Consider the following 72,089-nt stretch of genomic DNA (forward strand, 5'->3'; position numbering starts at 1 on the left):
AGTGATTCAGTGGACCCGTAAATAATGTATGAAATACCTTTCTGTCTTTTTTCAGTTAATTACAAAGTCTTGAACTCTTATTCCTATTTGTGCAGCCCCATATCTAAATTCAGAAACATATTTAGCTTTTTCTACGCAATTCTATTTCACATGAATGATTATCATCCTCACCCTGGCCTGGTCATTGTAACAGCTGCAGTATATCCTTATCCTTACTCACAGTATTCAATAGCATCAAAGTTTCATAATTTTACACAAAATGATCACATGTGAATAGAAAAGGTTAGGGTAACACATGAATGCATTGTACTCATAATGCACTTTATGAGTAATAAGTTATAGACACATAAAGAGTCATCTAGACTCATAATTCCCTATACCAATACTCCTAATGCATTATAAGTATAATCATAATCACTTATAATGTACAGTAACATAGTGCATCAAAATTGCTGGTCACTTTTATCTCAAGGATCATACAACATTATAATGACTATTAGTGTGATTTCTAATGTCTTTCCGACCATTCTAATGTCTTCCTGAAGTCAATTACTAATGTCAATGAGCAGGACACCATTATTACTGCATCATCTTTATTGTTATGGTTACAGCACACTTATAAGCCATTATACAGTGCTCTAAAGTACATTATTCCTCTATCATGGTGCATTATGAGAACATGTATAATGCATTATGCTTATGGGCTTCATAGAAAGTGTTACCAAAGTTTCTTCACCTTTCTAATTCTAATTGGGTTTCTAATGAAATGTTGTTTTAGAAGGCATTTCTAGTGTTATACCTGTGTTATAACTGCCCAGGCATAGTTTTTCTTGAAAGGGGGAAAGATCCCATGCGTTGTAACAGGGAGAGAGCTATTAGGCTACTTTTTTAGGGTGGTGTGTCTTTAAGAGTTTATAACCATCCGTGAATTCACAGCGCCGTCGCTGAAAGTTTTTGAGGCCATGCAAATAGCCTACTCTGCAGTAGTTTGGATGCCGAAGGAAGTGACGGGACTGAATGAGAGAGAGAAAAATAGAAAAAAAATACTGATAAAAACAGAAAAGAATACGGAGCAACGTGCTAAGTTACAATCAAGAGAGAGTGCGGGGAAAGTAAAACACTGCTGATACGTGTTGTAGCGGAGCAAAGTTGTTCAATGAAAGGAAACTAGTAGTCTGTAGTGAGAGGTTGAGATTTAAGACTTGATCGACGTTGTTCACCTTTGCTGATGACCATTCAGATCACAAATAGATGAAAGTGTGGGGAAAATACATCGATTGCGGCATGCTTTTTATTCTGTGCGGTCATAAAAGTAGGCTATGGAAGAGGAACAATTACTTGGATTTTATCCTTACAAAGAATAGCTATCTTTCGCCACTTGCTGTAAGGAAACTCAATGATTAGCTAAGCTTGTGTGTTGAAGGTTGGATTTCGTCTGGGCTTTAATTTTTCCTCTGACAAGACAGTTGTGCGTCTTCTGGAATGTTTGCGAGTTGTATTTCACCGGTTTCAGTTCGGATACATGTATTACTCTGCGCACTGGTGCTTTCTTTAACGTTTGGACTTTGTACAGAACTGAAGGTTCGTGTTCGTTTAGCTGATGGACAAATCACAGAGGAAGTTTTAGAGGCGGACAGTGAAAAAGACTCAATCTCAGTTGAGTTCAAACAAGGAGATGGAACTCTCATCACTTTTGTCGCTGACTTCAAACAGGTGAGGAGTAAAACCTATTTACCAGAGTAACATCCAAGATGCTATATGGTTGGCTGGATAACCTAACTACATTGTGGCACAAAGCCGGCAGATCACGGGCATGATACTGACACATCTCCATCCTGTTGACAAAACAGCATTCATGATGTAAACATTTTGTTAACATTGTGTATATTATTCCGTGTCAATTCACCACATGGCCTTTTCATGCATGACTGAATGGATGGTGCACAACAATCTGATCAATGAAATGCTCTCACTTGTCATTCACCTGTTGCCAGCTTTAAGGATGCCATATATTCTCTTCTGGACATTGACTGTCATGTCCACCATATTTCAGACACCAATTCAATGTGTTTAGAATCATGAGGGGGAGAAAACAGGTGCGCCCTTTGGAATGAATGGTAGTGAATGTTATGGGAATAATTCGGCATTAGAGCTATGGCATTTATCCAGTGACTGGGTCAGTGTGAGTAAGAAGCAGCATGCCTCTAGTCCGTGAGTGGGTGGGTGCCTCTGGACTGTCCATCCTCTCACCATGGTAGTGTGCACAGAGGCTCAGAGAGCAAGCAGAGGCATGCATCTGTGATGGTTGCAGTCACTCTGAAGCTGACAGCCTGGCGAGATGTGAACAGGGAGATTTACTAGGATTAGGTGGCCATGTCTGATGCTGTTTGATCAGGGGTCGCTGGCTCAACAACCAACCAATTGGCTAATTTAGAGTTGAAAAGAGGCCATCGCCCAATCACTGATGACACATCCCTGAGTACATCACACCATGGTAGTAGAGGCTCTGGTGGGGGGTGGGGCAGGGGTGACTTGCACCGCCACTGCACCCCCAAACTGAAGGGCAATCCCTGCAAATCGCATAACCCTAACCCTAACTACACCACTCTGTTATTATATTTGCAATGCACCCCCAAGAAAAAGTCAACTTCCGTCTATGTGCCCAGCCCAGTTTATCTGAATGAGACCAGAGGCAAAAGGCTTTCTCTCTCTCTTTCTTTCTCTCTCTCTCTCTCTCTCTCTCTCTCTCTCTCTCTCTCTCTCTCTTACTCTTTCCTCTCTTTGTTTTATCAGTTCCACTTGGAAGCCTATCTCCATTCCTATTCCATGTGCTTCCAATCTGCCTCTCTCCGTATCTCCAGGATTTATGGAAAGTTGGATCAGCAGAGACTTCCAGCTGCCATAGAAAATTTACAGCCCTGAGACGCTGGGAAGGAGAGCATTTTAACAGGGATGACTAACCATGGGGAGCTATAAAGACCTGACTAGAGGAGATACCTGTTGGATCTAAGTGAAGTGTTACCTATTTTCCTTCAGACATGTACTTTGGAGCACTATAAAGACCTGTAGAGAGAGGGGGGGGGGGGGGAGGGAGGGAGAGAGATCTATCTACTAGGAAATGAGGTAACACTACTAAGATCCAAAGGGTAAAATGTGGTTAGAATACATACATAATATTTAGTCATTAGCACTTCATTAGCCTAACCTCCCTATCATGTTAAAGTGCCATTGTGTAATGATCTAGCCGTTTTAAGTGGATCATACAAGAAACTCTGCATTATCCCTGTTGGCTTGAATTAAGTGGTTCCCAGAAAGAAACACGTGTTTCTTGGAGCAGGTAGGTGGGTAGGTGTTGTTATGGTTCCACATTTAGCCTCAGGAGTTGGCATGGGTTGTGGGAACAGAGAGGTAGGCAATCCATGGATCTGTTCATCTATGAGAGCGGGGAGGGATGAACTGTCTGCCGTTACAGTACAGCATCTGGACATGTGCTAGAGATGACATGGTGATTGGTTAGCTAACAAATCACACTGTCTGTGGGAAACAGTGTTCCCAGTTTACATGCAAGTTAGACTATATGATGATAGAATGTGTCACGGTCAAGAATCCAACCCCTGAATTAGGAGAGATGGAATAAGTCCCAAAATCATATATCATATAAAATCTTCCAGTGCCTATGGATATAATAACTTCCTAAATTGTGTGAAAATCTAGTTCTAGTTCAATATGTTGTGGTATTTCATTAGAGCCATCATAACAGGAGTGTAATAAGAACTTCAAACAACATGATCAAATAACAATTATCTACACGTAGGACATTCTATTCTTATATTTCATTTTCAAGGGAAAATGCGGAAACATTGAAAAATATGAAAAGGCTTTTACTGCAGGAACCTGAAGCACTCCCTCCCTCCCTAAAACTAGGTGACATATTTGATTATGTAATTTTAGACCTTGAACTGAATGTAAATAATGTATTTTTCTTTTGTAGGATAAGCAAATAGGAATGTTTAACATTTTTTAGGGGAAGAGAAGGCTGGGATATGTCCAGATATAGTCTTGGTGTGTGTTCTCTCATCAGTGAGAATCAGATTGTTTATCTATTCTGTCCTTAACAGCTGCATTTGGACCCAGAAATGGACCGTTTGATCAATTCAGGGAAGTATGTTTGCAACTCCATATATTCAGTGTTGGACAATAAAAGCTTTCTTATGTGTCTCTCCTCACTCACACATTTAGGGCCCCAATTTGATTCAGCAAATAAGGCTGAGCAGAGCAAAACATACTTTAAAACTCTGTCCAGCATGATTGTTATTGTAGCTTGATTTTAACAATGTTTTTGAGAACTGTAATTATTCATTCAGTTTTTGTAAACAGTATGAAAATGCATTGCATATCATGAAAACGCTAGATGCCTTATTTACAACTCTCATTGGATTATTTCTCATTGCGTCTATTAGACATATTGAGGTGAAGATGGCCGACTTGATCAACTTCACCATTTGACCAATTGGCCACTTAGTGTTTGATGTGTCCTTCCTGACATCACTGCTAACGTAGGTGTGATGGGTAATTGAGGAGTAATTGAGAATTGAGTGATGGGTAATTATTTGTCGCCATTACCCCATACTCCCCCAACCCACCCCCCTGTTGGGTCAGGTGAGTAACAGATGCTGGGAATCTTTTTGGCATATAATCTCACACTATCTTTCCAAATTCCACAGCCTTTCTCCAAACAATGCGATGATGAGTGTAAATGAGTAGATCCGCTTTCTTTTTAATCTAGCCTCTATCTGTGAAATATAACTGTATTGTGTTTCAAGGCCAGCTTTGCCCTCAGGCCAGCTTTCTTAAAAGAAATTCAAAGAAAGAGCATTTATGAATACGCCCCACCTGTAAGCAGCTGTGTAGATGAATACAGTCATTTCACACGCCCACCAATGTAGCTAGTGAGAGAGAATGAGAGCAGGGCATGGTTGTTTGTTGGCCTTTCTGAGCATGCTCCCATAGGGATATATGTGACCTGTCTGGCAGCAGCCCATCCCTGCTCCTCTCCTCTCACTGCCAACCCATATCTCCCTGGGAAGCCTGGAACAAGCCGCTGGAAACGGGAACAGGAACTTGGACTGGACTGCTGTGCTGTTACCATCAGACCATTGTTTCCTTATTGTGTGGGTGGCTTAGTTGCCGTCTCTGCTGTTCATTCATTCAATATGTGGGAAATGCCAGTATTGCACAGTAAACAGGCTGTTTGGTTCAATACAGTGCACATCTGTTTAAGTCAAACACGTTGATTTACCACATGGCACGGTTGAGTTGTGTCTTTTCAGAGCCTAACCTCACCTCACCTTCCCTGCCATGACACTTTGTCACTTGCACAAACACGTCAGCCTTTTACGGGCAAGAGAGTGTCACTTTTTCCAGGAAATGTTGTGTTTTTTAGATGCCTCATAGGTTAGAACACTAGGACAGGGATAGGCTATATAGGCTGTATACACTACAGTTGTGTGTGTGTGTGCGTGTGCGTGTGCGTGTGCGTGTGCGTGTGCGTGTGCGTGTGGCATCCACACATTCTCCCAACAAGCAGTCCCTGCATAACAGATTTTTCCCAGAGATAACTATTGGGTTATTGCATAATCCAGCAAGCAAAGCAACTCACTGTGCTGTTTTTATGATCAGCATGTTCATGTACAGTAGTAGAAATTAACTGCGGTGCACCATAGTTAGTGGTGCTAAAATCGTGGATAAGACAGAAGTGATGAGCCATGGGTTGAACACACTCATATCCCCTGCCTTCTGTAAGATTACAGAATCACATTGCTCTGCTAACTTGTACAACTCAGTAGAAACTACAGACTTATATTAGGAAATATAAGAAACTTATATTAGACAATGTAAGAAACAGGAAATATAAGAAACTTAGAAGATAAATGTTGACGGCATGTGAATGCCCTGCCCAGTGTTTGCTCACTGCCTGAGCCAATAGGGTTCTAGAGGTTGTGGATGTCTGTCACTGTGTTCGGACATGATGTCTGTCTGAGGGACAAAGGGTGGAGGCTGGTTTGGACTGGAGCCATGGCTTTAAATCAAATCATCATCAAATGATCAATCTCCTTCTTTTCCTTCACTGTTGAGGACTCTTAGGACTGTCTCATTGAATTTCCTGAAGGTATGTTTGGATGTCTTCATATTGCCTCATGATCTGTGATTGCATGTGAATTGCTTTTGGTCCCTCTGAAATGGAGAATTTCAAGTACCGTGAGAAATGTAAGGCTGTAGAAAAACACATTTAGAGAATTGTTGAGAATTGATTCGAATTATACTTATCAGCCTGTATGGTGGCTATTTATGATTACATGGTGAATACAAATTAGGTAAACTTACATACGTTTAGTTATTGTGTCTTTTGATGGTGCCCATGCAGATGTTACCATTCTTTCCTGTGAAGTTATTTAAATTGAACAAACTAGAAAGGCCAGCATTAGCCTTTGTGTGTTTGTTCTGTCCATTCTCGCCAGCATTTGCTAATTGGTTAGCTAGTACAGCCAGGTGTGACCGGCCCAGATCTGACTCCACATTCCTGTCTTTAGAACCTCTGTAATTAGCCTCAACTCAAGCATTTCTCAGCAGAGCTGCTTTTCTCTGCTCCTTTGTCTGCTGCCGTCTGTCTCCACAGTCAAGGCTTAATCCTACTCTACACCTGTGTCTTTTCACACCCCCCCCCCCCCCCCAAACCAAAACCAACCCCTAGCCCCCGCCCATATGTTACTGCAAATATCTACACCATCACCAAACACGTGCTCATTATTATGTTGTTTCAAGGGAAATATCAGACTTTAAATGTATTTTATTCCTCCACAAATAACCCACAGGTGTTAGCTGGCTGATGGTGTGGTTCAGCGCCTGTGGATAGTTTGCTTTTCTAAACATTTGTTTATGCTGCAGTTGGCTCCGAGGCTCTTTTGCTCTGTGTACTGTGCGCACACCATAGTGCTGTTTGATCACATTGACAACATCTGACAAAATGGGAATCTTTCCGTCTATTGTGTATAGCAACTATTGCTAACTATAACTATTTATCAGCATGACGGCATTTTGTCTGTTAGACTGTAGTCAGTAAGGAGAGCCCATCAAAAGAAAAGAAGCAAAGGCCCACCATTATGTTTCCCCAAAAATGTGTGTGAAATTGAAAATGTCTTTCATGCTCTCATCCTCACTCAGTAAACCACTGCTCCCAACTGTCCCATTAATCTGACCACTGGGCCTCTCTAAACAGCAGCCTTATCAAACTGACAAGCTCTAAGAGGTGATTGGTCTAGCCAGTAGCCTTATCAACAGACAGGGTCTTAGGGGGGATTGGGAAACAGGAAGCTACTCAAGCCCTGGGGACGACCCTTTGGCAGAGCACACACACACACACACACACACACACACACACACACACACACACACACACACACACGTTTATCAGAAGTTACTGCTCTGATTTTCACAGCCATGAACAACGTATTCTCTCTGTGTCAGGGTAGCATGGTTACAGCGTAGCTACACAGAATGTAACACTGTAAATAGGACCTTTGACTGTGTGAATAGGCCTTTGTGCACCTCCTTAAAATAAGCTCCCCATTAAACGTAACCACCCATGAAATGATCCCAACTCCCTAGCCCATACAACTAGTCAAGTTGTATGAATACACTGGTATTTGGCTTGGGACCCATGGTGATTTGTCTCCAGACTGATTTTGTCCCGGTGGAACAGCAATAATGGCAAGGACTCTGCTCTTGTTTCATGTATTTACACTTTACAGCTGCACTTTGGCATTTGAAATTGGCTGATATAGATAGATAAATAGGCCTTTCCATCGTCAGTGGAAATATCTGTCAGCTGAAAATATCAAATGATGAGACTTGTCTCTTTAAATCCTGGGTATCAATGCTGCACACTGCTTTACTTCACGAAAGTCCAGATCTGAATGTTGGGTTGAAAAATTATAATTTTATGTAATTATGTGGGCATATCTTTCTGTTTCTAGCAGATGACTCATTTCCCCAACATCACTAGCTACTGCAGCAGTAGTTATAACTTCAACAAACTTTCTTACTGTGTTGGAGGGAAGTAATTTGAACATTGCTGAGAAACCCAGTTTCTGGCTTTGATATGAAGTCCCTAGTAGTATTTGTTAGGCTTGTGCCGGTATCAGAATTCCATCAAGTTCAAACGTCTAAAATAGACATTTGAATATGTGAAAATGTGGTGTTTTTGTGATAAAGGCCCTATACAATAATAACGTTTTTAAGGGATAACAGCAACACAATGTGTTTTTTAAGTGAAATGTGCAATATAGAAATGTTTCCAATACTGTATGTCAGTATTTTTACATTCTAATTTGTACCCAAAGTATTAACATTTATCCACAGACATCATATGCCTAGGCTTTAACTTGGTGGGCTCATGGTGAGGATGTGGGAGACCTAGTTTGAACCCTGTCAGGCACATTGGTGGTGTGACTCTGATGAGTCCTCCTGCGGGAGGTTAAAAGGGGGTGAAGTGTAGTGGAGGTGGTCTGGTCAACATGTTTGTGTGATAGGTAACCTTGCCTGACACAGTAAGACATGTTAGCTCCCTGATTTTATGTCTAGGCTTTAGCTTAGCATGCTAAGGCGCATGTCTTCCAATCTGGAGATCTGGGTCAGAACCCCAGTTGGATGCATCTGCTAGTTTCATTTCTCACCATCAAACATCTTTATACACAGTAAAGAGATTTATTCATAAACATCATATGTCAGCCTGCTTGATTCTTCCCATCAAACGTCAAAGAGAGACATATAAAAACATTCTTTTGACAAAAATAATGTCGCCGTAAGTCAACAATTCCTATTCAAATCAAATACAGAATACGGAAGTTGATGTCATATGTCAGCATTTTGACATTCAAATGTGTACCCAAAGTAATTAGATTTATCTATTGGCATCATGTTTCTATTGAGCCTAGGTGGTTTAGAGACCACGTTTGCGTGATGAGTCAACCCAATCTCTTAATTAAATAGTCAAGATACTGACATACAAATATAAACTTAAAACGTTGATGTTTGTGGCTGTAATTCTGATGTTTAAAGTTAAAAAGTCACATCCAAAGCCTTCACGTCTTATACATGACATTTAATGATAGTTATTTCAAGGAGTGACATTTTATGACTGAACATCTGACAATTGACGAACATGGATGTAATTAAGTAATTCATTCATTTCCAAATGATCTCATCAGGCATATGTGTGCTTTTTAAACTCATTTAAGAAGAAGAGTACTTTTTAATAATGCATATTCTTTCAGTGTGGAAAAGGCCAGCTCTCCACTCCATTCAAATCCATTCCTACAGAGAAAAACATTACCTGCGAGCACCTGTAACAGAGCTACCTGCCTTCCAACCAGGCAACGTAATCCCCCTGCCACTCCCTTTCCTACTCTTCCTCTGATCTAAAGTTCCTTGTTTGAAAAAGAGAGGGAAGAACAAAGGACTAACTGACGTGACCACATTGTTTGTTCGTTGTATGCGTGAAGCTAGAACAGTGTTATGATTTTCTATTGTCATTTGATTTTAGATTTTTATGTAATGATGTTTGTAGGGTCCCTGATTTGGATGGATCAGGTTGTCACTACATACTGAACGAATGGAGACAGAAGAAAATGCACAGGTATACTACTCTGCACAGGTATACTACTCTGCACAGGTATACTACTCTGAGGCCTGAGGAGACTTTAAACATTCTGAATAGCTGAGAGGGAAAACAGACTGTAGATACAACATACACCCATTCAGGCTAAAAATGTTCCACAGTGTCACTGATCACGCCTTGTGCATTGAATATGATATTTTATTGATTTAAGAAATCTCAGCTCCTGTGCTTGTGGGTAGGTATAATGACAAAATAACAGTATGGACTGTGTGGCAGGAATAACACCGGTGTAAGCTATGCCACCGGTAAAACCTTCCATCGACCCAACCCTAGTATTGGTAGAAAAAACACATGACATAATTTGCTATGTGCATTATTATCCTTTATTCAGAGGCAATTAATTAAACATATACTCAACACACGTTTTGCACCATTACCAGCCCTATCTAGAGTATTTACTGTATCTGTGTTTGATCTGAGGAGGGCATTAGTTTTTACTCATCATCTGCTGCTAAACACAGTAGTCTGCCTCTCCCCACTAAGACTTTGCATAATGTACTGATTTAAAAGTTGAATCTCTCTTGATCGCTCCGGCTGCTCTTTGCATGGACTCTGTCATTAATTGATCAGGTATAAACCTTTTCATCATTAATGTTTCACCATCTGTAACACCGCCCATGCTTGCACATTTCACCTCTCTGGATCATGTAACCAAATGCCCCATGCCTTTCGGAAGGTATGTGTGCCAACCTTGTGTGCTATGTGTGTGTGTTGGTGCATGTGTGAGAGAGTGCAGCCAGAAGTGAGACTACTCCAAACAAACAAATCATGATCCTACTGGTGCTGTGTATTTATAGAACAGATAATGTCATCTGGTTTGTTATTACAAATCACACACAATTACTTGTTTTCATCTTTCATAGGTATTGGGAATTTTGCCAGTCTGTTAGTTTGGGTGAGATGTTACATAAAGGTCACAGCCTGTTTGTGTGAGATGTTATATTGACGTTGCACAATAGTGACACCTCTGATGTCATTGTGTTGACCCCTCCCCCTCTGCTCCTTTGGTTTCACGGTGGTAGTGAGGTTGAATCCAGAGCAGTGCTGGAGCCTCTCTGTAATTACCCAGAATGCCTTGAGGCTGGAGCAATCTGGGTAACACACTCACACACACACCCCTCATCTTCCACCTGAGTGTAGCGCCATTTGTCTACGGCCTGGGAGGTCCTGCAGCCTCTGCCTCACCTCTAGAGGGGAATAACAGCCTCCTCTCCTCTCCTGTGGTCTTTTACTGCTCTGCCACTTCTGATGCCTTCATGTCTGGATCCTTACACACTTTCTTCCTCACATCAGTCAATCAATCAATCAAGTTTATTTGTATAGTGCTTTTTATATAAACAAATGTCACAAAGTGCTTCACAGCAAAATAATACTAAACAATATAAACAATAAATACAATACAAACAATATGATCTAACATCAAATCATAGACCCCCAGGAGTAAGCCAAGGAAAAAACTCCCCAGTGGATAGAAAAATATAGGGCACAGTGGCGAGGAAAAACTCCCTCAGAGGAAGAAACCTTGAGAGGAACCAGACTCCAGGGGGAACCATCCTGCTCTGGCTGATCAGGTGCTGGAGAGTAAACTAATGTGGAATGTGGTGTGGTGCAAAGATTCCGGGGTCATAGTGAAGGTCAGCTTTCTGATGGGACCTGGGTGGGGCGGCAAGGACCAGGATATAGGGTAATGGGGGGGGGGGGGGGGGGGCTAGGTCAGAAGGTCAAGGGAAGGGTTAGGATGGGAAACAGGATACGGACCCGGGTTAGGGTGAAGGAGAGAGTGGAATTGAGTAACCACCCAGCAAGCCAGCCACCCAGGCAGAGACCTCAAGGATGGTTTATCGCTGGGCTAAGACTGGTTGTAACACTGACTAAAGAGATGAGTCTTGAGCCTAGATTAGGAAATTGGGACTGAATCTGACTCCCTAACATGAATCGGAAGATTATTCCAGAGATGGGGTGCTCTGTACCAAAATGCTCTGCCCCCTCCCGTAGTCTTAGATATTCTGGGAACGGCTAATCTCTCAGTGTCTTGTGAACGAAATGCACGTGAAGGTTTATATGGCTGAATGAGGTCGGCGAGATATATGAGGGAGCGAGCGCTTTAATCGGAAGCCAGTGCAAAGACACAAGGACTGGAGTGATGTGATCATACTTTTTGGTTATAGTAAGGATTCTAGCAGCTGTATTTTGTACTAGTTGGAGATTTTTCAGCGAAGAATTTGGGCAGCCAGATAATAGTACATTGCAGTAATCACGAGGATACAACACCTGAATCAACTTTTCTGCATCACTAAATGATAGAAAATGTCTAATCTTAGATATGTTAGATGAAAGAATGCAATTTTCGAGATAGTTGTGATATGTGTATGAAATCAAAGATCAGGGTCAATAGTCACACCAAGGTTTTTTACTGCCTGCTCAGGAGTGATTGTGCATCCGTTAAGACTGAGCGTCAGATCGGATGGTAGATTTCTCTTTTCTTAGGGCCAAGGATGAGCATCTCAGTCTTGTCCGAGTTGAGGAGTAGGAAGTTGCCCACCATCCACTTTTTTATGTCCGAAACGCAAGCCCCCAACCGTGGTACTCCTCCTTGTTTCATCGAAATATGGAGTTGAGTGTCATCTGCATAACAGTGAAAATGTACACCATTCTTACAGATAATATTGCCTAGGGGTAACATATACAGAGAGAACAGTAAAGGGCCTAGTACAGAGCCTTGTGGGACACCAAACTGGACGTTAGAGGGAGCTGAGGTTTTCTCATCTAGTAGAACAAACTGGTATCTATCAGTTTGGTAGGATCTAAACTACTCTAATGCTAAACCACACAAACCAGAACAAGATTCTCTAATCGTTTTAAAAGGCCAATATGATCAACAGAATCAAAAGCTGCGCTTAAATCAAGAAGTACAAGGACAGACACAGAGTTCTGGTCTAAAGCCAGCAATAGGTCATTAACTCCTTTGACTAAAGCTGTCTCGGTGCTATGTTGGGGCCTAAAACCTGACTGCAGGGTCTCATATATGCTATTCTGTTTCAGAAACGTAGTGAGCTGCTGGGCTACTGCTTTCTCAAATATTTTTGAAAAAAAACGGCAAGTAAGATATTGGCCTATGGTTTTTAAGAGTTTCTGGATCTAGGTTTGGTTTCTTCAATAGAGGCTTAATGACTGGTACCTTAAGAGAACTAGGCACACAGCCAGAGGAGAGAGAATGATTAACGATATCTAGCATAGGAGTCCCAAGGACCAGTAAAAGTTATTTAACTAGCCTAGTAGGAATAGGGTCAAGTAAACAACTGGATGGCTTAGAGGACATAATCAGTTTGCTGAATGTCTCAGGGCTAATAGAATCAAAAGCTACCAAAACGTATCCTGGGTACAGGTGAGTTGCAACAATTGCAGTTGCAACAATTCTACACATTCACCAATACCCAATGTCACATTTCCACGCTCAGTTCATTATCAACAATATTGACTGGTTTGGTGCCAGATCTGTGCTTTAGCCGTCTCCTATGATAGACTGTAGGCATATATATGCACTGATACAGTCATAGGCAAAGGAGTTGACTAAACTACAGCGCATACTAATCTAGGAACAGACTACTGTCTTTTTATTACAGGAGATGAATATCATAGTCAGTGGGCCATTAGCTGTCTGTCGGTCTGGCCGTCCATCTATCAGGCTGAGGTATTCTATACAGAGGAGTGAGTGAAGGTCCATATTGAGCAGCTCAACATGGAGGGCCAGATGGATAGAAGCTTTCAGTACAGTTCTCCTAACAAGGAGTAACAGAGGAGCTGCAGAGCAAACAAAGACAGCTCTCTTTCTTGTTTATCTAACCGGTCCAAGAGATCCTCCTCAGTCCTCCTTGGGAGAGGAAGCCTGGAAGCTGCTTGTCCTCTGCTGCCTGTCTGCTTCAGACTAGTGTGAAAAAAGAGGAGGAGGAGGAGGAGGGTGGTGTGTGTGTGTGTGTGTGTGTGTGTGTGTGTGTGTGTGTGTGTGTGTGTGTGTGTGTGTGTGTGTGTGTGTGTGTGTGTGTGTGTGTGTGTGTGTGTGTGTGTGTGTGTGTGTGTGTGTGTGTGTGTGTGTGTGTCTGAGCCAAGAGGTTGTCAGGGTAGGGAGAAGGGATGAATGGGGAGACAGGTCTGTGGCCTAGCTCTCTCTGCAGGAGCTTCCCATCATGCCGTGTGTGTGTGCGCCCTCACATAGAACTCTTTATGGCCTTGGGGCTGCAGCCAGATCTCTCCAGCTGTTGCCAACAGCAACAAAGTTGTGAACCTTGCAACATCTTCATCTCTCTGCGTTGTTCTGTGTAAAAGAAGTGTCAAATTATTCTGCTTCCATGTTAATATTAATTAATGTGTCGAGAGACTCTCTGGGCTCCAACTCAACAGCGTAAATGAGCATTGCTTGAGGCAAGCAACACAATGTAAAATTGTGTTTAAATAAATGCTTCGATATGATACATTCAGGGAAATTACTGTCCACTGTCACCTCCTCACCATCTCCCCTCTCCCCTCCCTAGGATGTGAAGATCTTCCGTGCATTGATCCTAGGGGAGTTGGAGAGGGGCCAGAGCCAGTACCAGGCCCTGTGCTTCATCTCCCGTCTCAACCACAACGAGATCATCCCCAGTGAGTCCATGGCCCGACTCAGACAGGTAGGAACCACGGAGGGAGAGGTGTTATCTGAGCCTTCAATATAAAAGCATCTTGGTGACATGACTGGTTGTGTTCTGTTCTCATCAGAAAAATCCTCACGCCATCCGCTCGGCGGAGGAGAGACGTGGCCTGGACCAGTTGACCATGAATGTAGCGGTCAACCTGACCCGGGCTTGGCAACTGAGTTCTCACCTCCACAACATGTGTAGTGAGGCTGGTGAGGCCACCTACACCAGAGAGAGTGATGTCAAACACTGGCTAGAGAAAGGTCTGACCTCTCAACCTACTGCACTCCTCTCTCTCTCTCTCTCTCTCTCTCTCTCTCTCTCTCTCTCTCTCTCCTCCATGACACATCAAACAAAGATTATGTAATCTAATGTGAAGTAAGCACTCTAAAAGTGAGGCACTCTTTTGCACAACAAAGCATTTTACTACTGCACTGCCTCAACTCACCAGTATTGCTAATGCTGAATTATCCTATATGTAGGTGTGGAGGGCTCTATGTTCGAGATCCTGCCCCAGTCTGCAGATGTCCCGGGGCTGCAGAGCTGTCGCTCCACCAGGGACCTGTGGCAGCCCTGCTCCTGCAGCTTCAGCCTGCGTCTGGAGTGGTACCCCTGCCTGCTCAAGTACTGCCGGAACCGAGACACCACGGGAAAGGGCAGCCCCTACAAGTGTGGCATCAAGAGCTGCAGTAAAGGCTACTATTTCACCTACTATGTACCCCACAAACAGCTGTGTCTGTGGGACGAGGAGACCTAGCATCCTGGGCCTTACACTAACACTCCTCCAACAGAGACGTAGTACACAGACTCTACTCTCTTATTTAATGGGATCTTACTACGTGGATATCAGTTCATCCCATAGACACAGAGAGCATCCTGATGTGGTGAGGTGTGACACAGATGTTCAGTTCAGGTTATAAATAAGTAAGACCAAAACCTATTGCTCTAGTACCTACACTCTGAGGTGAACCAATGTCTCGTACACAGCAGGGACAACTCCTATAGGAGGGATGTGAGTGACATTGCTGCAGTGGCTCAGTGACAGTGGGACCATGATAAGTGACTGTCACACTTCTGTGCTAACTTGCTCAACTGGCTCAGCATGCTCCTTTGACTACAAGACGACGACGACGACGACGACAACAACTACCACCTCCTTATAAAAGGACATATTCATGCATACAGCTGGACAGTGCAGCTTCTTCTACATGTGTGTCTGGCCAGTGAGACTGCTGGTAGAAGAACAAGGCTCCCATTCTGTTGTCAGAGGAGAGATCAAGATCAGACTCAGACATCAATATCAGCTTTAGCCAGCTACTATAGTAGACCGTGTCCCTGGTTGGTAGCAGCTCAGGCCACCTTGTTCTCCATGTTTCTCTCATGCTACCATTATTTATTTTGTTGCAAAGTGAAATTATTGAAGATTTTCTTACATTTTCTTATAAATTACACACATCTAAAAAGTCATACTATTTGTCTTTTGTTTTTTTGTCAATTATTTTAAAGTGTATGTCCTCACAAACTCTCCATATTAGCTATTAGTCAATAGTATTGAAGCTAAACAGACTATATCTGGAGGGTGTTATATTCCTTTGACTTAGGCATTGTATTCAGATAACAGTTTAAAGCTATGTTCTAATATAATGTATGTTGGGGAAGAGCAAGTTGAGTCTCTTACATGTATTGCATTCCAGTTGCCTTAATGTTCTGTTCTGTTTGAATTGACTTTTTATAATCTGGAAGCATTGATTTGACATTCTAATTTAAAGGGACCACATTTCAATCACCACTAATAATGTTTTATTTCTTCATGATTCATTATTTACTTGTTTCAACGTTTTAGGATAAATCAAAGTTAACATACGTAATATTCTAAAATGAAGGACTACATTTAGAACCGGTCACAGTATATTTCCAGTGTTGGTTGTCGAATCACTCAGTGCTAGTTTACTTAGCTGTAAGCCATAGTCCATGATCTTGTTGTTGAGGAAGAACTTTGTAATCAATACTGCCACCTCCTGGTAATGCAATGGAATGTACGCATTTCACAGAAACAGTGGCTTTTTGCTATATAAGATTTGTTGTCTCACAACATATTCTTGTAGAACTGTTTCATAATTTCATCATCACTCATACTTCTTCTCATTTCCGTTGATTTAATTTAATTACCATCATAATGTGTTGTCATTTGTAGATGTAGCTTGTCTCTCCCATTGATAATATAAAGGTCCCTCCTGATCACATTCACTCGTGATCCCAGACAAGGCACTTCTGTCAGGTTAGGTATGACCGAACTCACTGATTAACCATCAGTTACATTTTAATTTAATTTTACAATATGATCATATTTAGATTTATACCTCAGTAATAAGTCAAATGTTTCCCTCCATCTGATTGTGGATTTGTTTTGAGTTTTGTTATTAATCATATTCAGTAGGTAAACTGGTACATTGTTGTTCTATTTGAGTTTCCTACTTTTTTTTTTAAGTGTGTGTGTGTGTGTGTGTGTGTGTGTGTGTGTGTGTGTGTGTGTGTGTGTGTGTGTGTGTGTGTGTGTGTGAACTGACAAACCAAATGTCCTTTTGTATAAAATATTTTCAAACTGCTACCATTTTTTGGTAATCAAGTGCCTTAACGCTTCAACTGATATTTTTGCTATGTAAAACTAGAATAAAGTCTCAAACATATTTTTCTATGAAAGAAAGATCTTTGCAAAGAGTAATTTTAATACATTTACAATTGAGTGGTGAAGCCTGTTAATTTAATCTTGTTTAAAGTCAGTGTGTTGCTGGTGGTTTTGCAGTGTTTTGCTGTGGCTATCCTGCCTTAAGCTCTGGGACCTAGTTTCTGTTGAAAGTTATCTGTTTGAAGCCAACTGCTGTCAATCTCCAGTGGGAGGGCCTGAAACTATTCTGCAAGGTATTAAACTCCTGCTCACCATGGACTAGAACTAAATACATTTGGAATTGAGTGGTGAAGCCTGTCCTCTAGACTAAGTAAGTTAATTTAATCTTGTTTAAAGTCAGTGTGTTGCTGGTAGTTTTGCGGTGTTTTGCTGTGGCTATCCTGCCTTAAGATCTGGGACCTAGTTTCTGTTGAAAGTTATCTGTTTGAATTGCTGTCAATCTCCAGTGGGAGGGCCTGAAACTATTCTGCAAGGTATTTAACTCCTGCTCATCTTGGACTAGAACTAAATACATTTGGAATTGAGTGGTGAAGCCTGGTCGTTAACTGATCGTTAGGTGGGAGGGGCTGCTACCTTGCTAGTCATCAGTAATTACAGAATCTGCATTTCTATCTTGACGATCATAAAGACGAAGGAGTCAATCTGTGGAGTCCATCGAGGAAGGCCTGACGATAGATAACGACAAAGTTTGACAGGGGAGGTGACAGAAACAGCATGGAATCCCAAGGCCATACTACTAAGTATTTTTATTATATTTGATTCTTTTTTCACTACTCTGTGTGCATTGAGCGCTACCTACATCTTGTATCACCCACAAACCCTCTATCTCTATACTGGCAAATATCACAATATGCTTTCTCCCCATTCCTGTTATTTCATCCCTCAGGAGGACACATCACCTCTACACCTCCCCTCACAACCATTCCAATCTAATTTACCCACCATGCACGATCCTCTCCACACGCACCTTGGCTGTCTGAAACCCTGCAAGCTTGTAGAATAGGGCTCTGGGCAGCTGAGAGGAAATGGAGAAAAACCGGCCTCCCTAATGACCTAAAGCCTTCTCTCTCTCCTCCTCAAGTACATCTTATCTGCATCAGCTGCTAATGCTTCTTACGACCATTCCAAAATTCCATCCTCTGCCTCTGACCCAAGGAAACTGTTCTCCACATTTTCCTCACTCCTCCACCCACCTCCTCCCCCTCCTCCCTTCTCCCTGTCTGCGAATGACTTTGTCACCTACTTTGAAAAGAAGGTTGATGACATTAGCAGCTCTTTCTCTCTACCTCTCGCCAACACTGCTACCTCTCCTCCCAAACCCACTGCGCTACACTCAGTCTCTGGTTTATCAGCTCTTTCCCCCCTCTCCCCGGATGATATTCTAAAACTGGCCACATCCAAGCGGGCAACTACCTGCCCACTCGATCCTATCCCCTCCCCCTTTCTCCAATCCATCTCCAAAGACCTCCTTCCGTTCCTTACCACCACAATCAATTCCTCTTTATCCACAGGATCTGTCCTAGCTGCATGTAAGGCAGCCAGAGTCAAGCCTCTTCTCAAGAAACCAACTCTTGACCCGTCTGCTGTCCATAACTACAGACCGGTATCCCTTCTCTTCTTTGAACGTGCTGTCTCTAACCAACTGTCTCACTATCTCCTTCAGAACAACCTCCTTGACCCTCACCAATCCGGCTTTAAGGCTGGGCACTCTACTGAGACTGCTCTCCTTGCTGTCACGGAGGCCCTCCACTCTGCTCCAGCTTCCTCCCTCTCCTCTGTTCTCATTCTTCTGGACCTGTCCGCTGCATTTGACACAGTAAACCACCAGATCCTTCTCTCCACGCTCTCAGAACTGGGCATCTCTGGCTCTGCACTCTCCTTGTTTGCATCCTACCTGGCCAGTCGCTCCTACCAGGTGACGTGGAGAGGGTCGCTGTCCTCTTTATGCGCCCTCATCCCCCAGCGCTCTGTCCTAGGGTTAGGGTCACTGTTCTCCCTTTATACCAAATCTCTTGGCTCTGTAATTTCCTCACATGGTTTCTCCTACCAATGCTACGCAGATGACACTCAACTCTTTCTCTCTTTCCCCCCCTCTGACTCACAGGTGGTGACACATGTCTCTGCGTATCTTGCAGACATTTCTGCTTGGATGTCAGCCCACCACCTCAAGCTCAACCTTAACAAGACTGAGCTGCTCTTCCTCCCTGGGAAAGCCTGCCCTCTCCAAGACTTCTCCAACACAGTAGAGAACTCCACTGTGACCTCCTCCCAGCCAGCCAAGAATCTTGGGGTGAGCCTTGACAACCACTTATCCTGTGCGGCGAACATCACAGCGACAGCACGCTCCTGTAGATTCTTCCTCTACAACATCAGAAGGATACATCCATTCCTCACCAGAGAAGCAGCACAACTCTTGGTCCAGATACTTGTGATCTTCCACCTTGAAGATGCAATGCACTCTTGGCCAGGCTCCCTGCCTCCGCCATCAGACCCCTGCAGCTCATCCAGAATGCTGCCGCCCGTCTGGTGTTCAATCTCCCCAAGTTTTCCCATGTCACCCCCCTCCTTCGCACCCTTCACTGGCTCTCGATAGTGGCTCGCATCAGATTCAAAACCCTGGTGCTTGCCTACCGGGCGGCAAAGCCCCTCCCTACTTGCAAGCAATGGTCAGCCCCCAAACCCCTGCCCGATCACTCCGCTCTTCCACCTCGGCTGGTTGCCTGGCACCGTCACCTCTACGTGGATGTAGCAGTCGCGCTACTCAGTCACGGCTTTTCACTATCCTGGCACCCCGCTGCTGGAACAAGCTTCCCACTGCTGTCAGGACTGCAGAGTCACTACCTATCTTCCACTGTAGATTGAAGACCCATCTCTTCAGGCTACATCTTAACTGTCGCTCCTAAAGAACTCTTCATCCCCACTATCCCCCTGTACAGTTTCTCTACTCTAAGTAAAATGTAATTCTTCCTTTTTCTAACATTGTGACTGCCAATTCCCCCCTGGTCCTAGCATAGATTACTTTTTCTTATGATGACTGATGGATAGATGATTCACTTACTTAGACAAATGTCTTTGTTGTAAGTCACTTTGGATAAAAGCGTCTGCTAAATCCCATGAATGTAATGTAAATGTAATTAAAAAAATATTATAGGAAAAAAAAAGTTATAATTTACCATGGAAATGTATATTTTTCCTGCAGGGGTTCAATAAAGGATTTCTTTGCATTTCCCCACTCATTTAATGTTGATCAAGGCTATAAAATGTTCATTTTGATACAAATAGAAAGTTTTAAATGATTGGTTAAGTGAAACAACTTGGGGAAAATGGCCTTGTAACAGTACTTAGAACATTACATACAGTATTTACATATCTACAGGCATTCATATCAGATCATTTCATGACAGTAAAGCTTGGGATTGTATTGCCTCTGTAACCCCACTCTTCAATACTGTATATGGAGCAGTAGCAGATAGAACAAACTGAAGTCCTCAAATGTTTGTTTTTTTAAGCTTTTAAACTGCTTCACTTCCACTTTACACTTTATAATTTTCCTTCAAGTACAATAATAAGTTAACACATCCTGATCTCAAAGTACATGGTCTATGGTAACTTACTATGTGATCACTGCCACATACTGTGGCTACTGCCAACTCAACTAGACACAGTATACATCATATTCAGAAATCTTCAAGTGTGTGTGAAGTTGTTAAATGTATTGATCAGAACTAGTCTCATACCACAGTCTGTCATGAGAGACTAGAGTTCTGGCTTCTGGTCTGGGGTGGTGTTGGTGATGAGGAAGATGATGATGAAGGTGGTCACTGGTCACTGGTGTTTGGGGTGGCTGTCGGCTCCTCTGTTGAACTGTGGGCTGGTAAAGCCACAGGTGGGCGGAGCTTGCGGCCTGCACTGTGTACATGTGGAGGTGAAGCAGGGGGGTGGGCTGGGTAGTGATCAGGGAACTGGACTGGGACATTGTGAGCCAGTGCCAGGGGAGAGGGTACAGGACTGCGGGGGTACTTCCGTGTTGAGCGGGTGGGGACTTCAGGTGAGTATGAGGAGGGGGGGAAGGAGGAGGGGGGAAAGGAGTTTGTGTAGCTTGGGGGACTGCTCGGCTCTGATTGGCTAATGTTTGAACACTCCTCCCCTTCAGGAATGTCCTGGGACAGAAATTATTAGGAAACACAGGTTATCAGGTACTCTAAAGCTCTAGAACAACCATGTTACATAACTCATATCACCTATGTATTCTATTTTAGTCTAGTCTATTCTATTCTATTCTGTTTCATACTACAAAACACAGTAAAACTAGTACAATTCTGGATGATAGTCTACAGTGGTTTAAGAATTAGTCACTTACATCTTCATTGAGAACATAGAGAGCCATGGGGTTCCTCCGCTCATGACCTGATGATTTAGGCACAACGTCAACATCAACTGCAAATGAAAGGATGAAGGTGAATATTAATATTCTGCACCAAATGTATAGTGTGGAGTACTCTACCACATTGAGCAGTTCAACTCCCTCCTAACCCTTACCATGATGGCTGCTTTCACACCCCTCCTAACCCTTACCATGATGGCTGCTTTCACACCCCTCCTAACCCTTACCATGATGGCTGCTTTCACACCTCTCCACGTAGACTGGGGACCTCTGGATGGCAGACTGGCGCTTCTTTCTGAGGACAAGGAAACAGGACATCAGTGTTTCATGTTATACTTTTTCTCGATCGCTTACACCATTTGTATGAAACTGCAGTTCACATGCCCATCACAATAACATACTTTTTGCAAAACAGTTAACACACCTCTCTACATAAGACACACTCAAGAGTTTACAGTTTTTCTCGATGCTAAGACACTTTTAATTAAACTGGGATCCACTTGATCTCCAACATAACCTAATGAGCACAGCAGTATTCTTTTTTTGCATAACAGTAAGTAATTTATCATTGCTTTCATACATAATGCAAATGCTAAGCACATTTTTGCAAAACAGTAAACACAACTCTCTACAAAAGACGCAAAACTCAGTTGAGTAAATCATGCCAAACTAAATTTTTGATAGAGATATGTGCTATTAATTACCACATGTTGTCCCGTGTCTCCAGGCAGTGTTGTGGGTGTGAACATCACCACCCACACCCACCTTGTTGAATGTGAACCTCTTCTGCATGTGTGCAAAACATCTTTGCACAGTTGTTCAATCAGCAATCAGTCTGTATTCATGCATAAAGGAGGTCACCTCTGAGTTTATGTTGCCTTTTTTGACATTGCTTTTGACATTGTTAGCTTGCTGTATTTTATTTGTATTCTCTGTATATACAGCATCATTGAATTTGTAAAGGACAAAATGGAAAAACGTAAAATAAAGGCTTTTGTTTCTGGATATTCATGCTCTTGAGTGACATTCTTTCTGCATTGGTCATCGTTGGTAAAATAATTTTAGGAAAAAAGAATATACCCCATGCTGTGATAATATGTTTACTTGTCTTTTATGGTACAGTAGGTAGAGGTTTAATAGGTACAGGATGACACTTCAGCGGGGTACGTCGAATCCATTCGCTGCAGAAATTTCACGGTGTGAAGTGCTGCCGAAAGTGACCACAAGAGCTGTGAAGAATGGCATTTGCGTCTTGCACTTGCAAACATCCATGTTTGTTTACATTTGTCAGCGCGTATTTCACAGTGTTTTAGTCAATTATTTTTTTTTATCACTAATGAGCTCACAGGTAATGTGATAAATTCTGAATTGTAATCGCTACATTGCAAATGGAGGATGATCTCACATGAGAAGATATACCTTCGTCACAGCCAAAGGGCCGTTTTACTGTCACACCAGCTAATATACAGTATCATGGACAGGAAAATAGTGTTAAACAAGCAAATCTGGTTACTTTTGACTGGAGAATAACGTAGTGGTTAGTGTGAGTGAAAAGCATCTCAGGTTTATGACACAAGGCCTATAAACAGCTCTGATAAGCGTTGCATTTGTCATGGGGCTGCAATGTACAGTAGCAGGCGCCTATGTCACCGCACACCACCTTGCATTTTGGCTATTTGTCCCGATTCCGCCACCCCACAGTGTGCTCACAAAGCAAAGAGCGTTTAACATTTTAACATTAACATTAACACTTACTCACTCCCACTCTGCTCAAATACTTGAGGTAAGGGACGTACTGTAGGAAGTCTATCTCGCGAGAAGGAATAATACAATGACTCATGCAGTATGGGTTAGCTGTCATCAGTTACCCCCCCAGTATAACCGTAAATATAAGATTATTTTAACGAGGACCAAGCAATGGAACCAAGTCCTATCTACTCTCATACCGTCATCAAGCATTCTCTCACAGCGCATGGATGAACCTTAATTTAGAAATGTAATTTAGAAAATGAATATATGTGGCAGTGTGTCCGCAAATGTGCATATTAATTAAGTCATAGGATATAATGTTTATCAGTTGATTCCGCGCATTTCAGCTACATGGACATAGTTCATATGCGCAGAGAAGCGGGGGAAATGTTTAGCGCAGTCTAACATGAATAAGCGTGAGTCGGCTTTAATAATGCAACGAATTTTCATGCGAGGCAGGAGTAAGGGTTTTGGATTTCAGTTGGATAATAATGCATTTATTTTGTATAGCACTTTCCGTTGGATCGTTTGAAGGGGGAGAGCGTGCTGGATAAATTGTCCCGCCTTTGTTTGTTAATGGGAAACGATAAACGATGAGCCTCCCCATCAACCATACAGCATATCACTATAAACGTTCAACTCCTGGATGGCTCGGGAACATTTCCATCCAGTCACACTGGATTTTAAGTGTCAGTATGTGAATAGAAACGCGCCAAAAGTGAGTTTTGTTGACACAGGTCTGTTGGCGATAGTTGTCATAGAGAACTACCTGTCGGCTAAATCTTGATCGTAGTTAAAACATGGAACATATAAAATAATGTAATGTAACCTTGTTTTGTTCACACATTATTTATCATAATGCCATAGCCTATTTGGGAAGATCGCACCAGCATACAAAAAAAATGCACCCCTGGTTTTGGACACGCTCTGCTGTATCCCCCTCCCGTTCTCTCTCTCCCGCTCTCTTGCTTGATCTTGACTGTGTGAGCGAGTCCCCTCTCCCTCCCCCTCCCATTGTAACTATACCTCAGCTGCTCTGCTTTAATGATCGATGAAACGATCAAGCGAGCGATTGCGAAAGGCTATGTTATTATAAGTACAACCTTCAAAAAAGTATTTTACACACATCACACGTGTCCAATACAATGTATGCACGAATCACCACACAATGATCACCACACGAATCACCACACAAACCTGTCAGTGATTTCTTTTTATTTATACAAGTGGCGACTGCCGGTGTCTTGGGCTAAATAAATTATTCGGATATCCAAGTTAAACTATACAAGCTAGACCAAACTTTTTTGCCTACCGAGTCTATGATACTGTATAAAACGCGGCGCGTTTGAAACAACTCATACAGCAAGCTACAGTACAGTACTCTTGCAATGTAAACATATCCATCATGCTCAACGACGTCGCCTGGTGGTTGTTTTGCGAGGTGAATGACCTGGAAACTCCTAAACTCCTACCTACTGTACATAGTCATAGTATCAACAAATGGCACAGACATATAAAAGAGTGTTAACCACGTTAGGGTATATTGATAGTTGTAGTTAGTATTTATTGGGCCATTATGTAACGATTGATTGAAATAACTTTTCATTAGCTAACAAGTTGTGTGTTTTGATGCAGACACAGTAGTTGATTTTGTGTCATGTAATTAATGTTTTTAGAGTCTTAGTGCATTTTGCAAATTAAATGTGTAATTTTGGCCAACGTGTTTCAGTTTTGGCCTGTGTGTTAATTGTTTTGAAAAAGTGAATTCTGTTTGGACAAATCTGCTCAAGCAATCGAGAAAAACTGTCAGTAATGCAAATTATGTTGTTGTAACAATCTGCTTCTTTCTGAATATTTTAGATGAATTAGATTTTGATGTTAAGCATTCGTATTATCTGTAACAGAAGCAGAGCTACAACAAATATATATAGTACATTTTTGATCGTTATAGTTACTATTTAGTATGTCATTATGAAATTAATGGTGAATTGAATTGTCATCATTAAATAACAAATTATACTGTTTTGATGCACTGATTTGCTTTTGTGGCATGAATTCATTTTGAGGTTTCTGGTGCATTTTGCAAAAGAAATGTGGTGTTTTGGCCAATGTGTTTAGGGGAACATGTTAACTGTTTTGAAAAGTTGGACACTGTTTCAAGAAATCTGCTCAAATAATCAAGAAAAACTCATTCATTGGGGTATCATGCTGTGTAACGTTATCATAGCTACAAGAGGACCCTTTCCTCTGCAGAAGACTGTGATATCAATGTCAGTGCATTGTGAAACACGAGACGTGAGCCAAAGGGAACATACACTCACAAATAGACACCTACACACACACACGCATGCACGCACACACACACCAGAGCTGAGAGGGACAATAGAACTCTTGCCCTGTTCCAATACTCTAAGAATGCATCGTTCCATTCCTCGAATAATCACTGATCTAATTGGATTGGTCACTGCAAGCTCAGTATTCAAACAGGATCTCTTACTTGTTTGGTTTCCAGCAGGCACACACGGTCACCAAGGTAATGAGTAGGAATATGCCACCGGTGGAAAGGATGATGTACAGCGAGCTCCGTCCTGCCAGAGAGAAATAGACCACACTGATCCACACAGTGGCCTGATCTCACACTGTCTAAACACTCAACCAATAGACCAGTCTAAGATATATATTTTCAGAAAACTACCTTAGAAAACTACCTAACTTAGTTACACCCACTATAAAACTATATTCTACTTATATTGTCTGATTGACCTATCATAAAACAACATTCACCACTTTCCTTCTAATATATCGACAGTAAAACAAAATAAATAAGATTGGAACAGATCTAGAGTATAAAGAACAGAAATGCTTAATTTCCTGGACTGGTTGCCAAGCCTGGGAGAGGTGGACTGAATGGGGTTGCTCTGATGCTTTGTTCAACGCTGTATGTACAGAGCTGCTCTCCATGCACTTGTCACAGTACGCTGGTGTGTGTGTGTGTGTGTGTGCGAGTGTATGTGTGTGTGTGTGTGTGTGTGTGCGAGTGTATGTGTGTGTGTGTGTGTGTGTGTTTGTGCGTGCGTGCGTGAATGCATGCGTGCATGCGTGAGTGCGTATGTGTTTCTTTGTGTGTGTTTGTGTGTGTGTTACACTGCTCTATCTATACACCATGTAGCGCTACAACAGTAATGAAGTCAGGATTATCCAGCTCCACTGGGGTGAAACATCAACTCCACCTGTTTCCTTTATCTACAGCTCCTCATAAATAACTCAGGCTTCTCACTGGATTAGCCTGTCTGTGTACTCCGGGCCTGGCTCCTTCTATCCTTCTGTCTCTCTAACTAGCCCCCTATGGTCCTCTAGGCCAGCTCACTCAGGTGCCTTCAGGCAGGATTTTTGCAATTGAGAGAAAAATAAATGCTATTTGGACCCAGAAGGTCTAAATTAATGACAGAGAGACGGGTACTATGACACCACCTACTGTAGACAGTGAGTTGGACAGGGATACTCCTCATGCTGCTGATGGGGTTCTCTACAGTACAGCTATAGATGTCATCATCTGATATCAGCACCCGCGAGATGGTCAACACCTTCTGGTCATGGGACAGGAGAAGGCGTGTGTCATTGGTCAGGACCTTCCCTCCTTTAAGCCAACCGTAGGTGGGCTTGGTCCCGTTGTCATGGGAGCAGTAGAGAGTGAATTGTTCACTCAGCTCCAAGACGGAAGAAGCTATCATCTGGACGTAAGGTCTGGTCACAGGCACTGTGGATACACACACACACACACACACACACACACACACACACACACACACACACACACGTAGAAATCAACTTTTTCACTCGGGAGACAGACCCCAGTGTTACAATAATGTGGATCAATCAAATTAATAATTTATTATCATATACAATCATACTATTATCATATACAAATTAAATAAGAATCAATGAAGAATCAAATACAACCTCAATAACCAACAAAACTTGGTTGCATGGAGAGAGCAACAACATAGACCAGTTTTTTATGGAAGCCATAAAACTCTTTAACCAACCACTCAACATTCCTTTCTTATATTCTGACAGATAACTTATTATCGGAACTTAGTCCCGTGACACTTATCTCACCCTGGTGCCACCGTTGTTTTAGATCCACCATATCTTATGTTCTCAAAACATGGCTCCGACGCACAGGGCCCATTTGTTACATGTCACACAGACAGCATCAGAGTATTACCAGATGGAGAAAAATGTGATATACTTTGATCCATCTGTTACATACATTTTTAGACATGGTTGGTCAAACAAACAAGTTAAGTACTGGTATGACTGATGTTGAATAAGAGTTCAAGAAGGACAACCATAAACAGGGTAAATTCCTGAGATTCAAATTCCCTCACACACATGTACCAAAGGTGTCCAAAATGTCTTTAGACCTTTACTGAATTAACAGTGGCAGTTAACACACACACACACACACACACCCACACACACACACACACACACACACACACACACACACGAACACACACACACACACACACACACACACACACACACACACACACACACACACACACACACACACACACATTGGGCCACATGGTCTGGACACAATACTGGATACTACAACATGTGAATATCATTCTCCAGAGAAGGTATCATCAGTGATAAAGACACTTTAGGTTAGGTTTTAGCTTACCTGGCTAACACAGTCTCGTGGCCAGTCACACCTACCATCTACAGTGAGGCTGAGGATGCGTTCTCCAGTGAAGGTGTCGTCAGTGATGGAGACTTCCACTTCGTAGACCCCCTCGTCAGACAGCTGTAGGTTGTGTAGTAGCAGAGATCCATTCTCATACACGAGGATGCGCCCTCTGTACTCTGGACGCAGGTTGCCTATGAATTAGGGCCCATGTCTTGTTACCACTGCAGGCACTGTCTGTCAACCATGGTCCCAGTAAACATTAGACGATTTGTACAGTTGTTTCACCAACAGCGCTTCCAACAGAAGTGAAATTACATCATTAAAGGAGTGCACCGATAATCCAGATGTCATAAAGCCTTGTTTGTGTGGTAAACAGATTATTAATTCATTGAGATGATGAGGTATCAGTGCAAGGTGATTGTTTAACATATAGCTCCAGAGGGTACTAGGTCCACCTCTTGTTACTGGTGGTGGAAGTATCTTTAAGTATCTAATGAGTTACTTTAAATATATAATTTAAGAAATTCTCCTGGCCCTACCTATGATGTTGGTACCGATGGACTGGACCACGGTGACAGGCTTGTCCCTCCTCAGTTGCCACTTGATGACGGGCAGGTCAGAGCTGGCACTGGAGTAGCTGACAGACAGAAGGGCGTCGCCACCCAGGGTGCCCCGCACAAGGTGGGCGTGGCTGGTGATGTTCACACCCACAACACTGCCTGGAGACACGGGACAACATGTGGTAATTAATAGCACATATCTCTATCAACTCACACAACACACCAGTCATTGCTGAATTAAGTTTTTCTATTTTTTGCCTCTGCTTTTTAAGAGCAAGTGTCACCGACAATTTATCAGATATAGCCATGAATGTCCCTAGCCATGAATGTCCCTTGTTCTGCCTTCCCTTGTCGAGTCCATTTGGTTATGGGTCTTGAGAGCCATTAAACTCTTAATCACCCATATCAATCTTTCTTTGAGAATATAGTAGCAGGACATGACCTCTCCAAACAACCATGTTTTACATGTAATTTTGATTTATGCACCACTAATCACTGCCCCCTGGGAACACAGGGGGATGGTTTACAGTTCTACATGCATATCATCCTTTTCAGCACAGCCCTGCCTTGGTAACCAAACACAGTAAAGGCATTATGTTCACAGTTGTGGCTCCTATAAGTCACCACACTCCTGGCCAGATTTACATGTCAGTGTGAGACTTTGAGTCTGGCTCTCAAGACTACCACATCCTTCACCACATGTAGGGCTACTCAGAGCCAGCCATGGCTGCTGCTGCACCATTAGGGCTAAGTGATGGCTGCATGGCATTCTGGGTAATGGAGGGAGAGCGAGTGGCACCTCTCAGCTCTGGTCCCCACAGAGAGCCCGCATGGCATCGCCATCGCCATCGCCCCATCACCGTAGCAACCGTTGTTGAGCTGTCACACTCAGGGTTGCCAGGGTGAGCAGACAAAGGGCAGGATTGTTGGAAGTGTTTCCTTCCATGAAACAAGCCACTGGGAGAGAGAGAGACACTCTGAGACATGCTCTTTGTGATTGGGAGTGCAGGACACAGGGTTCAGTGATTCTGCCTAATAGCAGCTTCGCCACCATGACACGACCCAGCACACAGCAGTAGGCTGGGTTAGTACTGGCCCCTATGCACTTACACCTCTGTTTCTCTCTCTACTGGCTGCCCCTGGCTTTGTCTCCCTTAAAACCTCTTAATATCCTAAAACTTCCCCTGCACTTTCCCTTACATCCCTACCACAGCTCACGTCACCCAAGCCCCTCTTAATGTAGCCGTATGTCTGTACAGACTGAATAGAGCTGTTCCCAGAATACCGAGGGTACATCAGGACAACACAATCACTGCCTGGGTAGATTAACTATTGTACAGCACTCACTTCCAACATGGTATTTCGTTTAATTATACAGGTGAAGTGTATAGTGGCAAAAAAGTCAAACCCAAAACCCATATTTCAAGATGAATCCATTACTAGTCCAAAAATCATGAAATAACTTTATGGAACATTTCATTACTTGACTTGAAAGAGTCAATTTATTTAACAACTAGGCTACTAGATCTTCCCACATTCGTTCTTCTTAAAAAGTAGTCTTAAAATAAAAAAAAATTCACTTACCTGCATGGAGAAGAAGGACGAATAGGCCAGAGAGTGTGGATAGTGAAGGAATCTGTGCATCTGTGGAGGAAGACCTCCTCTTCACCTTCATCGTGGGTCAAGCGTTGAGTCTCTGTCCCACCCAGTGAGCATGGTTTACCCACCCCAGACACGTCCCTTAATCTACAGACCGTTCCTGCTGCAGCACCTCAATACTGCAGACTGGCTCCTGCTGCAACACTGGCCCCATCCTGCTCTCTACCCCACTCCCAGCACCCCAGCTCGAACAACAGCGCTGTGTGTGTGTGTGTGTGTGTGTGTGTGTGTGTGTGTGTGTGTGTGTGTGTGTGTGTGTGTGTGTGTGTGTGACAGAGACATAGATAAGCACTTCTTTTCTATTTCATGCTGCCCTTTCAGAAGACAGAGGTTGTTAGTCTTAGTTTGTTGTCATCCTTTAAAATGTTGTTGAGCCAATTGCAATGCCAGTGTTTGCAGTTATTGTAGGCTATTGTATAATTACAATGTTTTTCTAGAATAAGATATACAATATATGTTTTATATAGATTATATATATGATATCGCACCATATAGTTCTAGTTAAAACTAGTGGATTCAGTGTCTTGTTTGCCATGATTCCTGCTGAGCTATACTCAAACTGTTTCTGAAAGGAGCCTACTTGAAGAAGCAAAATTACCCCCCCTTGAAAAACAACCATTTTCTTTCTCTTCCACTCCTCCTCCCTCCCCTGCCCCCTGCCCCCTGCCCCCTGCTCCCTCCCCCTCCCCACTCCCCTTAACCAAACACCCCCAGACTCTACACTAAACCCACTATTCATTACTCTGCTAATAACACTTACTACTGAGGCAAACCAAAGACATGGAGTGTTGGATAGTAAAGCAAAGAATGGGAACAACAGCAGGGAGAGTACGTTTTATGTTCTTAGTGCTTTCCTCTTTTTAGGACTGTATTCACTGGATCTCTGTACATGCTTGTTGTTTCTACTTTGGCATGTATAGTGCATACAAATAAGTCAGAAACACATGTGTGTTGTTCCCAGTAAGGCCACTTGGAGGCGTAGAAGGAACATCAAAACAACCACAGTAATAGCAGCCCTCTGTGGACCTTTGGGCAACAAGGGTACAGCATGATGACATGTTATGAGTGACATATGATTTATGAGAGACACACACAAAACTGAGACTGAGGAAACATATGATACACATATGTCTGCGCTACATGTGTTAGAGCAGACATACATGTGCATGGCATGTTCCTTCAGTCTCAAGGGTCTCTGAAAATCAGCTTGGATGCATGCATGTATGGCAGTAAATTGCATCATGGTTGAGGTCGCCTGGGGAGACTGAGGACTGATGTTGTATTCTGTCTGACTGTTCTCTCAGACAAAGGCGGCAGTATCTGAAGATAAAGGAATGTCGGGGTAGGACAGAAACATCTGCTGTCATCCCTCACCCTGGAGTGGAACTCTCCCAGGATTGCTGTACTTAAACCCCTCTGTAGTCTGTCTTCAAAGCCTGGAGCTTTGGCTCTGTCTCTCTCCCCTCTGTCCCCTTGGTGCCCTGGCCAGCTCCCTCTCCCTCTCATCTTCTAAAGGCTCCTAAATCAAGGGAAACACTTCCAGTCAATAGAAGAGAGAGAGAGAAGAGAGAGAGAGAGAGAGAGAGAGAGAGAGAGAGAGAGAGAGAGAGAGAGAGAGAGAGAGAGAAGAGAGAGAGAGAGAGAGAGAGAGAGAGAGAGAGAGAGAGAGAGAGAGAGAGAGAGAGAGAGAGAGAGCTCTGTTGTATGATCTATTGTCACGCTAGCAGACAACACACAGCAAGCCTCTGTCAGCCTGACTGTCATTCTGTGTGACTGAGAGACAGGAAGTCCAGATGGATCCCCAGTATAATAAAACATGAAATACATGACCTGTGAATACTGTGATGAAAGTGAGAAAGACACAAGATTTTCCTGTGGTGATGTTTGAATTTATCCCCAAGGGTAATATACGTATGTAATTCAATTTTGCTCTGTACTATGTAGTATTGTGACTTGATGCCTGAGCAGATGCTCTCTCCTCTACTTTTCTCCCTCTACACCAACTAGCCACCCTTCTGTCAAACTCCTGAAGTTACCGGATGACACAACCCTCATTGAATTAATCTCCAATGGTGATGAGGCTGCCTACAAAGAGGAAGTTGACAGCCTGGCTTCCTGGTGCAGTCAGAACTACGTGGAGCTAAACGCCCTAAAAACTGTAGAGATGGTAGTAGACATCAGGAGAAGCCCAGCCCCAACCGCCGCCCTCATCATGTGTGACTCCCAGTTAACACTGTGGAGTCATTCAGATTCCTGGGGACAATAATTTCAAAGGGCCTCAGATGGGCGGAGAACATCACCTCCACCATCAAGAAGGCCCAGCAGAGGATGTTCTTCCTGCGGTAGCTCAAGAAATTCAACATGCCGCAGAAAGTGATGGTCGAGTTCTACACGGCCATCATTGAGTCCATCCTCAGCTCATCGATCACCATCTGGTTCGCTGCCTCCACTGCCAAGGATAAAGGCAGACTGCAGCGGATCATTCGGTCAACCGAGAAGGTCATCGGCTGCAACCTGCCATCTCTCTTGGACCTGTTCCACTCCAGAACCAGTAAGAGAGCAGGAAAGATCATAGCTGACCCTTCCCATCCTGGTCACACAACCTCTTCTATAGACTTCCATCTGGCAAAAGGTTAGGTCAATCAAGACTAAAACCTCGCCCCCTGCCTCTCACTGACTCTGGGACTTCCACACCCCCCCCCCCCCCCACCCTGTCACACACACAATGCACAGTGTAATTTATAATTATTTAAAATTATTCTAATTTATAGTGTACATGCCCCATAACCATTCCACAGCCTCTAGCCTCATGTATTGTTCTGCTGTTCTTTTTTGTAAATTTGTAAATTTGTTTATTTTGTTAATATTTCGATATTTTGTAAATTTTCTGTCAATACTTGCTATTGTTTTTTATATGCCCATGCACCAACCTCACCAAGTCAATTTCCTGTATGTGCAAATATACTTGACCAAATAAAAGAATTCTGATTCTGATTCTGTGATGAGAACAGAGACAAGGATAGAGATTACAGTGATGTTTGAATTTAACCAATTAATTTTACTCAGGGAAAGAATACATGTTTCAGTAAGCTAGAGTCGAACAGTGACCAGTGACAAGTCCTCCATTGTTTCTTTATGGGCTGCATGTACAGTGATAAACTTGTCTTCACTGTACCGTTTAGGCTAACCTAGAAGAGGGAGGTCACAGACATGACCAACAGAGATGATGGCAGTGCCCTCTGGTGTTCATGTTGGCTCACATCTCTAATTCTCTAATTGCTGCCTAGGAGGATAAAGAGATTCCATTGACAAGTCGTGGGAGGAGGCATCAACGCTAACCAATCCAAACAAACTGTTCCAAAATAGACCATGTTTAATTTCAAGTCATTTTAGAATGTCCAGACTACTGATTTTCCCTCCACAGTATCAACAAGCCCTTATAAGACTAAACACAACTATAGAACATCTTATTTGTTTTACACTATTCCCTGGTACCCCTTCATTGACCATTGGGGCAACTCCCTGGTCCCCTCTTTGAGAATCACTCCTAACAACATCATTGGTAAGACTAGTCCAAACCATTCAGATATCTAGCATCCTGACTGTAGTATAGTTGATAGACAGGTAGTTGGATGAGATATCTAGCATCCTGACTGTAGTATAGTTGATAGACAGGTAGTTGGATGAGATATCTAGCATCCTGACTGTAGTATAGTTGATAGACAGGTAGTTGGATGAGATATCGCGAGATGTGTATAAGATTGGTGTATAAGATAAGGAGACATGAGAACGGGAAACCTAGAACGCGAGGGAACTAAGATGGTTATCAAATTGATTGCTATGATTTGGCCTGGAACATGTGTTAATAAAGCAAGTTAATAGAACCAAAGACTACTTCTTTAAACAACACACTGACTGCACTTTTTATTTTTAATTAAAAAAACTTACTTATTAGCAGATTGGTGCTTTTGGATGCTGAACTCTATGAATACATGAAGTAACTAGCGATTTAGAAACATTTTGGGAAAATCTATCCTTTTAGCTTTTAGAATAAAATGTAGAGCTTCCTGGGGCTGGTGTGCCATGTTTGGAGGTATCTGTCTGGTGTATTGACTCTAAATTGGTCTTGCAGTCGCTATCTGTGGGACGTCTGACTGAGAATAATGAATATGGGCTTAAAGTGCAGACTCTCAGATTTAATTTGAGGGTATTCACATCCAAATTGGAGGAAGAGTTTAGGAATTACAGCTCTTTAATATGTAGCCCCCTCTTTTTCAAGCGACCAAAAGTAATTGGACAATTGACTCAAAAGCAGTTTCAGGGACAGGTGTGGGCTATTCCTTTGTTATTTCTTTATCAATTAAGCAGGTAAAAGAGTTTATTCCAAGTGTGGCATTTGCATTTGGAAGCTGTTGCTGTGAAAGCATAACATGCGGTCAAAGGAGCTCTCAATGCAAGTGAAACAGGCCATCCTTACGCTGCAAAAACAAAACAAATCCATCAGGGAGATGGCGGAAACATTAGGTGTGGCCAAATCAACAGTTTGATACATTCTGAGAGAAAAAGAACGCACTGGTGAGCTCAGCAACACAAAAAGGCCTGAATGTCCACGGAAGACAACAGTGGTGGATGATCGCAGGATCCTTCACATGGCAAAAAAAACAACCCTTCACAACATCTAGCCAAGTGAAGAACTCTCTCCAGGAGGTAGGCATATCATTATCCAAATCTACCATAAAGAGAAGACTTCATGAGAGCAAATACAAAGGGTTCACGACAAGGTGCAAACCATTCATAAGCCTCAAGAATAGAAAGGCCAAATTAGACTTTGCTAAAAAAACATCTAAAAAAGCCAGCCCAGTTCTGGAACAGCATTCTTTGGACAGATGAAACTAAGATCAACCTGTACCAGCATGATGGGAAGAAAAAAGTATGGAGAAGGCTTGGAACTGCTCATGATCTGAAGCATACCACATCATCTATAAAACACACTGGAGGCAATGTGATGGCATGGGCATGCCTGGCTTCCAATGGCACTGGGTCACTAGTGAGTATTGATGATGTGAATTCTGAAGTGTTTAGGGATATAGTGTCTGCTCAGATTCAGCCAAATTCAGCAAAGTTGATTGGACGGCGCTTCACAGTACAGATGGACAATGACCCAAAACATACTGCGAAAGCAACCCAGGAGTTTTTTAAGGCAAAGAAGTGGAATATTTTGTAATGGCTGAGTCAATCAACTGATCTCAACCTGATCGAGCATGCATTTCACTTGCTGAAGACAAAACTAAAGGCAGAAAGACCTACAAACAAACAACAACTGAAGACAGCTGCAGTAAAGGCCTGGCAAAGCATCACAAAGGAGGGAACCCAGCATTTGGTGATGTCCATGGGTTCCAGATTTCAGGCAGTCATTGCCTGCAAAGGGTTCTTGACAAAGTATTCAAAATGAACATTTTATTTATGATTATGTTAATTTGTCCAATTACATTTGAGCCCCTGAAAATAGGGGACTGTGTATAAAAATGGTTGCAATTCCTAAACGTTTCATAGAATATTTTTGTTCAACCCCTTGAATTAAACCCCTTGTTTAATTCAAGGGGTTGAATTAGTTGAATTAGTTTTGTCTTCAGCAAGTGAAATGCATGCTCGATCAGGTTGAGATCAGTTGATTGACTCAGCCATTACAGAATATTCCACTTCTTTGCCTTAAAAAACTCCTGGGTTGCTTTCGCAGTATGTTTTGGGTCATTGTCCATCAATGAATTAACCCCTTGTTAACCCCTTGTTTCATTTCAAATCTATTGTGGTGGCGTACAGAGCCAATATTATGAAAATTGTGTCACTGTCCAAATATTTCCGGACCTAACTGTATGTGGAGGTCAGAGGAACCGTGGAGACAGTGTGGAGACAGTCGAGTGTCACGGCTGAGAAAGAGCTGTCTTACGGAACTTTCTGTTTCCATGAAGAACCAGCCTGTTGTCATTTTTAGTGTTCTCTCTCGACAGTACCCGGTCTGAGACAGATTCCACCAGAGCCTGTGTGCTTGGCTGCGGGGTTCAGATGGGTGTGGGAGGGACTGTGTGTGTGTGTGTGTGTAGGAGGGAGTATGGGAGAGCTGAGGCTCCAAATCAACTCAGGCCCTGCTCATTTCTCACAACAGGAAGACAACCATAACCAATAAAGCCACACTCAATATTGTGGTTCTGTTTGACTTGAGGAAGATCAGCACACTTGTCATAGCTTCTCATTGATGATGAGTTATTTCAGAAGTTAAAATCTGAGATGCAGGTTTATTGAAACCAAACCTGCATTTTTACAGGGATATGCAATGAAACTGTGGAAAGAAGAGACACTGCTCAGCAATCTCTGACCAAACTAGCTGATACAAACACAAAATAATGAGGCAGATTTGCTTGTCCTGTGACAGGAAACAATTATGTTGGTTCCTGACGTCCCCCTGAAGAGACAGAGTCACACAGGAGACCAGTTAGCGTGGTCCGGATATCATACAGTTGTTGCCTGCACTTTCCAATTAGCAGTTCTGCTTGAGTGAGAAACTCTGTTCTAGAGGCTGGATACTGCTTCCATTCCTTATGTTACTATTAGTTACTGGAACTCTTCAACATACAAGCGAAGAAAACACAATTGTCAAAGTGAAACAAAGTCTACTACAGGATTATGGATCATAAACATGATTACGTCAAGATTTATGATCACCCTGGAACACCATGAGTGTGCTCCTATCATTGATTAAGTCTGTAATACTACTGTAGCTCATTAACTTGCTGTACTGAAACTGACATTGTAAATGTCAGAATGTTAATCATCGTGAATATAAGTATGTGTCAAAATCAAAGCTGTGTGGGATGGGATGGGTCAGATTGTAATATATAATTCATGAAGTGTATATGATCCTCATTAGTCCAGGCCTCCCTCTGTGAGCTGAAGAGTAATCAGCCAAAGAAGGAATGACGAGGAGGAGAGTTTCTCTACATCTTAACACCTAGACAATCTGAAATCTGGAAGTGTGTCACTGGGAATGAGTGCATTTTATGAGGTGCTGTAAGTCTATATTGTATTTAACCATAAACAATTCATAGATAAACATTTTGTATGGTTTTTATTAAAGTACAGCCATTATTCCTTTACAGCAATGCCTTTGTTCAATCTGTCATGAAGCATGATCATAAATACACTCACTGGAAACATACGTTTATGATTTCCATACACCTGATTTATGTCAGTGATTTACAGTATACAAAACACATGTCACACACCTACCTCACACTCATCAATATATAGATCATCTATATTTATCTAGAGATAAAGCTGTATGTGAGCATCTGAAAAATAAACTATAAACTGCATGCTTACTGCACTGGAAGATCAGATTTGTAGAAAATGGTGATGTTGATTATGTGTGAACAGAAAATCCAGATTTCATTCAACATAATCACTGCAAATCATTACCTGAATTAAATTAATCATCATAAATAATATAGAATGTCTGCAGAGTAACTATTACAGCAATCCTCTAGTGATATTGTTTACAGCAAAACTAGTTAAGTAATAGCATTGAGCACACAAGTACTTAAAACAATGCAAAAACAATCATTCAAGCCATTCAAATGTAAAGTCTAATACTTATAATGCAACCCGTGTCTCTAACTGAACCAAGCCCTGAATAGCATATAGATCTAGAAGCAGTAGAGGACATTAATTTTCACATTCACAGATCCGCCTCTAAACTAGCACACAAGCAGAAGTTTGACAGGAACATGCAGAGTGGTGGTGGTGAATCTGGGTCAAAGACATCCACACTGATGAGACTGGAAGCAGGAGTAGGAGTGTTAGAGTTCTCACATCAGATGCTGCTACACCCCAGATCTGGCTCTACTGCTAGGGTGTGATACATAGAAAGTTGCTGCCCGGATAAAAAGGTGTGCCACAGCCATCTAGCCATCCAGGTCAGGGATGGGGAAGAGGGAGGGGCTTCACTGCTCTGGCACAGATGTGTCTTCTCTCTCTACTCCCTCTGATCCTCCAGGCTCTAAAAACAGACCAGTGTACAGTAGGTTATAGCACCGCATATGGAACCATACGCTCATGCATAACTAATACACTCACTAATACACTCATGGTGATGACCAGCAACAGCAGTTAGGTCACATGAGACTGGGGAGGAGGTTGGGGTTCAGCATCAGAAGGTCCTCTGATGATTTGATTAGTATAAAATGTTATTAATATTTTATCATTGATAAACATAATGTATGCTTTGATTTGCCAACCCTGGTGAAAAGGGGTCTGTTCCAGCGGGAGGGGTTTAGCTGTTCCAGGGGGAGGGGTTTTGGTCTTGGCTGCTTGTACGACAGGTACATTAATTCTACCGGTCTCTGAGGGGTAATGCACCTGGAGTTATAAATATCCCTCTACATATAGATGCTAGGCAACCAAGAACTGGGTTGGCGAGGCTCATGGAAGCAGATCCTTCGTGGTTGTCCTCATATATAAGGTGCTAGACTAGACCATGTCTTTCCTAGTAGAGGTGAAATATCTAGGCTTAGGACTAATGCCATTTCTGGTCATACAACCAGCTCCTATTGTGGTAACCTGAATGATGTACTTAGGCAACATGGAAGAGTAGGACAGAGTAAAATGTGTATTAAAAGCTACTTTAACAAACACATTCTGATTCTGGAAGCATTCTCCAGGCTCCCACCGCCCACCACCATCCATTTGTTTCCCATGGCATTTACTGTATGAGCTCTGATAAACATTCCTCCTTCTTCTGCATCTCCTCATCTATCTTTCAACATAAGTAATGTTTTATTCATTAATAATCCCTAATAGAGGAATTCATTTTAAGTTTCAATCAGGCACTACGTTCCTTGAGGAGTAATTAAAGAGATGGTTGGTGCGTGTCACATTACTTACACTGCAATAACCCATTAGGGAGCTCTGATAGGTGTGGTTAATAATGCAGAGACATCTAATTGATTTCAAGCTGTTCAATGGAAACTCCAATCCTGTTGCTTCATTATACAGACAGTATAACACAACTATCTAGAGGACCACAATGTAAATAAGTCCTTGCCTTGTGTAATATCATTGATGATTTGATTCATGTATATTTTTTGTATTATGTGTGCTTGTGTACTTTTTAAATGGTCAAATACACTAAACTAAATACTCTGTCTATCTATCTATCTATCTATCAGGGGACAATGAGACTGACCTGTGTCCCCCTGGCTGCCGTTGAGTGCCTCCCCACTGCTGCTCACCTCCTCCCCTGCCTCCTCCTCCCCCGCCTCCTCCTCCGGCTTGTCGTCAGGCTTCATCTTCTTCCTGGTCATGTGACCTCTGAAGCCGGCCTGGATCTTGGCTGCGGCCTTGTTGGCCTCGGGGTCATCCAGAGGGATATCCATGATGTCCTCCTCCTCCTGAGCCGCACTGCTCTCCTCCTGCAGATAGGACACAAGTCACACATCACCACACAGAGGACATCAGGCTGGGAGGGAAAAACTCATCCTCTACTCTACCGCATCCCAAAGATCTACTACCAAGTCCTTAATTCCCACACTATGACGACCAGCTCAATCCAAACTAAATGGAATAAAAACACTTGACAGTAGGCTTGGGTCGGAATTCTGAATTCTCAAACCGGTTTACCAAAATACTTGCTGCCTTATAAAAAAAAAAAGAATTCTACCAAGTGTAATCTTTGTGCCACCGAGCACATATATATATATATATATGCCATTTAGCTGCCGCTTTTATCCAAAGCGACTTACATTGCAGTGAGTGCATACATGTGCATACATTTCAGTATATATGGTCCCAGCGGGAATCAAACCCACAACCTAAGCGTTGTTAGCGCCATGCTCCACCAACTGAGCCACAGAGGACCACAAGCACAGTGGCATACACGGCACCCAGACTCAGGTTTTCGTCCGGTATTTTACCGCATGTTCACAAGCTAAATCTAGTGGCCCATTCAATTAATTAACAAAAGTAATGAAAGTAGTATTCTGTCATGTACTTGGCAGTTAATGATGAATTGCGTTTTGAAAAGCATAAGATAGCGAACGTTAGAAATGAGACTATCTGGCTACACACATAAAGCCAGCTCTGCAGTTGGTACGATCCACCCAGGAGTTACCACACCTCTTTAGCTAAGACCTGGGACAACACTGCAGGCTAATCTGGAGCAGGATAAATGGCTGTGTCAGTAATGCTTGTAAACCGTTTCCCTGTCACCTACTGTAGCACCATACACAGACAGGAAACTGTGTCTCTACTCCTGGACTCTTCAAAATGATCAGCCACTGACTGAGAGTTACAGTAGTCACATGGTCCATCAACAACAAGAACAAAACAAGAGTTTGACTTCTCCCACACACCTCTCATATCAAAGGGACAGCACCATTGTATACCAATCACTGTAGGAGTGCAGCCTACACAGCTTGTGTGTAGAGGTGGGGCACGTGGGTAGTGGGAGGAAGCATCCTTTCTCTGTTGTCACGAATGGTTACAGAAGCAGTGACATCGTCAAGTATTATGCAAACATATCAGCTTTAGCCATGTGTTGCTCAGCTACTGTTCAAACAATGTGAGACAGCCCAGTGCAGTGTAAGAGCATGCATCTGTCCCTAGTGGGACCTGTCAGTGTAGGAGTGTGACCACCCACCTGTACAGCCAGCATTCATTAGACCCTCTCTGACTGCTCACGAGGCTGCCAAAACCCTCCTATCTCACAGCTGCAGAAACCTGGGGGTGTTGGACTGAATGTAGCCTCTTTTACCTGTGAGGTTTCTCTATCCCTTCAAGGGATGGCATCTTGCCTGGGCATATATTGATCTACAGTACTCTTAATTTGTCAACTCAATAAACAAATTCATAATGATCTTACAATCTCCCTTAGGCATTCAAAAACGATTTGTTCATTCTACTGCCTATAATACATAAAATACATTTCAACTGACATATAATGTATAGTTACACAGGATTTATATTGACTATATAGGACATTTGGCTGAAAATTGCTGTCTGAGGAAAACAGGAACAGGTGCAGAGACTGCACAGCGGGAAGACCAGACAGGACGCGTTCTCAGGGACGGTCAAGTCTACGTCCCAGTGAAATAAGTGATCCGAAAAAAAAAACAGAGACGGAGACCAAATGTTTTACAGTACAAGTTAATTGGCAACGCCACCATTTCGATAACTTTAACTTGGTAGCCAATACGACTTGCAAAATTGCATGTAAACAAGATAAAACTAACATGAAATTGTATCACAAATAGTTTTGTATAGTTAGATATCCTTTCTTTCTCTAATTGGAAGCAGGTACTCACACTGTGACAGTCCATGATGAGCAGTCAGAGAGATGATGACAGTCTTCAGATGAGCTGACCTAATATGCCTTCTACCTCTACTCAGAGATGACCGAGAAAGATTTCTCTCATCAGTCTACACCACAAAAGACGCCTGCTTTGCTCCTTCTAACACACACTGCACACTCACTATCATAGGCATGGAGGGAGGGAGGGAGGGAGGGAGGGAGGGAGAGAGAGAGAGAGAGAGAGAGAGAGGGAGAGAGAGAGGGAGAGAGAGAGAGCTAACCATGTGGTCTATTTTTTTTTTTTACCTGCTGTGATCACCGTCATTTCAAATACTGACTTCAAAGTCTACATAAGGAAGGTCATGAATATAGGGTTTCCCTAGATGCATTTAACCTTAACATGCAATGGCATAGTTCAATTACTTTGGAAATATTCATCAAGCGGAATTTGAGTGAGAACCCTTTAAGTGTTATAACAGGGAACTCACTAAAAACAGAACAAGCAAATATCCTATAGTTAAGTAATTGTAATGACAGATGGCCAAACAATGAGCTAATTGATGTCACACTGATTTTGTTGAGAGAAAACTGCGAAGGCATCTCTCAGTTGTACAGGAGGAGGTGTGATAAATTGATTAGAGAGAAAAGCTAACCACCCTCTCCCTGCCTCAGATCCCAGCTGCCATCCACACCCACACACTCACTGCCTGGGAGACCAGGAGGAGATGTCGAGTGAGAAACAGCAAACATATCCATCTGTCTGAGCTAGTCTTTCTGACACTGCTGCCTCCCCTGCTCCACTACATTAGGACAATATGTTATGTCTGCAAAATCACTTGGACACGCTTTGTTTTCTGTAGGCTTCATGTTAACCATCTGAAATATACAGTAAATCAATACATTTCATAGTCTGCTCTTGGCGATGTGTGTGTGTGTGTGTGTGTGTGTGTGTGTGTGTGTGTGTGTGTGTACACTTTCACTGAACAAGACATATGATATAGGTCACAGTAGATGACCTATATATGAGATGAGAGAGAGAGAGAGAGAGAGAGAGAGAGAGAGGGCATCTGGCAGGTAGTAGAGAAGATCAGAGAGAAATGTTAAGATGTGAGCAACAGTTTGTTGGAGCGCTGTGTTCAAGTTAAAGTGCTTTGTCACAAGCTAACACATGTGCATAACATCATCTAGACACTGCCAGTAGGTTATCATAATTTGCATCTCCATCTTCCACACATCCCCTGACAAGACAGAGAGAGAAGGATGGTAAGAGTTTCCATGGTAACATCTTTACAAACCCTCCTCTCTACCCCTCCCTTCCTAGGACCACATTGGCCCAGAGATATTTAATGACTTACAGGGGACAGCAGTCAAACTCAAATAACTCACAAGCATTAATCCATCATCTATATTGTTGGATAAAAGGCTATAGTTGGGTCATGTGGCAGCTGTGGTGGTTCCCAAGCTACAGTCTATGTTCCCAAGAGTAGGCAGGTACTGTACTATAAAACAACAGTTCTAACTATAAAACACAACTGAATGTAACCTATTGGCAAATGGATCAAGGGCTTCATCAGAGGATGAAATCTAAGAGAGAGAACTAAAACACACACACACACACACACACACACACACACACACACACACACACACACACAGACACACACACACACACACACACACAGACACAGACACAGATACTTGAAATGCCTTTGGGTAAGATATGTGTTTGGTTATGCTTCTCAGGATGACATTCAGAGTTCATATACGTCATCTGGAAGCTGAACTATTTTGGGGGCATTTTCAATCACTTCCCTCAAGAGACCCCAGAAAGGTACAGCAGAGGTACAGAAGGGGGATGGAGCCACGTTGTTGATCAGAGTTGTCCTTGAAGGGTGTATTTTTATAGGCTACATGGGACAGGAATTGGAGCAATCTGCAGCCAAGCTAAGGACACCTCTCCTCTTCAGAACTAAGCCAGGTGAATCATCTGCATTAATTGCAGATGTGAATCTGTAAGTCTAAACATGCCTGATAACAGTACCTATGATTACCATTTAGGCCTACTGTCTTTTAAGGAGGTTTTTTTTGTGTCTGTGATTGGTCGTTATTAACATTTGCCAACTTAAAAGTTAGCTTTTAGTAATGAAAAAGTGTATGCTTACGGTACAATGGATTTGCTTCATGACAATGACATAATGGAAAAGTTGCTTTTTTTAACACTATGAAAAATGATCTGCATAACACACCTGGTTAGGCCTGCAATGGATAGACACATGTGTCCAAAAGAGGGTAAATTAGCAGGTATGAAGTATGCTTAGTTTGTAAAGAATCACTGAACATCTACAATATACTGCACCTTTTCATCAGTCTTGCCTTCAGGGACTACATCACCCATTACTCCTCCCTCTGGTGTGTGTGATTGGTTGTCATCATCAGGTGGGTCTGTACTCTGAGAGAGAGTCATTGTGTCCTTTTTGCTGTGTCCTTCTGGCTCAGTTGGCTTATTCTCTGTGTGCTCCACTAGCTCTGTGTTCTGTTGCTCAGGTGTGTCCTCTGTACCTCCCTCTGTATTCTCTAACTGCAGACCAACAGGTGTGTTCTCACACTCCTCACCAGGTAGACTACTCTCAGGTAAAATTTGTTCATTCACCTCAACAGTCTCATTCTTTGGTTCCTTCTCTGGCTCAGAAATGTCCTGATGAGATGTTTTCAAAACATCCCTTTCTTCATTTTCATTATCATCCTCATCGTCAGCTGTTACCTTCATCTCTGTAATATCTTGTAGATGTGTATTTGAAATGTCTTCAGCCCTTGTCTCCATGTCATCATCATTGATGTGTGTATCATCCTGTTTCTTTTCCATCTCAGTGGAATCATGCTGAGTTGTGTCTTTTTCCATTTCTTTTTCCATTTCCTCCACATTTTCATCTTCATTATCACTTTCCTCCTTTTGTTTCTCCTCTGTTTCTGTAGTGTGCCAATGATGAGATGGGCTTGAATTAACTATCCTCAGCTCCTCCTCATCATCACTTGAATCACTCTCAGTTTTCTCCTCTTCTTCCCTCTCTACATCAGTGGTATCCTGCTGACCTGTCATACCCAGAGCTTCAGCCTCAGTAGTGACAGCCTCTGCTACTCTTTCTATGATGTCAGTGTTAAGTTCAATGTGATCTTGAGAATAATGTTCCACATGGAACGTCTCTTCGTTGGAATGGTCCTCTGCATCCTCAGTAACATCTTGTGGCAGTTCCTCTGAAGACTCGGCTTGTGACGTCTCTACCAAACCTTCCTCTTCTAGTTGACTCTCCCCAGCTATAATGACTGCAGGCACCTCATCAAAGCTGGTCTCAGTTAATGCTTCCTCTTTGTGCTCCACATCATCCAAAACATATTTGTCTTCAGATACAGTTTGTGGTGCATTATGGGCAGGAGGTTCCATTTCAAGTGTTTCCTCGGCACACATTTCTGTCTCTTTTCTCTCCGGCGTTTCCTCTGAGTTCTCTTTTATTACAAGTAGGCTACCTTCAGGAGATTCAATCTGGGATGTTGATAATCGTTCACTAGTTTCTTCCATCAGAAGTATTGAGCTCTCCTGGGCTGCCCAGGGATCTTGTTCCTTTCTCTCATCTCTCCATAGTGGTTCTTCAGCACAAACATCCACATCTGAAAACCCAGTGTATGACACTCCCTGAGAGAGTTCAGTTTCTGTACCAGGCCTCTCTTCCACTGAGCCTCCAATGATCTCCTCACCAGCCTTGATGTCCCGCAAGGCTCCTTGAAGAGTGTGTTCTCCATCCTCTGTCCTCCTCAGTTCTTCAGTACACACGTCCACACTTGCAAGTCCACTGAATGACGCTTCCGCAGTGGGTTCTAATTGAGACTGACATGCATCCTTATCAGCTCTGTCACTATTTTCATCAGCTGCCGTGGAAACGTCATTGGATACATTAGTGGTCTGTTCCTTTCCTTTTTCTGACTCTCCCAGTTCTTCAGTGTACGGGCTAAAATCTGTATCAGTGAGTCTATTGCCTGATACCTCTTGGGAAGGATCAATGTCTGCTGAAATGACATCTTTGTCTGTGCTACTATCTGTTTCATCCTCTCCTTCACTTTCACTTTCCCGCATCACTTCAGAGATATCTCGGTTTGCATCTCTGAAAATGTATAAATAAAGCAGAGAATCAGGGTGAGAAAGATTTGGTATGCAAGTAGGCTGATATATATGCATTCAAAGCACTCTGGTTGTCAATATTCTCTCTAACAATCTATATCTCTTTCTGTATTCATCCTAACCTCTCGTGACTCCATGGCTCCACTGATTATGGTCTCCTTGCCCTCACAGTCAAACAGCTGTCTTGCTGAGGCTGGATGTCCCATGCCTCCTTTCCTTGTTTTTTATAGGCTTCTGATGCTTTTTAAATTCTGATTAGTTTGTGTCTCTTAGTTTGGAGATAGTCAGATAAAACATACCTAGCAAGCAAATTAATTAATGTAGGGCAATCTGTTCTTTCATAATGAGGATATAGGATATATATTAATTTAAAAAACAATGATAAAAACTTAGCAAACTTTATTTTCTTCATAACCGTCCTGTCCTTATCTTCAATGTAATTCATAGTACAGCTGTTTGATGCTGCTGTGCCTCTCCAGGAGTGTGGATAATGCGCTAGGAGGAGACTCACTCATTCTTCACAGTTGCACCTTTAGTTGGACTGGCGGTGACTTGATTCTGGGAGTTCTGTTTTAGGCAAAATAGAAATTCAATGTTGAATGTCAAGACTCATGTTGCAGAAAAATATGTAAAATTAAAATTAAAATCAAGCCTCCAGGTATTCATATTCCTCCCTAGTCATCAGTCACCATCAGTCAGTTATCATATTTTCATGGGCTTGAATGTAATGAAATAAAATGATAAAATGAACCTTGAATGCATGATTATTGTAGAATCTGTCTTCAAGCCTGTCAGCCCACTCTGCAGGGTCCAAGCCACTCTCTAAAAAATAAAATCACAGATAACAGCACACCATAAGGTAGAGATAAAACAGTCCATGTTCTATATGTATGCATCACACACGTCTCAGTATGTATTTTTTTAATTTTTATATCTGGTTATACTGTATCATTATCATGGAAAAAAGTAGGTCTACTAGATATCACAGTAATTGTACCCTCTCTGTCTTTCAGAAGGGCGCTGAAGTAAAGTGCAGCAAAAGTAGGGATGTCCTTGGGCTGATCTCGCAGGACTTCTCTAGCCAGGCCTTCCAGGATGTTACCAAAACCACGCGGAACCCGCAGGTGAGTGTTGGAGAAAGGAACAGACATCCTTGTTGATGGGTCAGGTCAGCTAGTGAATGTGACATTTTGAAAGAGCACCTGTATCATTTGTATTTAGCAAGATTATCATGTATTTTGTTCTCTAAAGTTAGTCAAATAAATCCACAGATAATTACTGTTTTATGTTATGCCATGTGTTCATAGAGAAATTGGCTTGTTTAGCTAGCGTCATGAATGTCCGGCTATCTCTCTGTTTTTGAGCAACATAAATTGCAACCAGCTAGCTACTGTAGATAGCAGAGAATGAAAGACAGACTTGATTCAAGGGACTCTGTACTCGTTGATAAATTAGATTTGTTTTCAGTTCAGGTCGTTATCGGTCTTACCTTGCACGGTTTGTTTCAGCTTCGCATACAAATTAGGTTTGCTCGACTTCAGCGACAAGTTGACAACTGAGTGTTGATGCTCGTTGCTAAGCAACGAGGTATGCGTACCTCTAATTACGGACACTGTAGCGCTTCAAACTAAATCCGAGACACTAAAAGGCACAAGAAAAAACAACACTAAATGTTGACATGACAATGTCACGACAAATGTGCGTTTATTGCATACATGGAAAAAAGCTAATTTAACACGTGGTTTAGAGAACAACACTTACTTGGTATACGCTCTAGATAGAGTGCAAGAACGCATTTTGGAACAGCCCAAATTTCACTCGTCCTAGCTGCCATTTTACTCTATCTCTCCCTTTCTCTCTCTCTCTCTCTCTCTCTCTCTCTCTCTCTCTCTCTCTTCTCTCTCTCTCTCTCTCTCTCTCTCTCTCTCTCTCTCTCTCTCTCTCTTTCTCTCTCTCTCTCTCTCTCTCTCTCTCTCAGACAGTGAGGACAAATAGTAATAGGCTAATAAGGGAAATAACAAAAAACAAACAATAAACAGTTATGATACAATTTATGGTCCACTGGCTGTCCTTAGGATGTGGCATGAAGTTACTCATTTTGCTGCTAAGATTTCACATTTGGGTATTTCGGCAAGTCATTTTTCACTATTTATTTTTGTTATAAATTCTTTGTGAATGTCTGAATTTTTTTGGTGAAAACTCACTGTACTGTTGGCATGAGGTTAGGAAATGGCCAGGCTATGCTGACTAAGTCTGTACATAGTCAATGACTTTCTTAATTTTGGATCAGTCACGGTGGACAGGTCATTTGCCACTATGGAATCTCTGGAATATGGAAATGTTTAGGGCCAGATAGCAAAGACATTTCAAGTGTAAATGTAAATTAACAATCAGTAATTTAGGGAACACATTACACGCACAAACATTTCTAAATAATAAAAACATTTCACGTTTCTCTCTTTCTTTCCCTCCCCTGTCACTCCCTCCAGTCCTACTAGGAGTACGTGATGACGGCGTACTCAGAGCTAGTGCTCATCTTCCTGCTGACCTCCCTGGGGTGGACATGCAGTCTGTCAGCAGAGCGAGAGGCCTGCAGATGGGGCCGGTGGGCGGAGACTGCCTCGTCTCTCCACCGCTGCAGGGGGACACAGAGCACACAGGATGTCAGGTACTGTATCCATCGAGTTAGTAGTCCATAAAGCGGGAGAATATGTGGACTAGGCTGGAACAAAAGCCTGCACACTAGTAAAACATAGCTCTCCAGTAGGCTATTTGAGTTGGAGACAGTTGATATAAAGTCTGAAGTAGGACTGACTGTGTCTGTATTTGATGCTTAATAATGAAGTCACTGTGTATTTCCTCACCTCCCTGTGATCCCCTGTAGCCAGGTAGGAAATATGAGTGAGTTCTGGTGTACTGACCCCTCGGACAGTGATCATGATGTCAGCATAAGGAACCTCATGATCACTCTGGTTATCTTGTGCAAAACAGTAAACATAGCGTTTAGTAAACTGTAGTTCATGGTTTTACACAGGAGACACAGTTTAACATGAAGTAGACCATTGGCTTACCAGCTGGTGTTACTCTCAATGTCACCCTCTCGCATGCTGTGCCTAGAAGATAATAAAGAATTATCTTCACTACATTTAGTAAACTGATCAGTCACTGTGAACATGTCTTTTTTTTAAGTAAGTTCATGATATTAACAAAATGTTTACCTATTGTTTTGGGCCTTCCAACTCCAGGCTCTCCTGCTGATGAGCTGTTAAAAGACAACCAATTCAATTTTTTTCCCACAAAGACTTGGGGTCCACATAAAGATTGCAAACCAAAAGTGCATTGACATATGCTGAATTGTGTCCGTAAACATGCCAAATTACATCAAGACAAATGATCTCATCTCAAGTTACTGTATACTTGATAGATAGATTTAGATTTAATCTTACCCTGTGCATGTAACAGCAGCGCTCCCTGATAATACAAGCATCATTGGAATAAGATACATAACTGTCAATCAACATCAATTTATATTAGAAAGTAGTAACATTTTGATCACTACTGATTAAGACACCAGCCTGCTTTATAACAGTGAAATACAGTGTTATAACAAGTGCACTCACCTTTGCCATGTTTATTGCGGCTCATACACAAGTAGACAGCCAATGCTGCCAACACCATGGCAACAACGACTGTAACTGTAGCCAACACCTTGGCCCCAGTATGTTTGTCTGTTACGATGACAGTAGCACCAAGGTGCCAAGACACAATACTATTAAAAACTCACAAGACTGCCACATTTTCATTTAATTGAGGGTAATGGCAGTTTTGTCTCACCATCATTTTGTGGTTCTTCTTGGTTGACAGACACTGATACTGATATGCCTACATCTCGAACACAGAGAGTAGAAGGCATTAGGATCAAGAGAGTAAGATATGGATGTTGCTCATAATTGTAATATTTAGAGTGTTAGTAGTGACACAGATTCTCCCGTGATGAGACTCACCAGGTAGAACCTCTCTCTGTGGAGTGACCTTAATGTTTGGGACAGTAGTCCATGCTGGTTAAACAATATTCTAGAATTAGTATATTTTCAGTAAGATCTTTTAACAGAACAGGCTTGTTTTTTTTGTAATTGCTATATATACTTTAAATATATCCTCTATTTTCATCATGTTTAAGAGAAGTAAAATGCTATCATAGATTATTAAGGCCTACAGTACCTTGAACCCTCAGTGACAGTAGGCGCTCCATCCTACGTGTGAGCTGTGTTTGTTCGGTATCCTGAGTAAAGCATGTATAGTTGAACTGAATATCTTTCACAGACAGGTGAGGGAGGTTCAAGGGTAGTGTGCAGAGGTCTCCATCCTGGGTGATGTTTTGTTTCTCTGTGAAGCAGTTGGGGCAGTCTGGTACTCTGGCCCAGTACCCTCGGACAAACCCAGAGGAGCAGTTGTAGGTGCAGTTCAGCACCAGAGGGTTTCCAAGTGCTACGGGTATGGTCTCATGTTGTTTCTCCTGCTCCACACATGTTACTGAATCTGCAATGTAAATAGACAAGTTGGTGAGGACCTGAAGTGTAAATGACAAATAATGGCTGTTTTTATCATCACCATAAGGGTGGTGAGCCAGAACCAAAGATGTGGCAAGTAAAAAGAAGTGTGATTTATTACCTTGGATCCCCCAAAGAAGCAGCAAAACCAAGCGTAGTAAGTCCAACATCCTGTCCCAATGTTGATTGATCAACTGTATGAATAGTTTAACTTTAGTATGTGTTTTACCTACGTTAGAACACACCTGCAAAAGTGGTTTTGGAGGGTAGATGTGCCATCACATGATTATGTATCTAGTGAAAGTAGGGGGCGGAAGTGGTTGGAACAGGATGCCCCTCACTTTCCATACGCAACATCTGCCTTTTTGCAGATGTTGTGTATGGAAAGTTCCACCGAAAATATGAAAATGTGCAGCAATGTATGTATATGTAGTGTAGTGTTCACAATCACATCACTGTATTTGATGAAACACCAATTTTATTTGTTTCTCTCTTAATTGTATTTTTTGTTTTGTTTTACCCGTTTTCCGTGATGTATGATCATGTATCATCACTGCAGTACATTACTGTAGATATATGCCTACGCACAGTATGGTTCTATTTTCAAAGTAATGTCTTCTTGAGTACTTTGATGCCACCTGAAATGATACTGAATCTACACTCTTGTGACTACACTCAGTTTATAATGTTAGGTACATCGAAATAAGGCTTTGTAGAGGGATGACATTGTGGCCTGAATGTGCAGTACTGCAGACACAGGCATGCACCTCAATGCAAGCTTAGCTGTCTAATCTCTCTTGGAGTGAGAGACAAACAGGAAACATCCTACACCCATTTTACCACAACAACACATGCCTTTATCTTCAATCAAATTCACAGAAGAATTGTTCATGTTATAGAATATTGAATAATTTTTTTTAAAGTCTAGGTGGAAATGTGTTGTCCTTTGACATACTGTTTGGTTACATTTAGTTTACAACAAGTGTGTGATTTGAACATGATTGGAATATGTACAGTAGTACATATATTTTCTGATCATTATTGAGATTTTCTCCACAACAACATATCACACACAACAAAAACAACAATTCCGGCCAAACTAGTCAAGATAGAGGAAAAGTGCAGTCTTCACTGTTATACTGTAGCGTTATACAGGCATCCATTATGAAAGTGCAGGTAATAGGAGAGCTCATCCAGTCTCATTCCAGTATGTGACTGAGCAGTTACCTGGAGGATTCAGGTTGCACGGTTCACGTTTCACTCTCACTGACTGATATCTCACTTTCATCCTCTGGACAAAACGGTCTCATACCCTGACCATACCGGACAAACTGAGAGTTACAGAGAAACTGGTTAATGTGGGGTTATTGTGTAATTCTCTAAGAATGCATGACTGGTGTTTTATCCTTCTTTTCTCTCTCTCAGGCTCCTGGATTAATCCTCCACTGGCCTCAGGTACGTTCTCACATTGTTTTATACAATAGATTTTTGATGTTCACTAAAATGCCGACATCTGAAATACTGTTCAATAATAATAATGAAAAAACGGTAGGAATATGAAAATAACCCTTTAGTAAGAGGATTTGTGAGGGGACATACAGTACTAATAACATGCTTTTGTCTTATTTATTGTCTACCTCTTCTCTTTTCCCGTCATTCATGTCTGCAGGTGCCCTGGACGTGCAGCCAGTCTTGTGTCCAGAAGGGACCTACCGCTCATATAAACTCTGTGTGGAGTGTCCCTCTGGCCATTAGTGAGTCCCAGACAGTCTTTAATAACACCATATGAGCTAACATTGTGCTGCTCTGCACATACGAGATAAGCAGAGACTTTAGTGTTGATGTGTTGGCAAGAGAAAGCCTTAGAAGAGTTTTAAAAATGCCTGTGTGTTTTGTTGTTGTTGTAGTTGTCTTGGTAATGTGACTGCACCTAGAAGATGCCCTGTAGGAATGTACAACCTCTACACTGGGAGAGGCAGCATGGAGGACTGTAAGGTAATGGGCAGGATGAATGTAATGATAACGGAACAGTGGATAAGATGATAGAGCTATTATCATGTCAACAGTGGTTTGTGTATGGAGAGTCCTAACTTGCTAACCTGTCTGTAGCTGTGTTTACCAGGGCTGGTCAGTAGTGAGGACAGGGTGGACTGTAGGCTGTGTCCTACAGGGTTCTTGTGTGATGAAGCCAGTGGAGCCCCCTCACCATGCCCTCCAGGACAGCACTCCCCTGAGGGGATCTTCCAGTGTCTGCCCTGCCCCCAGGGCTCTGTCTGCCCCCATGGACACCCTCACAAGGTGCAGGCTATGGCAGGAGTAATCAATTCTGGTCCTTGGGAATGTTGCAATTTTTTTCCAGCCGTGCATTAGCACACCTAATTTAACTACAAACTTATAAACAAGCCCCTGATAAGTACACTCAGGTGTGGAAGTGCTGGGCTAGAAGCAAAATATGCACCCCATGGGGGGAGTTGAGAAGCACTGATCTACACTATTGTTTGTCAATGCAATTCAAAATCTAATCAAGATATTCAGAGATTGATCTGTGTGATATCTTTTTAAAATAGTTATGTCATATTCTAATAATGCTTAAAGTAGAAATCCACTGTATGATTTTGTGTTTGTTACCCCTGTAGTGTGGGTCAGGCCAAGAGCCCAACCTGAACCAGACTGGATGCTCTGATTGCACCCCAGGATTCTACTCTACTCTATGTAGTAACCAGTGTCTCCACTGTCCAGCAGGCAAGGCGCACACACACGGCTATCTACTCTGGACTTGTTTTTCATTTAATGACTAAGAGTATTAAATTGCTTGCTTTATTATTAGTTCTAGTTCATCATTTTAAAATCATATAAACATAAACCAGTTTAGAGACTCATCCAGCTATCATTAGTGATGTTGTAGTTGTGAGTGTATTCAGTCCATGTTTTTTTTTTCTAAAACCCTTAATTCCAACCCTAGTTCTGAACTAACTATAAACCTGATGTCCCCTCAGGTAGCTACTGCCCAGACAGCAAGACGTCCCAGCCTCTAGCCTGTCCCCCTGGACACTCCTCCCTTGCTGGCCAAACACAGTGCCACAGCTGCAATGGCACCTCCCTTTGTGCAGGGGGCACTGTGGTGCCTGGCTGGAGGCAGACAGAGGCCCAGCGGTCCCACCAACCTGCCCCCTGTCCTGCTGGGACTCACAAGGACACTGAGGGGGGGTCCGCCTGCCTGGTCTGTCCTTTAGGTGATGTCACTCAGTTTCCTTGACAGAGATTTCACCGTATGCATTTTATCATAAGATACAATCGTCCTTTAGGTCATCGGTGACCTTGAGGTTAGTGCTGAGCTGAAACAGAAATATTCAAGTTTTGAGATACTGCTTATAGGAGACCTCATTGGATTGCCTCAATATCCTACAGGAATTTCAACCTTTCACACTATTTACGTTAGCAGATTCATTTTCTGATCTGAATTTACTGTGTAAATTACTGCATTTTCTCTCTCAGGGCATTATTGTGTTGGAGGTGTAGCTGTTCCATGTCCAGCAGGGACCTACGGTCCTAAAGAGGGACTGCAGAGGCTGGGGGACTGCCCTCCCTGTCCCGCGGGTAAACACTTCATCCTCAGGAAAGACTCAAACATAATGGTTTTGTTTATCTTTTTGTTAAAACATGTATGTTTCAACCCCAATGATAAACAGCATAATACATCCTCATCAGTTCATCACTTCCTACATAGGTCATCTTCATAACGGAGATTCAGTCAGACTGTTATGTTGGTGCAAATTTAGAACACATATAAATGTCCTGCCTCTTATTTTATCTACTGCAAATATTGATCTGCAAAATGTATACTGTAGGTTATCAATGTTATTTGTGTGCTCAGAGAACCTTTCATGATGCCATGTTCTTTAGTGAATTGGATACATGATTATTACATGATAAATTATATGATTAATATCCGTCAGGCTTTTACTGCCTGGAGGGCAGTGTGAGAAGACCAAGCTCCCAGTTCCTGTGCCCTCAGGGGTACTACTGCGAGGAGGGCACTGCCACGCCCCATGGGTCACCCTGTCCAGCTGGCACTGCAGGAGAACAACTAGGTCAGACAAGTAGGGCAGCCTGCAGGAGGTGTGCCCAGGGACGCTTCTGTCCTCCAGGTTAGATAGCTACTGTACATACTGTATAACATCTCATACAAAAAGACACATAAAAAAAACAGCCCTTAACACGCTGCGTATTAGAAAAATTTGAGATGTTTTGAAGGTGAAACTTTATGGTATTACAACATTACATACACAGTAGCAGGTTTTTGTGCCTCAGTCAACCTATTTGTAATCCATGTGTGTGCCTCAGGTTCGGCAGGCCCTGGCTTGCCCTGTGCCCGTGGGAGGTTCTGTCCAGCCGGCACTTTGGAGGAGGTGACATGCCCACGAGGAACATTCACTCCTCACCAAGGGGCCATAAGTAAGAGATCATTATTTATCTCTTGAACTAAACAAGAATATGATACAGATAGTCATTAAAGGTACAGCATGGAAGCAAAACAGTTGACATCATTTCCTTATTTGCTCATTGGTGTGTAGAGGTGCGTGCCTTTTTCTTTCCTATGATGTCTAATTTTCAGGATTCCCTTCATGATTGTGTCCCAGGTGGAAATATGAGTATAACTTTCACATTCTCTACATACCATACCATTTGTGTAACATCCCCAGGTGTGAAGGACTGTTTGAAGTGTCCTGCTGGTTTCTATTGTCCAGCGGGCATCAGTGACCCCATGCCCTGCCAGCCTGGCACCTTCAACCCTCTGGAGGGCCAGGATGAGCCAGGTGACTGCAGGGAATGTTACCCTGGCAAGGCCTGTACCCAGGTGGCACTAAGGGTTCCCGATGTCGACTGTATGCAAGGGTAAACCTCCTTCTGACAGGTCCTTACAAGCTGTAGCTAGACGAATGGATGGATGGACGGACGGACGGACAGACGGACAGACCAGACCAGACCAGACCAGACCATACCAGACCAGACCAGACCAGACCAGACCAGACCAGACCAGACCAGACCAGACCAGACCAGAACCGACCAGACCAGACCAGACCAGACCAGACCAGACCAGACCAGAACCGACCAGACCAGACAGATAGACGGACAGGCAGAGACAGATAGATACAGATACTGTAGATAAATAAGTAATTTCCCCTTGTCTCTCTGTTCACCATCCTGATAGGTTTGTGTGTCCTCCTGGCTCGTCCAGACCCAATGCTCACACCAACGCCTGTCCACCTGGTACCCTTAGCAACCGGACTGACCTGACTGACCGTTCACAGTGCCAGCGATGCCCACCACGATACGCCTGCCTACCAGGTGCCCCCTTCTCTGACAGTCAATTGGCTAATCTGCAAGTCATCCACTCAGATGTCATGTCCATTTACTATCTTTGCTTTAGTCTGATGGACATTATGACTATGAGTGACAACGATAACCAGTACAATATTTGACAGTAGCTTATCCCCTGTATGTTCCTGTCCAGGCACAGGAGGTGTCCAGCGCCCTCCTCTCTCCTGCTTCGCCGGCCACTACTGCCCCCCAGGCACCATGTTCCCTACCCAGCATAAGTGCCCAGTGGGCACCTGGAGCGAGCGCAGTGGGCTGGAGGCAGAGGAGGAGTGCCGCCCGTGCCCGCGTGGTCGGTACTGCCTGGCAGGGGCAGGTGCACCTTCAGGAAGGTGTAACTCTGGACACTACTGCCCTGAAGGTAATCTCTGGATCAAGCCTAGATCAGGATCTGATATGGTTGGGATTTATAAAATCCTGAAAGACTGGAACGGATCCATCAAACAATCATGGAACAAGAATGCCAGTGTGCTTTTCTCATATAATGATTCAAACATAAAATCCACATTTATTAATATATATTGATTAGATATTATAGATAAAGATCATATCTAGGTGAGTGGAGTCCATGTCCTTTTAGCTGTGCTCTTGTCTGTAGGAACAACGTACGGCTCCCAGTTCCCCTGCCCGCCTGGCACCTACAGCACCAGGATGGGCAACGGGCAGAGAGAGGACTGCCAGGTCTGCCCTGAGGGGTCCTACTGCCAGGAGGGCACCTCTAAGCCTACACCCTGCCCATCGTAAGTAGTGATGAGGAGGATGATGATTATGATGATGAGGAGGATGATGATAAAGATGAAGAATGTAGTGACGGATTTGCTAATTTAGTGAATTTATTTCATAAATGAAAACACATATACATCCATAACTTAAATGAAACGACAGTGCATACATAACAAAATAATACTGTTGTTATTGAGTATGGTTCGGATGAATGATATGAAAAAGAGGTTGGGGTTGTTCTATAGTATGAGTCCTTCACAGATGTTTCATCTCTCTAGCTCCACGTATCGCCGTGTGAAAGGAGGCCAGAGGCTGGACGACTGCTCTGTCTGCCCAGCTGGCTATTTCTGTCCCCTCTCAGCTACCATCAGTCCCAGAGTGTGTGGAGCTGGCAGCTACTCTGTAAGGCCCAGTTTCTGATATTCTGAGAGTATAAGACCCAGTTCATGACAGGGTCTGGAACTGACAGGACCAATATAAATAGACATGTCCGCCTTGTCTCAATCTAATTTGCCCATAGAGATCAAGGTACAGTATACATTTTCCACACGCTAGATACGTATGTATCTGCCAATTACAGTTCATATCAGTGCCAGGTTTCCTCCGCACCTGTTCAGAGAATAAGAGAATACAGGAGAAAACTGATTACAATATAGAACATAATAATGATATGTCTCCCTGTATCGTATTGTGTATACCGCTCAAAAAGCTCACTGCAGTAGAATATAGCTGAAAGGTAAATCAGCCAGTCATGGCTGAGTTTCTCTCTTATTACCTTTGAGGTGTGTGTTCTCTGTGAGTTCTATGAGCCAGTGAACCATAATGCCCCTGATCCCAGACTTCTAGACTCAGCTCTGGACCCGCTGCCATCACTCATGTCTTCTCCTCTGTCTTTAGGACGAGGGGTCAGTGGAGTGCTCCCACTACTGCAGTAACAGTCTCCTCCCCTGTGTGTCTTGTCTGTACTACTGCAATAACAGTCTCCTCCTCTGTCTGCAGTACTGCATTAATTGTCCTCTCATCAGTCTATCTTGTTTTCAGTAACAGCCTCTTCCTCTGTCTGTGTGTAGGATGAAGGGTCGATGGAGTGCTCCCCCTGCCTGCAGGGCCACTACTGCAGTAATGAGACCACCAGTGAGGAGCTTATGTTGAGTGTGATGGTGTGCCCCCCAGGCTTCCTGTGTTCTCAAGGTCTGGCTCGAGACCCCCAACGGTCGGCCACACTCTGCCCCAGAGGCTTCTACTGTCCTGGGGGAGGCATTGTGAGTCACCCCCCTGATCATGTTGCTTACTGGATGTAGTGTACGTCGGTGCAGAATTAGACCTGGATCTAAATAAGGCCAGAAATAGTAGATTTTCTTTTAAATACTATACAGGCGGGTGGGGTGTACATTTCATTGGTTCCATGTTGCTATGCAAGATTAGTCAGGTTTACAAAAAATAAAATAAAATTCAACCTAGGTCGGCCAGAAGTACGCAGCAGGGCATTTAGTTTAGTTTCATTTCATTTCATAGTTTAGTTTACTTTATTGAATCCCTCTTTGGAGAATTTGAACCCTGCCATTTGTGTTGCCAAAGGATCCCAATCCTGTCCCATGTCCTAATGGAACCTACAGTGGCCAGCCGGGCCTGCGTGACATCACTGAGTGTCTCCTGTGCCCTGCAGGGAAGTACTGCTACTCCCAGCAGCCACTAGACCTGCCCATCACTGAGCCTGTAAGTAATACATGAATTAATGAATTATATACAATGTACAGTATACTGTGATGGTATGTGATGGGTGTAATATCTATTTTCATACAACACTTCTGTGTGTCTAAGATAATTTACCCCCATTGAAGACAATACAGGTTATCTTATCTATTATCTCAACTCTTATCTCAAGTTTGGGGCTTACTCTTTGGCCTTTCACTTTTGTCCAATTATGCTGTATGTAGGCTACTTGTAAGGATTTGATTCCTTGACCCAGAATAAGCCTACTCCTGGACTAAAAATAATTTACAATGGAGAATGTCATCCATTGAGAATGCTGTTTAGTTTTGTCCCATGTATTACAGTGTGACTCAATTGTCTTTTGTTGTTGTGTTTTCAGTCCGGGAGCTGTCCTGATGGGCACTACTGCCCACTGGGTACAGGACACCCCGACACTTTCCCCTGCCAGTCTGGGCTCTATAGGAGCCACTCTCAGGGCCACAGTGGAGAGGTGTGTGTGGCGTGTCCACCCAGGCACCACTGTGCCAGTCCAGGAACACAGATACCCACAGTCTGCCCAGAGGTAGGCATACCAATCACTACAGTCACCCCTATTTCTGTATATTTATATGTTTCCACCTACTATTTTTCAAGCTGCACTCTAGCCATATGTATTATCAATGGCTCTAGCACACTGTGTACAGGATACATATGACATAATATGTCTCCTTTATTCTGATACAGTTTGTTGCTTCATTGTCATGTTGTTTTTCTACATTAACTTGTGGCGTTGTTGCTGTAACTGCTTGAGGGAGTTTCAGGGGAGATAAGGGGATTCATGAGCCCATGGCCTCTATCTTTTCTATTTCTCTACTCTACCAGGGTTTCTATTGTCCTGAGGGGAGTGTTACCCCAGATCCATGTGAGGAGGGCACCTCCAGCTCCCAGCCTGCCCTCAGTCATGCGTCTGAGTGTGCTCCCTGTGGCGGGGGGTGGTACTGCAGCGGGGTGGGACTGTCTCAGCCCTCAGGGAGATGTCTGGAAGGTTTCTACTGCAGAGAACGAGCCAAGTCAGCAGTAAGAGACTGTTCATCACTGTTAATACAAGCCTTCAGTTTAACTCATCATGCTGTGATGCAAATAAGTGCTTGACATTATTAGGCTATGATCTCATAACATTTGATGTTCAAGTTCATTTCATTTTATACACATGGCAACTTTGAATTGTCTGATGATGTAAACAAAGATTATCATCGCCCCCCTCCTCAGACCCCGGCTGATGGACCTACAGGTGGTTTGTGTCCAACAGGGAGCTATTGCCCCCCAGGCTCTGCCTCTCCCTCTCCCTGCCCCCCAGGCAGCTTCAGCAGCAGCACAGGCCTCAGCAGCCCCCAGCAGTGTGTCAGCTGCCCACCAGGGTAACTAAACACATGCTAAATGCTGACATCTGTATATTACAAGAGTGTTTAATATGGTGTGACGTAGATGTGTCTTGCATGAAAAGTTGTGTTCATGATGTTTTCTTTTCAACTGTATACACATTTCAGTACACTTTACATATATAATATTGTATATCTTTATTAATATTATTTTCATATCCATATTTAGTTCAGCTATCATTTGTAATGTTGTCTTATAAAATGGCAGCAGTTACTCTCTGTAACATCAATGTTTTTGCCTGTTAGTTCCTATTGTTTAGGTGGCAATAACACTTCCCCAACTGGTCCTTGCTCTGCTGGGTACTACTGCACGGGTGGCTCTGCATCACCTGTTCAGAAGGTGGCTGAGGAGGGCCATTATACTCTGGATGGGGCAGCCAGAGTCCAGGCCTGTCCTCTGGGCACCTTCCAACCGGTACACTGAATCCTTAAATCAGGGTTGAGGTCCTCATGGAAAACAATGGGCAGTTTTCAATGTATTAATTGCAGTTCGATTTACTTCTTGTGTTGAGTGAATTGTATTTGACAAGAAGAGAGCTGCTCTATGTAATCCTAATCCATGGATGTATGTTATGTCTTCTAACCCTTCCTCAGGGTCGAGGCCACTCCTCCTGTGTGGAGTGTGTGGGAGGCAGGCTGTGTAACCAGACAGGCCTGTCCCAACCACCTCTCTGTCCTACAGGACACTACTGTCCCCCTGGGTCTGCTGCAGCTCGCCCCTGCCCTACCGTAAGTACAGTACCACCTCACTTCTGATGGATGGGTTTCTTACAGTAGTAAACTTTCACACTCTCATGTTTACTCTCTGCATGGCTCATGGGGCTTCTATGACATCAGTGTGTGTGTGTGTGTGTGTGTGTGTGTGTGTGTGTGTGTGTGTGTGTGTGTGTGTGTGTGTGGGCATATGTGTGTGTGTGTGTGTTCAGGGCTCCTACTCCGAGCAGCTAGGGGGAGAGTTTGAGCAGCACTGCAGTCCTTGTGAGGCCGGCTGGTTCTGCAGGAGGGCGGGGCTCTCCACCCCTCAGGGTCCCTGTGAAGCTGGCTTCTACTGCATCTCTGGAGCCTCTACTCCCACTCCAGTAATACTAACACGCTCCACTAGAAAATAATATGTGATGTTTGATGTATGTGGGTTTGATGTGATTTGAATTAATATGAATTGCAAACAGTATGCTGATTTTCTAATGTGGTTGAAACTGTTTCACACTAATTCAGGTCTCTAGAGTAAATGGAAACATAGCCTAGCATGATGATTGCTGCACTGTAAACAGATAGTGTTCTCTTTCTCAAGGTGGGTGTAGTATCTGGGGGTGTATGTCCTGCCGGGTATGTTTGTCCAGCGGGCACCAGACATCCCCAGGAGCATCCCTGTCCTGCAAGGACGTGGAGTAATGCTGTGGGTGCTCAGGACCTGTCCTCCTGCTGGCCTTGTCCTCCTGGTCTCTACTGCAACACTACAGGCCTCAGCCAGCCCTCAGGGACCTGTGCTGCAGGTACACTACACCGCATACATTTCTAGAGATACAAGACACAGCACACACAATGGTGTCTACATCTACTAGCTACTATTTAATTTTCATAATGGGCTATCTGTGTGTGTTTCAGGGTTTTATTGTTCTGAAGGAGCATCATCACCAGAGCCTGCAGATGGAGAGACAGGGGGCAGGTGTCCAGTTGGATACTACTGTCCTCTGGGTGCTACCTCACCTGTAACTTGCCCTGATGGGACCTACTCCAACACTACAGGTAGAGTCAACCACTACCTCCTACACACACACCCCAATACACACACACACACACACACACACACACACACACACACACACACACACACACACACACACACACACACACACACACACACACACACACACACACACACACACACACACACACACACACACACACACACACACACACACACTGGTTCGTACAGTTAATTATCTCTTAGTGTAGCATGGCATGTAACACTTGTTTGAATATATGGCGAACTGGAACTCTTTGAGCACTTTCAGACCTTTCCCCAAAACATTGTAATTCTTTTCTCGTTACTCTGCCCTGAAGGCACTTATTTTTCAACTTTACTGTAAAACTAAACTACAGGTATAGTTAACCTCCCTCCCCCATACCTTGAATGTCTGTTATATATGATCTGTAACCCATTGAATGTTCTGTGTTCAATATGTGTTCTATCTATGGTTGTATTGTATGTGTACAGGTGCCACAGAGTGTGAGGACTGTCCTCCAGGGAGACACTGCCTGTCAGGTGAGGGTGTGCAGCTCTGCCTAGCCGGACACTACTGCCTGGGGGGCACTGTGGAAGACGTGGTGCCCTGCCCCCCAGGCACATACAGCCCCCAGCCTGGGCAGAGCCAACTGGAGCAGTGTCTTCTTTGCCCTGCAGGTGACAGCACTGTCATGTGGATCCACTTTACACTTTAATATAATCAAATCATTATTGTCTTTATGAAAAAATCTTTTTTCTGAATCTAAATGGTTATTGAGCTCAGCCCTGATTGGATGAACCACTGTTGGAATGCATCTCCCTATCCTTTGACAGGGATGTACTGTGAGGACTGGGGCTTGGCTGCACCCACTGGCCCCTGCCAGGCTGGCTACCACTGTTTAGCAGGTATACATAACACCACAGTGAATCTCTTTTAGTAGTGTGTTTAATACTGTGTATTGTTCGATAAGATTACTCACAGTACTAGATAAAGGAAACACTCCTTCCCTTAGGCATCAACTTCAGGAACCCAGATGGCAACATCAGTACAGGAGGGAGGAGCTTGTCCAAAGGGGCGATACTGTCCAGAGGGTACCAGTCTACCTCTGCCTTGCCCACTTGGCACCTTCTCTAACAGGTTGGTATTAACCATGGTAACCAAGATGAAGATGAATGAATGGATGAATGAATGAATGAATGAATGGATAGATGAATGGATGAATGAATGAATGAGTGGCCATTATCTGACAAATTGCAGGCCTCCCCAAGAAAAAAGCAACGCTGCTTGCAAGATATTGCTCTTTGTCAGGTATTGTGGGAAGCTTAGTTTGGCGTGTGGCGAAGACGATGCTACCTGTATACATGACTGTCTGTATGACCTTTGTTATATATTGGGTTCTATTGATATAATGCTTTACTGTGAACCCAAATAAAGTATTCAAGTGTGTGTGTGTGTGTGTGTGTGTGTGTGTGTGTGTGTGTGTGTGTGTGTGTGTGTGTGTGTGTGTGTGTGTGTCCGTGTGTGTGTGTGTGCATGTGTACGTGTGTACATAGTCTCCACATGACAGAGGTGTCTGGCTGCAGCCCATGTCCTCCAGGCCAGTTCTGTGGCTCCGTGGGTCTGACACGCCCCTCTGGATCCTGCCAGGAGGGGGTCTACTGCCCTGGAGGCGACTATTCAGCCACCGGTACTATTATAATGGAGTCATTATATGACATAAGAATATAGTCTTATCTCATCTGCAGAGTGACTGGTGCTACTGCAGGCTTATGCTACTACAGGCCTTTTTTCCTACAGTACATTGCACCCTATTCAGTGGTTCAATTAATCAAGTTGATTAATTGAATCTGGTGGTTGGAACAAGAACTTGCACCCATGCCAGCCCTCTGCAAATTAGATTATTTATCCCTAGCACAGATCAATTAGGATATCAGTTTTCATGAGGATTAGCATTTATCACCTGACTGTGTTTATTCTGGCTGTGCTGTGCAGGCTCTGAGGGAGGGGAAGGACTGTGCCCCCCTGCCCATTACTGCCCTCCTGGCAGTGCCACCCCAGTCCCCTGCCCTGCTGGCACCTACACCAACCTCACTGGGCAGACCCAGTGTTCCCGCTGCCCAGCTGGTTACTACTGCCCAGAGAGGAGCAGTAACTACACCCAGCTGCCCTGTCCACCCGGCTTCTACTGTCCTGATGGTACAGTATCACACTATTTATTATTTACAATTTTTCGTGCTGTGTCTTTACTATCTATGCTAACCCTACCAAACTTCACCTCCCTCAATACTACCCCTGGCTTCTACCACCCTGATGGTATCAAACCACTCTCTGATGATAGAAATTCACTCTCATCGGTCCATTCAAACAGTCACATAAGTAGTCTATCTATCTTAACCCAGTATGTGGTCAGTGCTGTGTTTTATTTGTTGTTTATTTATTTAAAAAAAGTACAAAGCCCAGAGAATAACACATTAAAGCATTACACACAACTTATTTCACACCACTTAATGTGCTGCTGTGTGTTCAGGTACCAGGCATGCCACCCAGTACCCGTGCCCCCGGGGCTACTACAACCCTGAGCCCATGACCCAGAGCCTGGACAGCTGTCTGCCCTGCCCGCCTGGGCACTACTGTGCAAAGGAAAGACTGACCGCTGTGTCTGGCAAATGCAAGGCTGGTCAGTGGGCTACATACCCTCTCACAGCCATGCTGATTGGCATGATTCACATTACTATGCATGGTGTGGTAATGAGGAATGTGCTCTCTCTTTCTCTGCCTTATCTCTTTCTTTCTCTCTCTCTCTCTCTCTCTCTCTCTCTCTCTCTCTCTCTCTCTCTCTGTCCTGCAGGCTGGTTCTGTGTGTCCGCTGCATGGAACTCTCAGCCATTTGACCTGGACAACTACACCAACGCCAACTGTCTGTGTCCTGCCACCTCCACGGGAGGGCGCTGTCAGGAGGGCTTCTTTTGCCCTTCAGGCAGCCCCGAGCCACTGCCTTGCCTCCCAGGGGCCTTCTGCAACATCTCTGGTACTTTCTCACACCTCCCCACATCTGATGAATACAACTACAGTTTATATCTGATTAGTGCTGTGATTGGTGTCTATAGAGCACTTCAGCAATGCTAGATTTCCTTTGTGGTGGAGATTTCAGGAAGTAAAGTCAAACAAATGAGCCCTTTGAGCCTTCGATTGCATAATTAATGTACTGTACAGTAGTTGTGTGAATAGTGACCATGTTTTGTTGTCCACCAGGTTTAGCCCTACCCATGGGCCCCTGTGCTCCAGGCTACTACTGCACTGAGAGGGCCACACAGCCCAAACCCACTGACGGAGAGACGGGCAGCATCTGTCCTCCTGGAACATACTGTGGTAACGTTTAGTCTGTGGCATGGCAATATTCCAAAGCTTGAAGAATTTGTATAAAAACATTATATCTATTCTGAAGAATAGAGAAAGGATTGGACGGGTTAAGAATAAAAACACACATTTAACACACATTTGACTCTAAACAAGTAGTCACATGACCAGCTAACACAAGTTAACATTACGTTATATCTGACTCCAAAAGATTGATAATGATTTGCTCATCCCTGTGTGACAGACACTCAATCATATCAGATCCTAGATTCCATTAAGAATACTCAAAATGCTACCGCCATGGTCTCAAGTTACAATGAATGATGCATGTGAACATTAGACATTAATGGGATAACCTGATCACGATTATGTCGTGCTGTTTTTAGCCTTTATCTAAAGCATAACATCACATTAATGTACATAGGAAGAATGAGAATAGAGTATCAACAAATAAACCAAAGGATGTTCAAAGAAACATGTTCAAAGGAACATATAACTGCAGTAAGCAAATGGAAGTTTAACTACACGTTTAACGCTGTGTGTGTCAAGGACAAAGGAGACCGATGCCCATAGGCTACCCAAGATTTCAAGATTCAAGATTCTTTATTCGTCACGTGCATACAAGTATGCAGTGAAATGCAAAAGTGACAGTGCCACAGAGTAGTGCAACAATACATTTTAAAATAGAATAAAATAAAATAAAATAGAAGTAATAAAAAATATAAACAGTATGAACAGTATAAACAGTATAAACAATATAAACAGCGGTGAAGCAATGTACGCAATGGAATGGCAATATACAGTGGCAATGACAGGTAAACAGTACAGATAATTACAGTGGAGGATGAGTCTGCCGTGGATAATTATGTGTGTGCATATGTGTTATGATATCAGTGACTGTGTGAGTGACTGAGGGGGGCACTCAAAGAAAATCTTGCTGTCCTTGTCCTTAAATACTATCCCAGAAATAGAACATAGGTGTGAGAGCCAGTTGGCCTATACAATATACATTACAATAGCAAAGGAATTAACGACAGGCAAGTGCGATTTCTTCAGGATGTCCACCAGGCAAGCTCATTCAACTGTAAATAGAGAGAGGGGGGCATTGATCACCACTGGAAGATCAGAGATCACTGTCTTTGTCTCAGTCACATTTAAACACATTTAAATCACATGGCTGGGGCCAACAAATCTGTCTACAAGTGTATTAAGAGCGACTGTATTCCTTTGATAGATTGGGTATAGTATTGATAATAACAACTTGTCTTTGGTAGGAACTGAAGCATAGTACTGATAGTATAGTAAGTGTGTCAACGGAAGGTATTGATAGCCACTCTGTGTATTTGGTAGAAGTGTAATGTTTAAAATAGGTTAAGCAAGACGAGTCATGCCTACAAATAAAAGAAATGTAAAAATACAATACAATATAATGTCCTCTCCCCCTCTCTCCTCTCCCTGTCTCAGATGAGGGTTCTGGGGAGCCAGAACTGTGTCCAGCGGGTACGTTCTCCCCAGTCCCAGGCCTGTCCACTTTGTCTCAGTGTCAGCACTGTACTGCAGGCTACTACTGTAGGGCTTCTGGCCTTAGGGCTCCCACAGGACCCTGTAGCCAGGGTGAGTTCACATACTGCACTTACTCTGTCCCCTGTCCTCATGATCATACATGTTGTTTACCCTGTAGATGAATTAATACCAGTGTGATAACGCTGTAACTACTCAAGAGTGGATATACATATATGTATATATACACATGTTACATGTTATGTAATGTTATATCTCTTAACTCTAATGTGATGTATGGTGTTATATCTCTATGGTGTCTAAGTTATGGTGCTGTGTCTCTATCTCTATTGTGTTGTAGGTCACTGGTGCCCCCCAGGTCAGAGTGTAGCTACTGCCCTGCCCTGCCCGGTGGGTCACTTCTGCCCTCAGGGTAGCGCAGTCCCTGAACCCTGCCCCCCTGGGACCTTCCAAGACAGAGAGAAACAGGCTAACTGTACCATCTGTGAGACAGGTAGAATAGTCCTTTCTATACACTCTATAAATGTCTTTCACAAATAAGTTTCATTGTTTGAAAAAGATTAAAACAAATACAGTCTTCCTATTAAAGCTTTTTTTTTTTTATTAGAGATGAGAGAATCAGAATCAGAATCAGAATTATTTTATTTGGCCAAGTATATTTGCACATACAGGAAATTCACTTGGTGAAGTTGGTGCATGGACATAAGAATATTCTAAATGTTTTAAACAATACACTGCTCATGGTTAATAAAGCTTGATAATGATTTGCTCATCCCTGTGTGACAGACACTCGATCATATCAGATCCTAGATTCCATTAAGAATACTCAAAATGCTACCGCCATGGTCTCAAGTTACAATGAATGATGCATGTGAACATTACACATTAATGGGATAACCTGATCACGATTATGTCGTGCTGTATTACGAGAACATTTATCTAGCTCACAACATCACATTAATGCACATAGGAAGAATGAGAATCGAGTATCACCAAATGAACCAACTTAACAGTTTCAAAGTAACATATAACTGCACTAAATAAATGGAAATTTTACCAGATTTATGGCTGTGATATGCTCTGTCCCCCATTTAAAAATGACATGCTACAGTACTGTAACTAGTGATAACAGAGAATGTTCTCTTAAGGTGTGTATTAAAATGACTGCACCTGATGTGTAAATACACCATGTACATTTCCCTCCAGGTTACTATTGTGATCTGAGATTTGGCCTGGCAAATGCCTCAGTGCTGCGTCCGTGCCCTAAAGGACACTACTGCCCCCCAGGCACGGCATTGCCCACCCAATACCCTTGCCCAGCGGGCTCCTACAACCCCAGAGAACGCACTGACAGTCTGGCGGGCTGTATACTGTGTCCCTCTGGACAGTTCTGTCCCAATGGTGGGCTGTCTGAACCTGTAGGTGAGACAGAGATCACCTGACATAAAGTTATACAATAATAAACCTGTTTTAGTGACAGTTCTATATGAGGTGAGGTAACGGCAGAATAACCAGAGCTTTGCTCACATGCTGTGTTCTGTAGTGTGACAGGTAAAGCAGACAAGAGAGTGTGTGGGTGTCTTGATGTGTTTCTGATGTGAGTGTAATGTTGTATATGCAGGGTTCTGCAGCGCTGGGTTCTGGTGCAGAGAGGGGGCGTACTCTCCCAGCCCTGTAGACGGCCTCACAGGTGTTCTGTGTCCAGCCGGGCAATACTGTTCCTCAGGTAACTATGGTTTATACTTCATGACATTGAGTTCAAGTTATCTTTCTCCATTCTAATAATCTCTCTTTTGTATTGTGTACTGTGGTCATAAATTAATCTGTGGACAGTTTGTGTGATGAAGATATGGCACTTAGTCAAGGTAGCTAGAGCATTCTGTACATTCAGACATGGTACTTTTGGCCTGCAGGTACCACAGCCCCAGTGTCCTGTCCTCTGGGTACCTGGTCCAACAGTTCAGGTCTGGGGGGGCAGGAAGAGTGCCAGCCTTGCCCAGGGGGTCTTTACTGTGACTCTACAGGGCTCACTGCTCCAACTAGTCCCTGCATGGGAGGGTACACACACATACACACACGTACACACGTACACACACACACACACACACACACACACACACACACACACACACACACACACACACACACATACACACACACACACACACACACACACACACACACACACACACACACACACACACACACACACACACCATACACATGCACGCAGACACACACACCATTTAATTCAGACTTACGCCCAATCCCAGATCAACGTCTGGCATCTTCCCGCCTTGGCAAATTGTGGATATTTAAAAGGATTTAATATTTGTAAGCAATATAGAGAAAATCCCATCTGGCCTATTAGTGGGCAAGATGGAGCTAATTGCCACATTTTTTATACCTAAGCGCTGAAGGGGGAAGGAGTTGGTTTGGGTGTGTTTTTTTCAGGTCATTTAGTTTATCATGTGTTTCTCTCTCTCTTCCCTGTTCAGATATTTTTGTCTTAAGGGAGCGGTGTCACCCTCCCCCACTGATGGCATTACAGGCGGACCCTGTCCAGAGGGCCACTTTTGTCCTGTGAGAACCACTCAGCCGCTGCCCTGTGACCCAGGGACGTTTATGACTGTTACACATGCTACTCAGTGTGAGCCCTGTACACCAGGCTGGTACTGTGTATCTGGCACCCTGCTACTGTGTCCTGCTGGTCAGTGACATCTGTGCATCTGTGTATGTCTTTGAACATGTTTATAATAAATGTAGTTAAATGAAAAACAGTACAGTAATGAACCAGTTCCACTTAGATAATGTAGTCTTACATGTTGTAATGGATTGAAGAAGTATTGAATTAGACAACAGTATGATATCCATACTGTACACTCACAGCACCTCACAGTGGATAGAAGTGGTGGTTGTGATTGAATCCTAACCCTGGACCAAGAGAAGAGCCGGTCTAATCTCTGTGTCCTGAAGGTTTCTACTGTCTGGAGGGAACAGGATATGACATCAGAGCTTGTCCAGAGGGTAGCTATAGCCCTGACCCAGGCTTGACATTCCTGTCCCAGTGCAGGCTGTGTGACGGAGGACACTATTGCTCTTCTAGAAATGCCACCGCTGTCACAGGACAGTGCAGGGAGGGCTACTACTGCTCCTATGGAAACACCTCACCAGAGCCTTTCTCTCAGTCTGCAGGTAATGCAACTATCACACATGCACACATACACGTACACACACACACACACACACACACACACACACACACACACACACACACACACACACACGTACACACACACACACACACACACACACACACTAATTGCCCTCCTCTCTATGTTACTGTCTGTTCACATCTAATCCTTTTACTCAGTAGTCCGTCCTCATGATTCTGTTATGATATTAGTAAATGCACATCCAGATTGTATTGGTCTGTGTTCTGAGCTGGTGTACTACTGGTTTGTCATTAGGAGAAGGAGGACCATGTCCTGCAGGTCACTATTGCCCCAGGGCCACCATCCACCCCCAGCCTTGTCCTGTTGGCACCTTCACTAATCTGACCAAACGAGTCTCACAGGTATTACTGCTCAATACACTCAATACTCCAGTCATCTCTTCCTATAGATGGCTGTAGACTGAACTGTTGCTATACCTGTCCTCTCCTTTGGACAGACAGACAGACAGACAGACAGACAGACAGACAGACAGACAGACAGACAGACAGACAGCAGGCTGAACTGTTGCTTTAACTGTTGTCCCGTCCCTTAGAGGGAGTGCCAGCCCTGTTCCCCAGGTAACTACTGTGGAACCGGTGGGCTTACAGTGCCCACAGGGGCATGCTGGGAAGGATTCTACTGTCAGGGAGGAGCGAAGCACCCCAACAGTCCAATCAGGGACAGCAGGGGAGGACCCTGCCCGCGAGGTAAGACATAGATACACTCTTCCTCCCTGTTCACTACGGAGATAGAAAGAACATGTGTGTTGTTGTTACAGTACCTGGAAGTCAAACCAAGGTACTTAAATAGAGGAGAAGACTGTATATGTGAGATGTGTTCAGTCAGTTTTAGAGAACAGAATAGTAACCTCACATATCCATAACCGACATATACATAGATCTTTTTATATGAAAACAAGCTCTTTCTATAAAGTCCCATTTGTTCTCCAAGATAGGCTGAATCCATCTCATATATTCCCAGTAGTATAGTAATACAGACAGCTCTTCAAACGGTAGTTTCTCTACTGTCACTGCTCCTATTCTCTCACCCAGGTTACTATTGTCCTGAGGGTACTGCAGCTCCGCAAGAGTGTCCTCCGGGTACCATCAGCACAGAGGAAAAACAGGCCAATTGCAACCTCTGTCCCCAAGGGTATACTTCCACACTGTACACACACATTTACATTTACATTTATGGCATTTAGTAGACGCCTTTATCCAAAGCGATGTACAAAAAATACATTTGTTTAAGTAAGTGAATCAACTATCCAACAGTCATCATAAGACAAAATAATCAATGCTCACACCAGGGGCCATTAGCAATCGTAATGCCAGTAGGCTAGTTTTTTTATTTATTTATATATATATATATATTTTATTAGCAGGAGAGAACTAGTACAGGGGGGTAACAGGGGAGAAGAGGTCTTAGGGTTAGTATAGGGGGGGTAGTGAGGGTGAAGCGGTCTTTAGGGGGGACTGTTAAGATGTAGCTTGAAGAGATGGGTTTTCAATCTACGATGGAAGATCGGAAGTGACTCTGCAGTCCTGACCATTGTGAAGCTCATTCCACCAGCGGGGCGCTAGGACAGTGAAAAGCCGCAACCGAGTAGCGCGGCCACTGCATCCACGTAGAGGCGGCAGTGTCAGGCAGGCAGCCAAGGTGGAGGAGCGGAGTGATCTTGCAGGGGTTTGGGGGCTAACCATTGCTTGCAAGTAGGGAGGGGCTGTTCCCTTTGCCGCCCGGTGGGCAAGCACCAGGGTCTTGAATTTGATGCGAGCTGCTACTGGGAGCCAGTGGAGGGTACAGAGGAAGGGCGCGACATGGGAGAATTTGGGGAGATTGAACACCAGACAAGCGGCAGCGTTCTGTATGAGCTGCAGAGGCTGATGGAGAAGGCGGGGAGTCCAGCCAAGAGTGCATTGCAGTAGTCAAGATGAGAGATCACAAGTGCTTGGACCAAAAGTTGTGCTGCTTCTCTGGTGAGGAATGGACATATCCTTCTGATGTTGTAGAGGAAGAATCTACAGGAGCGTGCTGTCGCTGTGATGTTCGCCACATAGGATAAGCGGTTGTCGAGGATCACCCCAAGGTTCTTGGCTGTATGGGAGGAGGTCACAGTAGAGTTTTCTACTGTGATGGAGAAGTCTTGGAGAGGGCAGGCTTTCCCTGGGAGGAAGAGCAGCTCAGTCTTGTCAAGGTTGAGCTTTAGGTGGTGGGCTGACATCCAAGCAGAAATGTCTGCAAGACATGCCAAGACACGTGTTGCCACCTGTGAGTCAGAAGGGGGGAAGGAGAGAAAAAGTTGAGTGTCATCTGCATAGGTGTGGTAGGAGAAACCATGTGAAGAAATTACAGAGCCGAGAGATTTGGTATAGAGAGAAAACAGTAAAGGCCCAAGGACAGAGCCCTGGGGGACATCAGTGGTGAGGGGTCGTGGAGAGGACAGCGATCCTCTCCACGTCACCTGGTAGGAGCAATCGGCCAGGTAGGATGCAAACCAGGAGAGTGCAGAGCCAGAGATGCCCAATTCTGAGAGGGTGGAGAGAAGGATTGGGTGGTTTACTGTGTCAAATGCAGCAGACAGGTCCAGAAGAATGAGAACAGAGGAGAGGGAGGAAGCTCGAGCAGAGTGGAGAGCCTCCGTGACAGCGAGGAGAGCAGTTTCAGTGGAGTGCCCAGCTTTAAAGCCGGATTGGTGAGGGTCAAGGAAGTTGTTTTGAAGGAGGTAGTTAAACAGTTGCTTAGAGACAGCACGTTCAAGGGTTTTAGATAAGAAGGAGAGAAGGGATACCGGTCTGTAGTTATGGACAGCAGAGAGGTCAAGAGTTGGT

At 43.4% G+C, this 72,089-nt stretch overlaps 4 protein-coding genes across 5 annotated transcripts; 1 reads left to right on the forward strand and 3 right to left on the reverse strand.

Annotated features, from left to right (window-relative positions):
* The first annotated feature begins 956 nt into the window (after nucleotides 1–956).
* oafa (OAF homolog a) lies at nucleotides 957–16,964 on the forward strand. Its single transcript, XM_083696372.1, has 4 exons — nucleotides 957–1,713; nucleotides 14,266–14,400; nucleotides 14,489–14,669; nucleotides 14,889–16,964. Exons 1-4 carry the CDS (start codon nucleotides 1,483–1,485, stop codon nucleotides 15,161–15,163), a joined length of 822 nt encoding a protein of 273 aa, XP_083552498.1. The 5' UTR covers nucleotides 957–1,482; the 3' UTR covers nucleotides 15,164–16,964.
* A 3,946-nt stretch (nucleotides 16,965–20,910) lies between these two features.
* Nucleotides 20,911–31,193, reverse strand: hepacama (hepatic and glial cell adhesion molecule a; the record flags this gene model as incomplete). The annotated part of the gene is made up of 10 exons (XM_083694711.1): nucleotides 20,911–21,252; nucleotides 21,453–21,529; nucleotides 21,704–21,771; nucleotides 25,723–25,813; nucleotides 26,701–26,982; nucleotides 27,954–28,115; nucleotides 28,464–28,686; nucleotides 29,703–29,754; nucleotides 30,069–30,230; nucleotides 31,189–31,193. The coding sequence occupies 10 exons, from the start codon at nucleotides 31,191–31,193 to the stop codon at nucleotides 20,911–20,913; spliced, it is 1,464 nt and encodes a 487-aa protein (XP_083550837.1).
* A 6,056-nt stretch (nucleotides 31,194–37,249) lies between these two features.
* Nucleotides 37,250–45,632, reverse strand: nrgnb (neurogranin (protein kinase C substrate, RC3) b). Its single transcript, XM_083696347.1, has 3 exons — nucleotides 43,841–45,632; nucleotides 39,382–39,607; nucleotides 37,250–38,196 (listed from the first exon to the last, which is right to left on the reverse strand). Exons 1-3 carry the CDS (start codon nucleotides 45,608–45,610, stop codon nucleotides 38,141–38,143), a joined length of 2,052 nt encoding a protein of 683 aa, XP_083552473.1. The 5' UTR covers nucleotides 45,611–45,632; the 3' UTR covers nucleotides 37,250–38,140.
* Nucleotides 45,633–47,334: 1,702 nt separating this feature from the next.
* On the reverse strand, nucleotides 47,335–50,446 carry LOC310823478 (uncharacterized protein). 2 transcript variants are annotated; one of them, XM_083696342.1, is made up of 10 exons: nucleotides 50,327–50,446; nucleotides 49,877–50,194; nucleotides 49,660–49,713; nucleotides 49,490–49,537; nucleotides 49,276–49,383; nucleotides 49,102–49,126; nucleotides 48,874–48,917; nucleotides 48,727–48,768; nucleotides 48,520–48,632; nucleotides 47,335–48,290 (listed from the first exon to the last, which is right to left on the reverse strand). In XM_083696342.1, exons 1-10 carry the CDS (start codon nucleotides 50,373–50,375, stop codon nucleotides 48,150–48,152), a joined length of 942 nt encoding a protein of 313 aa, XP_083552468.1. In that variant the 5' UTR covers nucleotides 50,376–50,446; the 3' UTR covers nucleotides 47,335–48,149. The 2 variants fall into 2 exon arrangements, with proteins under 2 accessions (XP_083552468.1, XP_083552469.1); XM_083696343.1 differs by lacking the exon at nucleotides 49,660–49,713.
* Nucleotides 50,447–72,089: the final 21,643 nt, after the last annotated feature.

The sequence above is a fragment of the Argentina silus genome (genome assembly GCF_951799395.1).
Source record: "Argentina silus genome assembly, chromosome: X".
NCBI lineage: Eukaryota > Metazoa > Chordata > Actinopteri > Argentiniformes > Argentinidae > Argentina > Argentina silus.

Excerpts from the sequence above, each read along its gene's own strand:
- oafa (XM_083696372.1), top strand. The coding sequence starts at position 1,483 with ATGTTTGCGAGTTGTATTTCACCGGTTTCAGTTCGGATACATGTATTA. Across the intron at positions 14,401-14,488 it reads CCATGGCCCGACTCAGACAG|AAAAATCCTCACGCCATCCG; the intron begins GTAGGAACCACG and ends TGTTCTCATCAG. Across the intron at positions 14,670-14,888 it reads CAAACACTGGCTAGAGAAAG|GTGTGGAGGGCTCTATGTTC; the intron begins GTCTGACCTCTC and ends TCCTATATGTAG.
- nrgnb (XM_083696347.1), bottom strand. The coding sequence starts at position 45,610 with ATGCGGGAAAGTGAAAGTGAAGGAGAGGATGAAACAGATAGTAGCACA. Across the intron at positions 39,608-43,840 it reads AAGGCAAGACTGATGAAAAG|GAGGAGAGCAGTGCGGCTCA; the intron begins GTGCAGTATATT and ends TCCTATCTGCAG. Across the intron at positions 38,197-39,381 it reads CGGCAGCCAGGGGGACACAG|AGCCTGGAGGATCAGAGGGA; the intron begins GTCAGTCTCATT and ends GTCTGTTTTTAG.
- LOC310823478 (XM_083696342.1), bottom strand. The coding sequence starts at position 50,375 with ATGTTGGACTTACTACGCTTGGTTTTGCTGCTTCTTTGGGGGATCCAA. Across the intron at positions 49,714-49,876 it reads ACTGTCACTGAGGGTTCAAG|CATGGACTACTGTCCCAAAC; the intron begins GTACTGTAGGCC and ends TTGTTTAACCAG. Across the intron at positions 48,918-49,101 it reads GCTGCTGTTACATGCACAGG|CTCATCAGCAGGAGAGCCTG; the intron begins GTAAGATTAAAT and ends GTCTTTTAACAG.